The sequence below is a fragment of the Lygodium microphyllum genome, chromosome 21, assembly GCF_053477565.2.
Source record: "Lygodium microphyllum isolate KBCC chromosome 21, Lygodium_microphyllum_v1.1.10, whole genome shotgun sequence".
NCBI classification, from domain to species: Eukaryota; Viridiplantae; Streptophyta; class Polypodiopsida; order Schizaeales; family Lygodiaceae; genus Lygodium; species Lygodium microphyllum.
The window spans coordinates 59,344,545-59,416,633 of record NC_141155.1 but is presented as its reverse complement, the minus strand read 5'-3'; the positions used below and the strand labels follow the sequence as shown (position 1 = coordinate 59,416,633).

The 72,089-nt window shown below is 39.7% G+C and overlaps 1 protein-coding gene across 1 annotated transcript; it reads right to left on the bottom strand.

The window, feature by feature from the left end:
* Positions 1-61,067: 61,067 nt before the first annotated feature.
* On the bottom strand, positions 61,068-62,720 carry LOC148018054 (uncharacterized). The gene is made up of 4 exons (XM_087662196.1): positions 62,586-62,720; positions 62,371-62,489; positions 61,823-62,042; positions 61,068-61,427 (listed from the first exon to the last, which is right to left on the bottom strand). The coding sequence occupies exons 1-4, from the start codon at positions 62,647-62,649 to the stop codon at positions 61,240-61,242; spliced, it is 591 nt and encodes a 196-aa protein (XP_087518322.1). The 5' UTR covers positions 62,650-62,720; the 3' UTR covers positions 61,068-61,239.
* Positions 62,721-72,089: the final 9,369 nt, after the last annotated feature.

The following is a 72,089-nucleotide window of genomic DNA, read 5'->3' as shown; positions in this document are numbered from 1 at the left end:
AGCTTGAGGATCGAGCTTGCTTGAGCTTACACCTTGGATTGTGGAGTTAGCGGAGAGCTTGAGGGAGGAGCCAACTCGATTGGGCATGAAGGTAAGCTCACTACACTTGTAGATGTGAGAGCGCATATGGCTATGTGAGAGATAGCCATTGCACTTGGCTTGAATCGCTTGAAACCATAAGTGGTTCGTGGGTCTTGGCAATCAAGCGAGAAGCTCCCACACCATGGAGTCTTCAACTTTCAAGATTGGTACTATAGTATTAGTTGACCAACTTGCAGGGAAGCCTTCACACAAGGCCATGTTGAACATGTGGGCTAAAAGGGGTGCAGGTATATCTTTGGCATGTGATACGTGCCCTACCAGTAGTCCATTATGGTCTTGATCTTGGCCATTCTAGAGTCTATCAATGGCATCGTGAACCCTCATTAACTGAAGAAGGTAGATGATGTGGTTCTATCCTCTGGTGATCTAGGCAATGAGGCTTGCCTAGGCACCTAATAAGGGTGAGGTAGCATATGCATGTCATGTACCTAGGGAGGTAATGGGTATATGGCACAGGACTCTTATAATTCCTTCCACACCTCCTTGCTATCCTATCCCAAGAATAGCTAGTACAACTCACACTCCATTCTAATAGATATGCCCTCTTCTTTTGCTACACTAGGTGATGAAAAATCGAGTGTGTGTGGCTATGTGTGTCAATCCCTCATGCTTCACCTTACTGGAGACAAAGACAAGTTTCCTTGCACTCCTTGTCATACCAACTACTTTGTTGAACATTCCTTCTTGGAGGGGTGGAATGAGGGCATGTGAGGGAAAAATACATGGCAGCTGAGGTGTAAAGTGCTTTGGCAAGCTGTGATGTAGACTTCTTAATATGTATGTGGGGATCCATCTCCTACAAGCTCCAATAGAGATTATCTGAGCATGCACTCATTTGTCAATATGGAGAAGTGGTATGTAGGGAATATTGGGTGGCTACTTACTAGAGGGATCATATCATGTCTATAGGTGATGGTAAACCATAGATATAAGCGTGGTCAGCTTGCCACTGCTAGTGGACGAAGGGACACTCTGAAAGAATATATCTCGAGGATGAGAGATAAAGGTCCTAAGATATAGTCCAACATGCTCGCTCCTAGTGTTTGTATAGATCCTCCAAAGGGACCTCCCCCTATACATCTAGATGTATGGTTATGTGCAAAGAATGTGAGAGCATCCAATCCAAGCCATCTATCTAAGCCATTAAGGATGGCCCCATATCCTTTAGTGCTATCTCTTTATACATGTGACTTCCCTCTCAAATAAGAAAGTATGTCTCTTTGTCACGCAAGCGTTGAAGTTCCTAGCCAATAGGACATCAATGCACCATTAAATTAAGGCTTGAATTTAACCAGTAACAAATTTATTAGTAAAAACTTTTATCACCCATCTACTCACAATAACTATGTGTGTGTGTGTGTGTATGTGTGCGCGCGCGTGCACACACACACACACACACACACACACACACACACACACACACACACACACACACACACACACACACACACACACACACACACACACACACACACACACACACACACACACACACACACACACACACACACACACACACACACACACACACACACACACACACACACACACACACACACACACACACACACACACACACACACACACACACACACACACACACACACACACACACACACACACACACACGTATGCATGTGCACTTCAAAATTTTTTAATGAAATGTGAAGTTGTATTAGTAAGTAAAAAATAGGAGTATTACACGATGTGTGGACATAAAGTAGGGGTCCACCCGAAAAGTCTATGTAGTCTTCTATTTAGTTGCTAGACTAGCTTCTATTTACATTTACTTTCTTTTCATTTCCTAGCCTGAGTTTCCATTACATCAAGGGTGTTGTCAATAGGTTTCTCATACATTGCAATGAACCAAGCTTCCATGCGCTCCATTTTGTTTCTCTTTTCCTCATAAATGAGGAACTTCTTCAGCTCAATTCCTAGTCCTTTGTCAGATCTTCCCATTTCTTCTTGGCTTGAAACAAAAAATCCTTTTTAAAACTATGCATTGGATCAACAATGACCTATTCAAATGATTTTTTATTATGTGAAACCCATATCTACCACAATGTATAAAAAGATTGAAAAATAATGGAAATTGCTATTCTTGTGTGTGCCAACTTTTGACTTTTGCCTTGCTTTTGTAGTGGGAGAGAAAGTGAAGGTGAGTTGAGAGCAAGTGAGTGAGAGAGTGAGGGACTAAGAGGGTGAAGCTTCTATCTTTTCGTGTGCTCTCTCATGTCTTACCATGCTCTTCTCTAGGATGAAAATGGTCATAGAGTGTTTGAGAATCTAGGAGATGCATCTTGGATTGTGGATATGCATCAAGCATCCTTTATTATTTAAGGTATGCTTTGCACATTCACTATAAACAGACCTTGTGACTATGTGCAAGAAGCTATGTGAGAGATAGTCATTGATTAAGTGGTCAAAGCTCTTGAAATGATATGAGTATATCTAAACATCCCAAATATGTTGAGCACATCTTGCTCAACATTTTGGTTCCGTTTGTTGGGACCAAGAATGTATTAACCACTAAGTTGTTTGCATTCTTCAAGGATACAAAATAGTAGTGGACACATGTCCCAACTCCGAAATGCATATAAGTAACTATTTTTATTTAAATATTTAAAATTATATTTTGATTTTTTGTTGTATTTGTATTTTTGGAAAGAGAGATGTCAAGTGTGAGTTCACCTTATAAGCTTAACATAAAGAGTGTGTTGACTTAGAAGCTTGCATTTAAAAGAAAGTAGCGATTTTTATAAAAATTAGTTATTCTAATCTTAAAACTTTCATAGTTCTCGATTCACGATGTTTTTAAAGAAACAACTTGCATCAAATACCCTATTTTGCTCAAATTATTTGATTCTAATTGTCCAAGTGCAAAAATTGAAGTTCAAAGCACGAAGTTATGGAAATTTTTGGTTGTCTTAAAGCTATTTGAAAAGATGAATATAGAAATAATCTACATGTCTATTGCATGATTCTACATGAAAAAGATATGGTAATCATAGAATCACCTCCATTTGTGTTAGTTGTACCCCTTGCTTTGTGAAAGATTCGTGTCCATCTTCATCTTCTTATCTCCATTAGAATAATCTTCAATGTCTTGAGCCTCTTTGGAATTACCATCTATATCAACAAGAGTGTTCCTCTACTTCATCTCCCCTACTTGTGCTTTTTCACTTACCATGTTGCTTTCAACTTTGTTGGATCCCCTTCATTACCACCGTCACTCCTACTATTTCCCTCTCCTAGCACCACCATCTTCTTCCTCTTCATCCCTAGATTGAATCTTCCATGCATCACACATCCCACCGCCAATGAAGAAGAACCACTCTTGAGAGGGAGAAGCCGCATTCAAGAATGAGAATAGCTACCTTGTCACCACCATGGCCAACACACTACAATGGATATACACCATTAATTTTATAAAGTTAGGGAAGCATAGACTAGCAAAAAGGATTCCCATCAACCACATGTGACTCAATCCCCTCTTGGTGGGGAAAGAATACACTACAAGAAGAAGGAAATGCCTCTCACAACTTGTGCACTACACATGGATAGTCATTATTTGTAGCACGCGTGGTTATTTGAATTTTGGTGTGTATATTGAAAGGAAAAGATTTAATGTATGAAGGATTTAATGTGCTAACATCTACATTCTGTTGCAAATTTATTGTGTTATTGATGTTGCTAGTAGGATTCTCTCTATTACAAGAGTTTTTATGTTCAAATTTTTTGAGCAATTGGAAAAATAATATTTTCTTTTTTTTGTGTAGAATGTCTATGTATATCCATATGCACCCAAGTGTGACTATGCAAGCATAGAGCCCACCTTCTCGCACACTGAACCATCCAACCTACTAGGGGGGGAGGATTTTTAGGACTAGCAAGATAAGTTTAATCTTTGATGCACCACTGCCACATGTAGATGCATGCGGACATACATGCATTACATTGGTGTGTTTCGATTCCTAGGTTGATGACTGCATACAAGACATTGAATATCTTGAGCATACTATCTACATAGATAGACATATCATGACACACCCCACACATTGTAAAGGATACATCCCATTGTGATGCGCATGCGCATGCACACGCACACACGCACACATGCATGCACGTGCGTGCGTGCATGTGCACGCACGCGCGCGCACGCACACGCACACACACACACACCCACGCACACGCACGGCCCACGCGCACGCGCACGCGCACGCGCACGCGCACGCGCACGCGCACACACACACACACACACACACACACACACACACACACACACACACACACACACACACACACACACACACACACACACACACACACACACAATTGTTTGCATGCATTGTACACATAAAAATCACATAGAAAACTAGGTGTATCTGGAGATTTTCTCCCACAAACCAATAACCTATTGAAAGGAAGGATCATAGGGGAGTGAGGTAGGAAGAGGGTAACCAATAAGTCGTTTGCATGACACATACTATGGGCTCACTACATTGTGGAGTTATCCACACACAATGCATCCATCCACACTATGCATCCATAGGAGCCTTCTTCCTCTACACAATCCAAATCCAACCTACTAGGAAGGGAGGATAATGGTAAGTGGGGTAGGAGGAAGAAACCTTGGAGACACACACATGTGTGTACATCCTTGCAAGCACAATCATACACATTCTACACTCACTTACTTCATTCCATAGTGCATTGTGCATCCATCTACACATAGTGCATCCCATTACACATAGTACACTCACCCCACAGTACCACACATATATAGAATTGTGCATCCTACTTGTTTACATAGTGCATTATTATGCCTACACACACCCTATGTGTACACATTGACTATATATACTCCATTAATACATGTAGACACCTCTCATTCTAGTGCACATTAATAACCTCTTCTCCTTTTCTACTACCTAGATCCAACCTATTGGAAGGGAGGATAGAAATAAGTGCAAAGAAGAGTACCTTGGTGACACATTGGTGTGACACATGTGCATCCATGCATCCAACCACACTACTAAGTGCACCCATAGCAACACATGGTGCATCCACATTGAGCATCCACTTTTTATTCACTTCATAGTGTTCCCAATGTGTGCTGTGCAACCATCAACACATAACTTAGGAACTCACAAACCCATTATACACCCATAGACTCATTAGACATCCATTGATCCACACTACATCCAATTTCTTGGTAAATGCACAAGTTTTAAATGAAAGGCAATGCATTTATCCACAAATCAAGAGAGAGATTTGGGGTATTGTGACTACTCTTAAATGCGATAAGGAGGAATACTTGATTGGTGATTCAGTTGTGGTGGAAACTAATTTTTTTGCCTCTATTAGGGATTGTCACTAGTTGTTCTACCCTCGATATTGCGATACTCCTAGAATGTACCTCCACCTATAGACATGCATTGAGAACACAACACATAGTGCATCCATCACTACACATTGTGCATCTATCGACATCCATAGTGCATCCACCTATGCATAGTGCACCCATCTGCACCTATAGTGCATCCAATTGTGTACACAGTGCATCTCACCACATAAACATGCACATTCATAAACCATCCATATTGCCTCATGCACTAAGATATCCAAGAGTGACAAAAATACGCCTAGTTGCATCCTTGAACACAAAGTAAATCCTAGTAGACACACATGTGTGACTATGTGCGCACTAGCATCCATCCGTACATACTTGTGGAAACTCATGTGTGTGCTTGTGAACACTGTGCACATAGGCCAATACCCACCCTAGTATTCACAATGCTTAGAGTTCTTATTCTGCACATAAAGATTTCATGACACACATAAGTACACTTTCATAATTCAATAAGTGCCCATGAGCACTGTACATTCACCTTACATAACTAAAGTCTCAGTGTAAAAATTAAACGGTACAGCAAACAGAATTTGAGAAAGAGATAGAGATAGAGAGTGCACAACAGATAAGAGGAGAATTAGAAAATTTCTTTAGCTCCAAACAACTGATACAGAGATGGCTCTGTCCACTCATGCACTTCCACATTGAAGCTTAGATAGCGATCTAGATAGAAGATAGGTGAAGAGCTTAAGGCTAGCTGGAACAACTCTGACTGGGTGAAAGATAGATAATCGATGGCTGTGAAGGGGTTTAGCTTTTATAGTCTGTGAAGGCAGTTAGGTTGGCATGACTGACCTACCATATGAGCCTCCACTAGTAGTCGGCCAGGGAATATTATAAGGAATATTCCCTTTATCGTCAGGCCAAGGACGTTGCCCCCGGACCCTCGCTAGGGGGGCCAGCGGCCCTCCTAGGACCCCCCAACCAAGGGCCGCTTCCGTGCCCCCCGAACCCCAAAATAGGGGCCCCTTTTAACTCCCTTACCCCGCAACTTGATGCAATGTGCCTTGGGTTGCTACCAACTTAACTACTCTGTCCAACCCAAAGATTAGACCCACAATCGTCACCTTTTGCCATCTGGTCACATAGACCTCATATGATATACAAGTCAGGACTCAACCAATGTCCAGGTTCACATTTGGCTTCTCCTCATAATGAGGGCCTTACAACTTTGAGCACCATGGATCATTGGTGGCACCTTATGAGGGTGGGGCATTGAGCATATCTAACACCCCCCGTCAATGTCCACCCATAGGTGAACTATCTCCTTGGCCCAATGCCGAGTCTTTGAAGATGAACTTGAAGCAGATACTTCGTAAATGCTTTGGTGAAGATATCTGCTCCATTCTCCTCTGTTGGACAGTAGACCAGCTTCACTATCCCATCCTCCATCAAATCACGCACATAGTGATACTGGATCTCTATATGTTTGGTGTGTACATGAAACACTGGATTTTTGGCAATCGCAATGCAACTCTGATTATCACATCTCAACATAGTTGGTTCTTCATCGTGCACTCCCATATGCCATAGAATCCTTCTCAACCATACTGCTTCACATGCAGCAAAACAAGTTGTCTTGTACTCTGCTTCGATAGAAGACAATGGCATTGTTGGCTGCTTCTTACTAATCCAAGAGAAAATTCTTGAACCCAAAGAGAAACAATAACCAGAAACTGACTTCTTGGAATCACTGTCTCCTGCCCAATTTGATTCACAATTCCCCACAAGAGAAGTTCCGGAACTGTATGTGATACCATAGTCAAGAGTTTCCTTCAAGTATCTGAGCACCCGCATCCCAGTATTCCAATGACTCTCATGAGGTTTGTTTGAGAACCTGCTCAAAACACCAACATCAAAACTGATATCTAGTTTGGTATTACACAAGTAGATCAGACTGTCGACCATCCTCCTGTACCTCCCAATGTCTTCCAGTGCTGATGTATCCTCAACAGATAACTTTACATTCACCTCCATAGGTGTAGCTATCTCCTTGCACTCAGTCATGCCAAATGCCTTCAAGATCTCCCATGCATACTTCTTCTGAGAGATGAAGATCTTTCCTGGCTCTTGCCAGACTTCAATTCCCAAACAATAGTGCAACAAGCCCAAGTTTGTCATTTCAAACTCAAAACTCAAAGCCTTTCGAGTTTGGTTGATCATATCTTCATAGTCACCTGTAATAAGAAGGTCATCCACATGTAGGACAATCACTATAGACTTTTCATCATCACTGTAAACATTCAAGTTAGCATCTTGAGGCACATCTTTTGAAGTTTAAGCTTAAAAAGAACTTATCTATCTGCTGGTACCATGCTCTGGGGGCTTGTTTTAGCCCATACACTGCCTTCTTCATCTTACACACTTTGTTCTCAGAATGGGGGGCCTCAAACCCTAGTGGCTGAGCACGGTACACCTCCTCCTTGAGGTCACCATTTAATAATGCTAACTTAACATCCATTTGGTAAACTGGCCACTGCAAGTACTGTGCGAATAGTGGTCATTCTAGCAGTTGGGGCATCTGACTCTTGAAAATCAAACCCTTCAATCTGTCCCTAGCTTTGTACTTTTCTAGGGTACCATCAGCCTTGTACTTTACCTTCCAGAGCCACTTGGTGCCAATAACCTTTCGCTTTGTTGGCCGATCCACTAGCTCCCAAGTGTCATTCTTCATTATGCTATCATACTCGGCTTGCATAGCTGCCTTCCATGCTAGATCTACAAGTGCTTCTTCTAAGTCAGTTGGCTCCTTTATTTCTCTTATAATCTTAGCCATCAAGGCCATATTGACTATGTGAACAGAAGCCCTCCTTTGCTCCTCTATTCTCTGAGATCTCCTTGGTTCGTCTACCTTCTCCTCAATAGATGTGAGCATAGGATTATTGTGGTCATAGAGCTGCTTCACCCAATGCGGCAATGGATTTTTCGGTGGGGTGATATCAGGTTGGTGAACTTTTTCCTCATCATCTAAAGATGATGCTTCCTCCTCCTTAAGGATAGGGACATCTCTCGGGACAGGTTCATAGTGGACTACTTCTTCGCTTGATGATAAAGCAAAAGAACTTGCCTTCTCCTCCTCCACTGTATGTAGTTGCTCCTTGAACACCACATCATGGCTCGCGATGATCTTCTTTGCCTGTTGGTCATATAATTTGAAAGCCTTCTGCTCATCACTATAAGCCAAGAAGATACATTTTCTACTTTTTGGTTGTAACTTGTTTCTCTTCTCATTTGGAATATGTGCATAATATTCACATCCAAAAATTTTGAAGTGTGATACAAATGGTTTCTTACCAATGTAAGCCTCATGAGGCGTTTTTTCCTTGAGAGCCTTTGTGTAGCTCCGATTTAAAATGTAGACTACAATATTAACAACTTCAGCCCAAAAATGGTTAGGCAATCCCTTGCCCTTTAGCATGCATCTTGCCATCTCCACAATGGTGTGATTCCTGTGTTCCACAACACCGTTCTGCTGAGGTGTGTGAGGCATCATCAATTGATGCTTGATCCCTTTGCTCTTGCAAAAGTCTTAAAAATCCTTTGAGTTGAACTCACCACCACCATCTGTTCTAAATTTCTTCACACTTTTCCCTGTTTCATTCTCAACAAGTGTTAGCCATTCTTTAAACTTACCAAAAGCTTGAGCCTTATCATGAAGGAAGTACACCCACATCTTCCTACTTGAGTCGTTGACAATCAACATAAAATAAGAAGATCCCCCCAAGGCCCGTGTAGGCATATTTCCGCACAAGTCAACATGTACCAACTCTAGAGAAGCCTATGCTTTATTCTTGCTTTCTTGTGGAAATGCCTTGCTCTATTGCTTGCCCATCATACAAGCTTCACATGGTTCCTTCAATTCAATCATTGTAGGTAGGTGAGCAACCATACCTTGCTTGTGCATCTCCTTCAACACTGCAAATCCAATGTGTCCAAACCTTTCATGCCAAAGCTTACTTGTGCCCACTCCAATGGTGGCTGTAAGAGCACTTAGCTCATATAGGTTGTTTCTTCTTTCTCCTTTGCCAATAACTTTGCCATCACTGTCAAGAATTTCTGCACTTGTCTTCTTGAACCTCACTTCATGACCAAGATCAGTTATGGCAGCAAAACTGATAACATATTTCTCCTAATTTTAGGAACATACAACACATTTGAAAGTTTTTTGACATCACCATTTGCACCAACAAATGAAATAGTACCTGTGCTCGCAGCAGGGCATTTTGCATCATTTCCAACTGTCACAGTGATGGATTCTTGTAGAGGCAGCATAGAACTGTATAGACCTTTCTTATTGGTCATGTGACGGGAGGTCCCACTATCCAACACCCATGAGTCAGTGGTAGATTCTTCTTGCGCCGAGGAGCACACCTTCTCAATGGTCGCCATAAATAACTCCAACTCTGCTTCAGCCGTATTATTGTCTCTTTCCTTTTACTTTTAAGGGTACCATTCTTTCATCTGCCTTCTTGACACAACAATCTACGATTTCATGTCCTTTCTTCTTGTAGTAGAAGCACTCTCCTTGAAACTTCTTCTTACCACCCTTCTTCTTTCTGTCACCATCATTTTTGGTGGAGGAACCACCTTTGCCTTTTGCATTGGCAGAGAATGCAACATCTCCATTGTTGCTTCCTTCTCAGGCTTTTAGCCTCAACTCCTCCTCCAGCAATAATGCACAAAACTCCTCAAAAATCAAAGCTTGAGGTCTCACCTAAGTATTAAGGGCAGTTACTAGTCCATCAAAATTTTGTGGACAAATCCAAAGACACCTTTGAGCTAGCTCCTCGGTAGTCTTTTGTATCCCAGCACCAGCCATCTGGTCGTGTAGATTCTTAATACGAGTGATGAATGCTTCAGCTGTCTCTCCTTCAACAAACTTCTCCGCTGCTAGTTGATTCTTCAAGTTTTGAATCCTTGTTTGGTTTCGCGTTTCATACTGACTCCTCTGTACATTCCAAGCCTCTGATGCTTTGGTTTTATGCTGAATCAAAGTCAGAACATTTTCTGAACAACTTGTAACTAAGGCACACAATGCATCTGCATTCCTTCGTTTCCAAGCTCATAGAAGATCTGTATTCGGATGAATCATCATACTAGGATTTGATGGGTTGAGGGTAGGCCGTGGTTCTACATCAATTCCCAGCACAGTCTCCAAAAGCTCATAAGAGTCAAGGATAGTTGTAATTTTGAACTTCCACAAGGTATAGTTTGTACCATCTAACTTTCCTTCACTGAAGGTTGGTGGATGAATCCTCAGTGTTTGAATAGCTGGTACAGCAGCACCATCTCCTACACCGCTTCCTGATGCACTAGAACTGCTTCCGAAAGATGATATTGTTCCTCTTTGCTATTGAAGCCCTTGCCTCTTGCGCACTCTTCGATCCCTAGAGCTCCCTCGGCTCTAATACCATGTAAAATTTACACGGCACAATGAACAAAATCTGAGAAAGAGATAGAGATAGAGAGTGCACAACAGATAAGAGGAGAATTAGAAAATTTCTTTAGCTCCAAACAATTGATACAGAGATGGCTCTGTCCACCCATGCACTTCCACAGTGAAGCTTAGATGGCGATCTAGATAGAAGATAGGTGAAGATCTTAAGGCTAGCTGGAACAACTCTGATTGGGTGAAAGATAGATAATCGATGGCTGTGAAGTGGTTTAGCTTTTATAGCCTGTGAAGGCAGTTAGGTCGGCATGACCAACCTACCATATGAGCCTCCACTAGTTGGCCAAGGAATATTCCCTTTACCATCGGGCCGAGGGCGTTGCCCTCGGACCCCACCAGGGGGGCCAACGGCCCCCTTGGGACCCCCCCAGCCAGGGGCTGCTTTCGCGGCTCCCGGACCCCAAAATAGAGGTCCCTTTTACCTCCCTTACCCCGCAACTCGATGCAATGTGCCTTGAGTTGCTACCAGCTTAACTACTCTGTCCAACACAAAGATTAGACCCACAATGGTTACCTTTTTGCCATCCGGTCACATAGACCTCATTTGATATACAAGTCACGACTCAACCGGGCTCACATTTGGCTTTTCCTCATAATGGGGGCCTTACAACTTTGAGCACCATGGATCATTGGTGGCACCTTATGATGGTGGGGCATTGAGCATATCTAACACTCATCACATACAATTACACATTCTCTTAGCACCTGCACTCATACACGCACTTAGGTGCATTCACAAGCACAAAGTGAATATGAGTGAGCATCAGTGTACATGTGTAGTTATATGCGTGCATTCATATATCCTTGTGAGCACCCGTGCTTATGCAAGTGTGCCTACATGTATCCCCTATGCACGCATGTGCACCCTTGAACAATCATTGTAAGCTCACTACTTCCTAGTCACATTGCATTTCCTTCCGACCTTACACACCTAGGTACATGCATGACACCACACTAGTCGACAATCATTCATTGCATATCACAATCAAGGTGTATTGCACAAGAAAGTTTTGTTTTTAAAGTTTCTTTCAAAATATTAAAACTAGGAAAAAGATAAAGCACACCAATAAGCAAAATAGAAACAACAAAACCAAACAAACATACAAAAGAGAACTCACACATTTCACACAAGGTGACAGCCACAACATGTTTTTGACTTATGGACTAGAATCAATACCAGAGTTAAATGCACTTAAGAAGTGATCATGAGCTTTTTATTCCACCTAACAATAGGGACCCAAGTCCTAGTCCCACTCTTGACCTAGAAAACACACATGTGTGAGACCTCATAAATCATATTATCAACCTATTCAGCTTAGAGACCATGGGGATTGTAGTAAGTGCTATGGATAAATCAAGAGGTAATTCTAATGATTTCTAACCCATAATCGATAGCTTTCAGCAAGCTACAAGTTTCAATGTTTCAAATATGACCCCCAAAGTAGTACAACAAAAGCTAATAGAGCTGAAGGGACAAGGAGCACTTAATCACTTAGTTTACTTCAACAATGACACCAACATGTAGCTCGCCACAATGCAAGTAGAGATGGATAGCATCTATAGGATGCTATTCAATGTAGAAGATTCTAGCTCTTCACAAGACTCTTTCTCTTTGATCTTGTGCAAAGAAGACTATTTGACCAATCAAATATGCCCCAAGTCAAAACACACATTGCACAAAGCATTTTGAATGGGATAGGAAGCATGCTCATCCACAGAGACCAATTCTCTAGGCTCCCATCTATGCATTGAAGGTTCATTCAAGTTTGCCTAACAATGGGGGTCTTCCCCATTTATCCCATGAGCTTTTTCTTCTTCTTTTTTGGTAGCAATGTTGATGCTTGCATTGCTATTTAATATGGCTATAGATTCTATCCCTTCATATATAATAGGTAGAGCAGTATTGCTCTCATTTTTTTTCTTTATATTATAGAAGCTATATGCAAAATAACGCTTTATTGATGTATGGGCCAAGATTGGATGGATCTATTTAAATTCTTGGTGTTTTCTTGCCAAGTCTAAAAATTTCTTGAAAACCTCTAATTAGTAACAAGGTCTTATTTTCCCTAAGTAATAATAATCCCTAAGGGAAAATTTTAAATGGTCATAGCTGAGATTCACTAAGTAAAACTATTAGATTTTGTCTAAAACTCCACCTTCCTCTCATATAAGAACTTCCTTATACCGACATCTCTTGGGCAGACTGTAAAGATCGTCCTCTAGACACAATAACTACGACCGCATCTGCATTAAATTAATGTAAAAATTTGGTAACAATGTGCCAATTGTGTACAATTTTGTGAAATTTGCAATGTATGGCATGTCTCTAGGTGTTGTCATTCTCCCCTACTTAATTGTGAAGTGTCCTCACGAGCATAGCTACCACAAACATCACAGACACCCAACATCACGAACACATCTACCACGAGTACTACTACGCATCCTCAAAGAAAAATATACTCTCCCTCACTTAAATGTGAACCATCCTCACGAGCAAACCTACAAGATCTACAAAACCGCACATAGAAAACTAGTCGATACTGAAAAGATATAAAAATACTAACTTGTGTCTTATTATAAATTACACAAGAGAAATCTTGCAAGTAAATTGTATAAAAACTTGTGCAAACTAGTATTCCCCCGTACTTACTCGCCCCACTAGAGTGCATAACATAGCTGCATCCAATGCATGGAACATACCAACTAGGAAGTGTTCTAGAGTTATTAAGCAACAATAATCTCTCTAGGCAATGAAATGCCACACTACTTTCCTACTAGAAATATTGCTTATGAAATAGCCTCATTGATAAGGTCCATGCCTATCAAAGAACTCAAACACGACAAGCTAATACTATAATACGAAATAGGACTCCTATGGTTTAATTGCCAAACCCTCCATGTTCTACTAGAACAACTAGTCAATGGTCCTTAACTCCAAACTTTCCTGAGTTAAAAAAAAAAAACAAATTTTTGGTTTTGTTTTTTAAAAAAAGTCAAAAGAGTATATATATTTATTCTCCATATCCCAAAAGGTCCCACCCTAAAGAGATGCAAGGCATCGGATGCAGGGCACCCATCAAGGAAATCCTTATAGCCTACCAGGACCTCAGAGGCGATGGTTATCTTCTTTTGGTTTTCTTTTTCTTTGTCTTTTTCAACCCTTCAGTCTTGAGGATGTTTTTTTTTCTTCTTTTCTTCTTTTCTTCTTCTGTTTCTGTTTAGAAGAATAAATAGATATACTCTCCCAAACTTAATTTATTGTTATTGTTTTAGTTTTGAGTTTCTTGACTATAGGAATGACTAGAAGGCTAGAAATTCATCACTAAATTGAACTTTCAAACATTTCAGCTCAATAGCTTCACTCAAGGAATCTAATCAAGCACATAATATCAATCACCTGGCCTAGGCAAATGAAAAGATAAAGATACCCCCACTAGTTTAGCATCTCTCATCCACGCTACTCCTAGTCAAAATTTCATGGAGAGAACCTTGTTACTCAACTACCCTACATCGCTAAGAAAGCAACAAAGTTATGGGAGTAAACTCTATTGGGGTCCTAGGTAGTCATGTTAGAAGGCAGGCATAGGAACCCACTATAAGCAAGGGAATATAAGGGCAGATGAGTGTGAATAGCCCTAGGGGCAGGGGAAACCCTAACCCTAGCTTAGGAAAGGCTATATAAATAGCCTATGGGTCACTATCAAGTGTGGGAGAGTGTACCCAAGTTGTACTCTAAGCAACTTAGTAAGCAAGATTTCATTCTTGTACTTTGAGCTCTCTTCTCCCTCTTGTGCACACATTCCAATGCTACAACTCTGGTTTTCAATATGGTATCAAAGCCATCTCTGATCTCCTCAGCTTCCCTCAGCCTCAGCTATCACTAAGTGCACATGAGCCTCTACCTCCTACATCTTATCCTTCTTTCCTCCATAGCTGCCTGCAACCTACCTCCATTGGAGGACTTGGGGAGGACAAAGGAGGCCATATCTGCCTGGGCTTTCTTCTAGAGTTCTCTTTCCCACATCAAGGCGCAACTCCTCATTAGGTCTACCCCCGACATTGTCCACGTGTGAGGCCGGCATTGCGTGATTCCCAGAAACAGGCGCAGTTTTTGACAGCGCAAAATTCGAGCTGCTGTACATGCAGCAGGCGATGCGATCCCTATAGCTATCTTGGGGCTTTGATAGCCCCCCTAGTGGGCTATCCTCATCTAAAAGGGTTCTTGGAAATTCCTCTCACAGAGAGAGATCTCTGCCAAACCCTAATTGTGTTTTTTGAGGCAGCCATAGCCAACAAGCTCCAAGCTTGACATTTTGTCATTTTTTTCACTTTGAGATTCATTAACAATGATTCTAATCACTGAAGCAGAGTCTCTGAAGCCTATTCCAGATTCTAAAGCTCTTGGGCATGCTCAATGGACATCATTAAGCATTGGGAAGCCGACTTCCAACCGGGTTCCATTCAAGCACTTCACTAAGCTTGACAATAGTGTTTTCTAAACACTAATCATGAATCATCTAATCATTTGCTTGCTGGGAATTCACTAAAATCTAGTGAGTTTTTGTTATTCCTGTTCGTATATTGTTGTAAGGTTATGTGTACAATTAACACATAGACCATCATACACTAAGAAGTGTATTGCATACCGTGAGTGACTTTGTCTCAAGTACACTGGTCAATGAAATCAAAAGCATGAGTGTCATTGTACTCTCCTCAGAATCATCAGCAACAAGCATTGAGATCATAGACCAACCTTGTCCAACACAAGCTTCATCCACTAAGCCATACCACAAGGAGGAGCTTGAAGTCCAGTCTAGGTTTACTTCATTAAAACCTAAAAAGACTATTAAACCTCGGAAGAAGTTTGCACATAAGAAAGGACCACCACAGTCATACTTTGAAATATTACATTTATATGATTTTCAGCCTTTCTCTTCATTGCAACTTTGATTTCAAATTGTCTGATTTGCTTCTTGATTCAGTGGAAAGTTTGTAAGGGACTAGACACTGCCCTTGTCCTAACAAGTGGTAAGACCTTCCCAATGACCACAACATATGCTGATGTCCGTCCTCAAATTCGAAAGTTTGATGGCAAAGATTTCCACCCATGGCAGGTACTTATAAAATAAAAATGATGGAGAGAGGGTATTGGCCTCTCATTCAAGGCAGTAGAGATGTAAACTCTACAAATCTGGTTGATATAGAGGATGACCAATGTGCTCAAGCAATCATAATGTTACACTTAGATGAATCCCTGATTCATCATGTTGATCAACTAAACACAGCTAAAGAAAAATGGGATGAGCTTGAAAAGCTCTATGGAGCCATTGGCAAAAATACTAAAATCTTCCTTAAAATTGAATTCTTTAGCTTGGAATATCGTTTAGGAGAAGATTTGGGAAGATTCATCTCTCATATGAAGGGACTTATGGCACAGCTTGCCTCTGTACAAGCTCCACATGAAGAAGATGCTATTGCTATTCTCCTAAAAGCTATAAAACAGGTGTTTCCTACTCTTGTAACCACTCTCACCAACATTCCAGATCCTACTTTGGCAAGTACCATTCAATCCTGTTTGGATGAAGAAAAGAGGAACCACAAAGAAAGCAGCAACAATCAGGCAACTTCAAATTCCTGTGATCAAGTATTGGTTCATACAGTTCTCACTAGATGTTCTTTCTGTAAGAAAAAAGGACATCTTGTAAACAACTGTTGGAAGAAGCATCCCGAGAAGATGAAATGTAACAAGTGTAAGAAGATAGGGCATATAACTAGTAAATACCCCAACACTCTTGATATACCCAAAGAATTGGTGGCCAACTATGCCTCCAATCCATCTGAAGATCAACTGTTTTGACTACTTAAATCATCTACCTAAAACAACCTTGTAAGCCTGATTTATAAAGGCATCCCAAGAAGTGGGGGAACCTCTTACATGGTTTTTAATCCAATGCCACCCTGGCATTGAGGGGGGGTGTTAGAAGGCAGGCATAGGAACCCACTATAAGCAAGGGAGTATAAGGGCAGATGGGTGTGAATAGCCCTAGGGGTAGGGGAAACCCTAACCCTAGCTTGGCAAAGGCTATATAAACAGCCTATGGGTCACTATCAAGTGTGGGAGAGTGTACCCAAGTTGTACTCTAAGCAACTTAGTAAGCAAGATTTCATTCTTGTACTTTGAGCTCTCTTCTCCCTCTTGTGCACACATTCCAATGCTGCAACTCTGGTTTTCAACAAGTCACCATATACAATGAAATTCACCTATCATGCACACACACACACACACACACACACACACACACACACCATCCCTTGAAATCACTTTCCAGTGCTAATGCCCTGCTAATGTCTCATCCCATGTGGGTGGACTCTCATAGAGACTAAATTGTTTATATATCTTTCAGTGTATTTGTGTTTTAAAAATTGTGTTTTGTGTTTCTTCTAGAAGTACTTAGGCTTTGATTTCTCTAAATTATCTCAATCATGTTATATTTTTTTACTTTCCCTTATTTCAAATGAATATAAATGGAGAGATTAGGTATGAAACAACCTGTTATGTACATGGATATTGCAACTCCAAGATAATGCGAAGATAAACACGTAGTGATTCTCAAATTGCAACAATCATCAAACCTGCACAGAACTCAAGCACTAACCACTAATCCATTAATAGGTTAGATCAATAAAGAGTGAAACTCCTTTAGAAACCAGCCACCTAGTTAAACTTCCTTGTAATGAACTCCTAGCACTGAAGGAGTATCCCAACTGTGCGTGCAACTAAGTACCTAACCATGTGAAGACTATCTAAACTAAAGTGCGCTAAAACCTAAAATGTAAAGGTATCAACAAATCAAAAGTTTTTTTAAAGGATTATTTGTTTTGTGTTTTTTAAATAAAATAAAGTAAAAATCCAAAAGACTCGGAACAAATAGAAGATCTAAACTAAAATCCTCAAACTCTCTAAGATTTTTGACTGCAAACGATAACTCTAATCCAAAATCATCCACACTATCTAAGCCAAACCTATCAACTAAACCATTAGAAATAGGATGTTCATGAATAGCCTTTAGCATAGGCACATCAGATGTCATATACCTGCTATCAAGTGCATCGCTAAAAACCTCCATCACATCATGAAGCGGAGCCGCAGTTGCATTGTCGTAATAGGGCATAGGTGCCACTGGTAAACATCCTAAAGAGTAGCCCTCAATCGCATCCATATACCAATAGATATAATCCCAATAGGGACAACTGACAGTTACTTAATCATCAAGGTATGATGGAGTAAGATAGTAAATAGCAGCTTGATATCGGGAAAATTATTGCTGCTCTCCACCCACCCTATACTGAACAACGCCACGCTCATGCGAGAATACACTATCATAATTGTAGCACTGGTATGTATAACCTATAATATCTTGCATGGCAGTGGTATCATAATGTCGAAAGTATGTGCGACACTGCCAATATAGGAGATGTGCATGCATATAAAGATGCTGATGACACGTACAAAAACCTGTAATGCATCTGAAAACACAAAATACTTTAAGGCCCAACATGAATAGGATCAGAACTATCAGCATTAAGATGAGGGTAAAGCGTATCCATCCACAGAAAAGCCATACTTGCATCCCATTAAACCCCCCCCCCCCAAGAAGAAAAGAAATCCAAATGTAAATTAGTTAAGGGTTATTCTAACCACTTACCTAACTATACCTAACTAAACTAAGTCACAAAATGTTTAAGGCAGAGACCATTGACCCTAAATATCTCATTTTCAGCATTAATATCTTGTACATCTAGAGACCTATTATCACAAACTTTAACAACCTTAAAAGGTCCTAACCAATGAATGTTTAGCTTCCTTGGAAATTTATAATAACGATTGTCTTCTTTAAACTATCATACTTTAATGTTCTGATCATGCCACACCTTACAACCTTTTTGCATTGCCTCTAAGCTTTGTAAAGCTAATAATCGTTCCTCATCCAACTGCACTAATTGTAACATCCTTCATTTCAACGATTCAGCTTCACCTAAGCATAACGAGAGGGCTACTCGTAGAGTAGGCAACTCTTGCTCAATTGGAAAAATACCATTACTTCCATAAACTAAATTAAAGTGTGTATTTTGCACTGTCACCTTATAAGTGGTTCTATAGGCCCATAATGCCTCATACAAACGCTCATCCCAATCTCACATGTGAGAAGCCATTGTTTTACTTAAAATCTTGCAAATAATACGGTTAGTTACTTCCACCAGACCGTTAGCTCTGGGATAATAAGGTGTTTATTTGCGATGCTTAATTTGATATAGTTATGTTAACTTGCTAATCATACCATTCAAGCAATGGGAACCTCGATCACTTACTAATTCTAGTGGGCAACCAAAACATGTTATGATATTCTCGTACATAAACTTAGCCACCTCAATGGCTTTATCTGTCTTAAGTGCTTTGGCTTCCACCCACTTAGTAATTTAATCAGTACAAACTGAGATATATCGATTAGATCAATATTTGGTAGGCGGATCAATTGGGCCCACAAAATCAATTCCCCACTTTTCAAAAGGTGCTAATGCCAAAATAGGTGTCAAAGGCGTAGCAAAACTCTTGGAAGGATGACCTTGTCCTTTGACATACATCACATTTTCGGCAGTAATAATAAGCATCTTTAAATAGGGTAGGCTACCAATAACCAGCTAATAGAACTTTTCGTGCTATTAATTCACCAGCAAAATGGCCACCACATGGTTCATCATGCAATGCCTTAAGAACCACATGGATTTTATCTTCCCTTACACATTGCCAATAGATACCCTCGCATGGAAAGAATTTATAAAGGCAACCCCCTAATAATCCGTAGGAGCATGCTTGCATTAAAATTTATCGCTTCCATCGTTTATCAGCACTAGGTGGGTATCGAGCTGTACTAAGAAAATTTTCAATATCAGCATACCATGGAACTTGCATCACCATAGTAAAAAGTGATGCATCTGGTAAATCATCCTCCACACCTTCTTCTTTATCAAATGTTAATAATCGTGAAAGATGATATGCTAGAACATGAGCTCTATTAGGATGAGAAACTATTTGAAAATCAAATTCTTGAAATAGCAACATCTAATGAATCACACGCCCTAAAATTTTTGCTTTATTTAGTAACTACTTTAGCGCTTCATGATCAACATAAATAATAAATTTATTTCCTAATAAATAATGTCAAAAATTTTTCACCGCAAATACCATTGATAAGCATTCTTTCTCAGTGGTAGTATAATTTCTTTCTACATCACTTAAATTCCAACTCACATAATAAATTGAATGATCCACCTTATTATCATCTCCTTGACATAAAACTACTCCCACAACATTCATGGATGCATCTGCGTGGATATGGAATTCCTTCATCCAATTCGGGGGTGCCAATATAGGCTCCTCAATTAATTTCTGCTTGAGAAATTTGAATGCTTTCTTGCAAGCATCATCTGAATTGAAAGGAGTATCCTTTCGTAGCAAATTTATCAAAGGTGATGCCACCTTAGCAAAGTCTAAAATAAATCGTCGATAATAATTTTGATGCCCCAAAAAAATTGCAATTGCTTAATGTTTGTTGGAGGTGGAATTGCAAAAATCTTAGAAAATTTAGCCAGATCCATAGCAATGCCTTCTTTAGAACGATATGCCCCAACAACGTTCCTTTTGGCACTCCAAAAACACATTTATCAGGGTTCGAGGAGATACCTACTTCGTCACTACATTCAAACACTTGCACCAATTGATTAGGCATTTCTTTTGCTGTCCCAAAAATGCAAAAGTAATCTAAAAAAACTTCCATCCATTATTAAAGATAATCTTGATAAAGTGCAATCATGACTCTTTGAAATGTTGCAGGTGCATTACATAAGCCAAAAGGCATTACTTTATAAGCAAATGTATCCCATTTGGTAGTAAAAGTAGTTTTGGATTGATCTTCCAGATGAGTTAGCACTTGATTGTAGCTACTAAGCCCATCCATGAAAGAATATAGCTCATGGCCTACAACTTTATCAAGTACTTGATCTGTAAATGGCAAAGGAAAATCATCTTTATGTGTTTTGCTATTTAACTCTTACTATTCTTCTTTGGTACTACCACAATAGGAGAAACCCATTCACTATATGCAACATGATATATAAATCCCGCATCAAGAAGCTTAGTAATATCAGCTTTGACCAATTCTGCATACACAAGATTTGTTCGTTGTTGACGTTGACATACGGGTTTTGTGCCTGGTTCTAGATCAATATAATGCTGACAAAGTTCAGCTTTAATACCTTTAATGTCAATATAAGACCAAGAAAATTTCCCAACATGTGATCATTATACTTCTTCAAACCTCTCTCGATCTTGGAATTCCAATTGAGCTCCTAGATTTAAATATTTCCCTTCTACCATTTCTATTTTAACTACTTCCACTTCGGGCTCTTTAATAAACAAAGAGGCTATTTTTCGAGGCTTGATTGTAGGCACATCCTTGGATAGTACCATTGATACATTTTTTAGCACGCTATGCATGGCACTCGATTCTGGTTCTTCTTCCCTTGCATTCACAGTGTACCAAGGGTAAAGCCCTATAAGGGATAATAGCGAGATTATCATGAGTAGCACCATCACCTTCTATTCTATAGACACTTGCTATCTCAAAAAATGATTGTTTAGGATATCTTTCCTAATTTTTATCTGAGCAGCCATTAGTAGCTTTTAAATCCGTATTAGACTTCATTATAAATGAAGATTTTATAGAATCAATCACACCAGGTATTTGCTCAGAATCACATGGATATTGAGCGTGTAACCTACGATGATATCGTCATTAAGATTCTGTTATGCCTTTCTAAACATTTCTGATCATCTAAACTCCAAGACCATTGATTATCTTTAAGTTTGAGAATTAATGAATGCAAATCCTCATTTTTCTCACCTTGAATTTGACAGCCTAGATATAATGCCACCATCTATCCGTACTTCATTCAACAAATGTCCATTGATGGTAGTGTCTATAGCTAGTGCTCGTAGATCCACAAATAAATAAGAATTTTTACTTCCTTAGTTGTTCTCCTTTTGGATGCATTTGCAATTACTTTAGAAGTGTTATTCTCAATCCTTTTCCTCCTACGACGAACTAGCTTATGATAAAGCTGCCTTCGACATATAGGCTCTATTTCAAGCAATTGCCTCAAATTAATTGTTAAGTTTAGTTCCTCCAATACTGCCCAAAGATCATAGGTCTTATTTATTGTTTCCTCTTGCTCTTTGCTATCTTCTTTTGGAGGTACGAGTCTTTCAAGGAAAGGAGCTACCCCCAATTGAATCTAGTATTTGCCAGAGGCATAGGTAATAATGAATTGTCAGAGGAATGCAGTGGAGAATCTGACTCAAGCAAGTCTACATTAGGATCTATGTCCTTAGATTTATCCCTCCCGACTTCTTCTAATTGGGGAGTTTCTTCCTCTAGACCATGCTCCTTCTGTTGTTGTTTTTTCCCTCTAGTAATAACACCAATCATGGGGTCAACCTTAAACATCACCTTACGGGGTATGAATTTAGACCTAACCCCATTCTCTTGCCTTGTTGTTTCTACTTCAACTAAATTTGCAGATGAGGTTGAGGGTTCATTAGAAACTTGCTTATCTCGTAGTTTTGTTATCCTCTCACTTAGGGCATTTCTCTTCATGATGCCCTTCACCACTACACCTCTTACAAAGAGGGGTAAAATCTTGACTTCTATGCGCATATGTAGCTATATGACATTCTTGTTGACATCGATAGCAAATCACTAGTCCTTTAGGCCTTTATTGTCCACTTTGCCCCATTGGATTACGAAAATTACAATTTTTTCTCCTGAAACGAGAGTTTCTTCCTTGGTTTCCATCACTATTGTAATTATTCCAGGGTAGTGGGGGTCTACCTTGGGTTGGCAATCCTCTCGGCCTAAAAGGTTGATTAGGTGGTCCAATCTCACAAGTAGTATTATTACGGTCCATGTAATTATAATCCGTTTTTATTGAATGAGCTTGTTGTTGTTCTTGACCTATCTTATGCCAACAATTTGTATCTAGAGGCCCTATCTTAAGGCAAAAAGTGTAGAACAGTGGATGGTCAAGCATTAGCTTGTAAGAGAGGGGGGACTTAATAACGAGGAAATACTAGCCACACTGGCTGGTATATAAGGTGAGAGAGACTTAATCTTTCATTATCAGATAATTAATACAAGTCTTCTTTCTCCTTCACCTTTCTCTCTAAGCTTCCATGTCTTCTCTCCCTCTCTTCCAATCTTTCTCTCTCCTCGTACATGTCTTTCTCTCTCTTCTGCTCTTCTTCTTCTTCTTCTCTGCAGTCTTCTCTCTCTTCTTTCTCTCTCCCAGACCCTCTCCTTGACAATTGGTATCAGAGCATAGGTTCTTGGTCCCAGTAAGTCCTTCATTTTACCCAGTTACAACTTTCTAGTCACATGAAATTTTGAGTCGCAGGTACACAGGTACAGGGAGCAGTAGGGGAGTTCCCAAAGATTTCTGGACCACAAGGACTGCAGGCAGGAGCATTAATGGCGGCTTGGACCAAGTTTGGAGGAAGGAAGACCGGATTTGTAGCTCGTTGGTCATTTTTGGCCCATTTTGAAGGTAAACTCTTAGTAGCTGTGGTCACAGCAGTTAGAAGAAAGTCTAGTTGGGGTTACTTTTCAGGGAGGATATTCTCTCTCCTCATTTCTCAAGATTCTTGCAAGCTTCCATGGAGGTAATCAGCCCCAAATCTTGCTCCCTTCTCTTCCATGGAGTGTCAACCTTCTTCCTTGCAAAGTACATACGACATTTGTCGTCTTAGTACGTAGAGCTCTTCCTTCCACTTGATTAGTCAAGTCTTCACGAGCAAGCACAAGATACCTCATTTGCCAAAGACCTGTAGGCATTGTGACCAAATCCACTACCCACTTAAAATGAAGAGACAATGGATATGTGGGTTGCAATCCATCTCGATGTCTCACAGTTGAATAGATTTGACACGTCGTACATGTTTCCACAAAGTGAGCAACATCTTATACATACCCTGCCACCAATATCTTTCTTTGATCTTTGTAAAAGTACCCCAAACACCTCTATGACCAGCCCATTAGCTTTCATGAAATTCTTGCATAATAGTTACTTGTGAAGCTCTATCACCCAAAACTCGCAATGGCATAGCCTGTTTCTTTTTAGCATGTTTCCATAAGTATCCATCTTTTAAGAAAAATCCATAGGCTTTCCTCTTGATCTTCTTAAACTCCTCATCTGACCATTCATCTCTCTTTGTTAATGTACTGAGATATTAACCAATTCTCAACCACTCTCCTGCATATTTGTCTTCCAGAAACACTTCTGCACAAGATACAAAACATTTAAAGTGTATATAATGCCAAGCAAATAGTGAATCCCACAGTGCAATAGAAAGGGAACCCAATTTCAGCCCTCTTGTGCTGTTTCAGGGTGCTATAGAGAAATTGCTTGCATTTGCAGAGGTGTTGCCACTCCCAAGAATTGAGGTGCTGACCTTGGAGACTACCCTCAGGCCTTGCCAAGAACCCCACTCAGTTTTGGATACCCACTTGGAGCATATCAAATACCTACAGCCCAAAACAGGCCCTTGCTAGGTGTGGACAGGGTGCTGGATTGCATAGAACAGTTCCACATTTCTGATTATAGAAATTTCTGCATAAAACTTTGGAACGCCTACCTATGCTCATCTCGAAGAGGGCACTGTTGCCTCCGTTTTGAACAAAAAAGTAGGTCAATTGGAGTTGTCTAGCTCTAGTTATAGCCAAAAGAGTGACAGGTGATCTCACGGGACTGCACCTAGACATGGCAGGTAATAGGGGGAAAAACAAAGCAAATGAAGATATTCAGCAATAGATAAGGGATGCACGCACCTCGAGGGATGACACCAACTTTGAGGTTGAAGAGGAAGACCTCTCTCACTCCATGGAAAGTCTTAGTGCACTCAATCATACCCTCATTTCACACGAGACTAGACATGTAGAGAGGCATAGGGAAGTAATGGAAGGTCAAGCTCAAATGGTGACAGAGATGCGCCAAATGACCTCTACCATGGAAGCACTTGTAGCAAAGTTCTCAATGTGGATAGATTCCCAAATGAAAGGCAATGAAAAAGAGGATAGAGCAAGTATGCAAGCTGAAAGAGTGACCATCCCATCCGTGAATGAACGGGCATTCCTAACATCAGCTTTGAGAAAGGAGAGCCCTCACAAAGGCATGAGGAGCCCATAAACAATGGGATGAGGAGTAACTCTCAGCCACCATCCGCGCCCATGCCACCTATGCGTGCTCAGCCGTCTTTTGGAAGGAAACACTCAAACAATGGGTCATTTCTTGGCAGCCCAATGGATCAGCCCCACTTTGGGTATATGGGACAGCCCCCCAACCATGAAAGGGAGTTAAGAGACAAAATCATTTTCTCAAAGTTCAATGGCCAGTTGTCCTCCCCGGCTGAATTAGAAGAATGGCTCTCAAAGCTTGAAGACTACTTTGACATAATGCCAAGAAATGACGATCAAAAGATACACTTTGCCACGATACACTTAGAGGGCTTTGCCCACACGTGGTGGCGGTACATAAAGAGGGAAAATCAACAGCTTGTTGACACTTGGGATGTATTCAAAGCTCTATGATTCAAGTCTTTGTATCTCCGGTTGAGAAGAAGAAGCTTGCAAGGCAATGGTATGGCTTAGAGCAACGTGGGATGACGGTGCGTGACTACACAAACCAATTCCTCAATCTCACAATGTATGTTGAGTCCATTAGTGACGATGCAAAGCTTCACAAGTATATTTATTGTTTGGATCCCCAACTCTCAGCTAATGTTTCAGCCCAAAGTCCATCAGATTTGTTCAAAGCTATTGAGTTGGCTGAGAGGTACTCTCGTAAGTACCGCCGAGATGCTTCATTTCAGCATGGACAGCAAAGAGGGGCATCTCAGCCATTGTTTGGGCAGCAAAGAGGACCTATGCAGTCACATTTTGGGCAGCAAAGAAGTGCTAAAAAGGCCCGGGCAATTTGGGGTAGGTTATGGTGGTGGAAATATGCCATTCAGCACCTCGAAGATCCCCACATACCCCACCTTTAATGCCTCTAGGAAAAACAGTAATTTCAGGAGTGCAAACCAACGAAGAGCTGAAAATAGACAAGGGGACAACCGGGGTAAAAATGCTTCAGCTTTTGGTGGTCATCAACGCTATGTCTCGATGGACCTCTACAAAGAGAGGAAAGAAAAAGGACTTTGCTTTAAATTCGGGGAAAAGTATACAGCCGAGCATGCATCTAAATGTGCTTATCAGAATGCAAAAGCAACGGTACATAGCATGTTAGTCTTTGATGAATTTGATGAGGATTATGAGGATGCAAGTGCCTTTGCAATCACGGTCGAAAATGATGAGGTTGAAGAGGAATGTGGGCAAGAAGAATTCTTTAACTCGGCTGACACCTTTCCATTTGACCCTAGCAGTCATGTAGATGTAAATATGGGTGATAAGAATGGTTCACATGTTGCTGCCACTATTTGTACTATCTCCTTGGATGCTTGGACAGGATCTAAGAGCCCCAACACTCTTCGTCTTTAAGGCAAGATTCATGGGAAAGATGTATTTGTCTTGGTAGATAGTGGTAGCACACACAGTTTCATAAATAGAGCAATCATGGACAGGCTAAAATGTTTTGTCTCCAATTTACAGTAACCAATGAGGGTGCAAGTGGCCAATGGGAGTGAGGAAATTAGTACTCATGTATGCCCAGCTATACCTATTAAGCTTGCTAAAAATTATGAGCAGAAAGTGGATTTGATTGTACTCAATATGGGGCCGATAGACATTGTGTTGGGCTGTGATTGGCTGAAAAATTTGGGCACCATTTCCATGGATTTTTCATTGCTGTACATGCAGTTTTTCAGGGCTGGACAGCTTGTTCACCTGTAGGGAATTAAAAACAGCAGTGAATTTCAGCTTATTATAGCCAAACAACTCAAGAAAGAGTTTAAGAAACACTCCCAAATTTTTGTGCTGCAATTAAACAAGGAAAATGCAGATCATTCCCAAAAAATGCATGATAATTCAGCCCTTAAGACTCTACTTGCAGAGTATGGTGACTTGTTTCAGTTACCTACAACATTACCTCCCAAGAGAGCAGTTGATCATCGCATTGATTTGGAGCCCCACTCCAAGCCGGTCAATAAACCCCCTTACAGGTTGTCCAAATGTGAAAGAGAAGAAGTGGCCAAGTAGGTCAAGGATTTAGTAGATATGGGATTCATTGAGCCTAGCTCATCCCCTTTTGCATCACCTGTCTTGATGGTCAAAAAGAAAGATGGCACTTTCAGGATGTGCATTGATTACAGAGATTTGAATAAGATCACTATCAAGAATAGATACCCTATTCCTAGGGTGGACGACCTGTTAGATGAGTTGAAGGGAGCTAAGTATTTCACAAAGATTGATTTGAGATCCGACTACCATCAGATACGCATGCGTGAAGGGGATGGGATAAAGACTGCATTCAGGACTGATCATGGGCTCTATTACTTCTTGGTCGTGCCCTTTGGCTTGACTAATGCACTAGCCACGTTTCAAAGCCTCATGAACAAAATACTTCAGCCTTACTTAGACCACCTTATGCACATGAGGCAGATATTTGATATACTTAGACAACATAGACTCTTTGCTAAGGAGACAAAGTGTTCGTTCATGCAGACTGAGGTTGAGTACTTGGGACACATTGTCAGTGAGGCAAGCATTAGAGGTGACCCAAAGAAAGTGCAGTGTGTCAGAGATTCGCCCACACCTGCAAATACTACCTCCTTGAGAGGATTCTTGGGTCTCTCCTTATTTTACCACAGATTCATTCAGCATTATGCCACTATTGCAGCCCCTCTCACTGATAGGCTGAAGAAAGAAGCATTTTTCTGGGATGCATTGGCAGATAGAAGCTTTAATCAGCTGAAAGATTTGCTTACTTTAGCCCCTATCTTGGTATGCCCTGATTTTTCTAGGGAATTCACCATTCAGTGTGATGCCAGTGGGAGAGGAATTGGTGTAGTCTTGCTGCAAGAACATGGGGTCATAGCTTTTGAGAGCTTAAAGCTGGCTGAAAATGAGAGGGTTATGAATGTCTATGATCAAGAAATGCTGGCCATCCTTCATGCCATCAAGAAATGGCATCATTATTTGTATGGCAGCTAGTTTAGAGTGAAAGCCGATCATAGAGTACTCAAGTACTTCTTGTCTCAGTCAAATCTAACTGCGAATCAGAGGAGATGGGTAGCCACCTTACAGAACTATGACTTTGACATCACCCACACTCGTGGGAAGGACAATGTAGTGGCTGATTCCCTGTCCAGGATGTGGGCATGTAAAGTCTCTACTATCATGGAGTTACACAGTGATTGGATACATGAGCTTCAGGAGGCTTACCTGTTAGATGCTGATTTCAGCAATGTATTTCAGAAATTACAGCAAGGACAATGTGTGGAAAACTCTTTGTATCAGCTGAAAAATGGGCTTTTATGGTATAATGGCCAAATTGCCATCCCTCATGCTTCCCCATTCAAGCAGAAAATCATGCAGAATATGCATTCGACCCCTATAGTTGGTCATTTGGGAGTCTTTAAGACCTATGACAAAATTGCTAAAAGCTTTTACTGGAAGGGCCTTTGGAGAGATGTGAAAGACTTTGTCTTGGGCTGCATGCCTTGTCAGCAAAACAAGGACAACACCTTAAAACCAAATGGTTTACTTCAGCCATTGCCTATGCCTGAAGGCAAGTGGACAACATCACTATGGACTTCATTATCGGCCTACCAGTGACCAAGAAAGGTTGGGACAACATCTATGTAGTTGTGGATAGACTCACAAAGGTAGCCCATTTCATTCCCACAAAGACTCAGTATAATGCTTCTCAAGTAGCCAGCCAATTCATGGAATATGTTTTCAAATTACATGGCTTACCACAGGTCATTGTGCATGACCGAGATGCTAAGTTTATGAGTAACTTTTGGCAGGCAGTTTTCAGCTCTATGGACACTCAGTTAGCCCCTTCCACTGCTTACCATCCACAGACAGATGGTCAGACAGAAAGGGTTAATAAATGGCTGGAAACTTACTTGAGGCATTTCTGTCATGATGTGCAGCATGCTTGGGACTCATGGTTGCATTTGGCTGAGTTTGCCTATAATAACTCTACACATGCTAGCATTGGAGTTTCACCTTTTGTGACCTTATATGGCTACAAGGTGCCCCTTCTTGTGGTTATCTTCAATGATAAAATAAATCCATAAAGCAAGGAAGAATTGGATAGAATGCAGGCCTTACTTCAGCAGTGTAAAGCTAACTTGAAGAGAGCTCAAGATCAAATGAAGCTTTATGCTGATGACAAAAGACGGGATGTGGATTTCCAAGAAGGGGATTTGGTGCTCTTGAAAGTGCCTAAGTCTAGATATGCCTCCCTTAAAGATGGGTCCAGCAATAAGTTGGCACACAGATTCTATGGACCATACCGGATTATCAAGAGAGTGGGAGACTAGGCATATCGATTGGCATTACCCCCATCTACAAAGATCCATAATGTCTTCCATGTGAGTCAGTTGAAGCCCTTCATTGGCTCAGCAGTGGACTATGTTGAGAAACTCCCACCGATACATGAAGAAGGCATCATTTAATACATACCCAAAAAAGTCATGGGACAAAGGGAAAAGAGGCTTCACTCTTGCTCGATCATGGAATACTTGATTAAGTGGCAAGGTTTACCACTCGAGGAAGCTTCTTGGAGGCCAGCTTCAGTTTTGGAAGAGTTCCCATACCTTTTAGAAGCAGATTTGGCTGAAATCTAGCTAATTATGGCTCTATTTTCTCCCAGACTGACTGCAGATAGCACTCTATTTTAAAGCAGATTTTATTCTGCACTATGGACAGCAATGCACACCATACATGGACTGAAAGTACTTCTCGAGAGCTCCATTTTGATGTATAGCACACCTCGTTCGGATCCTCCCATAGAAAGTTATCACATATTCACTACAATAGGGTCCTATAGTTAACAACATCCTGTCCACTATCTGCAGCCTGCATTTACTTGAGATATTTGGGTCAAAACTCATGTTTATAAATCCCCAATAAGGCCCATGTATAGTACATATCCCATGACCTATCATACATAATAATACCTCTTCATTCATCAGTATACCCTTGTAATAATGCCGTAGAGTAGTACTCTGATTGGCCCCTCCCAGTTACCACATTTGCCCAAATTGTTTTTGAGGGCAAAAACCTTCGGGTTGGGATGGAATGTAAGAGAGGGGGGACTTAATAATGGGGAAATACCTAGCCACACTGGTTGGTATATAAGGTGAGAGAGACTTAATATTTCATTATCAGATAATTAATACAAGTCTTCCTTCTCCTTCACCTTGCTCTCCAAGCTTCCATGTCTTCTCTCCCTCTCTTCCAATCTTTCTCTCTCCATTTCTAGTATTTCTCTCTCCTCGTACATGTATTTCTCTCTCTTATGCTCTTCTTCTTCTTCTTCTCTGCAGTCTTCTCTCTCTTCTTTCTCTCTCCCAGTCCCTCTCCTTTACCACACGTGCCCAAATTATTTTTTAGGGCAAAAACCTTCGGGTGGGGATGGAATGTAAGAGAGGGGGGACTTAATAATGGGGAAATACTAGCCACGCTGGCTGGTATATAAGGTGAGAGAGACTTAATCTTTCATTATCATATAATTAATACAAGTCTTCTTTCTCCTTCACCTTGCTCTCCAAGCTTCCATGTCTTCTCTCCCTCTCTTCCAGTCTTTCTCTCTCCATTTCTAGTCTTTCTCTCTGCTCATACCTATCTTTCTCTCTCTTTTGCTCTTCTTTTTCTTCTTCTCTGTAGTCTTCTCTCTCTTCTTTCTCTCTCCCAGTCCCTCTCCTTGACATAGCCTTGAAGACATCGGACACTCTGTAGCCACATGGCCATACCCATGACACTTAACACACCAGATATTAGATTTCCTCCTTCAAATTTCCTAAGGATTTTGCAATAATATCAGCTATTTTCACTTCATCAAGAGGGGATTGAGATTGAGGCATAGAAGGAAATCTTGTCTGCATCATATAGGCTAGAATTGAAGTATATGGATTTAAAGGTACACTTGATACATTGGAACTTGCAGTTGCTGATGGATTCAAAGAAACGGTCACATAAGACACGTTCTTAGATATTTCTCTTGAAGTGCTTAGATATTCCATCCGAGGTTCTTTGAATAAATCCCTCCATCGTTGTTGGCTAAGTTGTACTTCTTTCCACCATCTAGCATGTGTTTTAGCACTTGCCAATGTAGCTGGCCGTTGCGTGGGCTCATCAAGGGCTGGATTCATCTTTCGACTAATTGTCTACATACGATCAATGTAGTGTTCGACACTTTTGGTTGTTCCTTGGGACAAATAATCCAATTGAAGGGCTAATCTATCTTGGAAACCTTGCCATCGAAATTTTTCTAAGAACGCTCTCGATAAGGCATCATAAGTCAACTCCCTTAGAAAAGAGACCTTGTGTTCACTCATAAATACCTAGGATTTAAATACCCTAGCGAGATCAATCACCATTCGAGAGCATTTGCTTCCTGGAAAATGCATCAAAAAATGACTCGCCAAAGACCAAAAAGCCACTTTTATCCACGTTGCCAAGTCAACTCCTAATAGTTGTTGCACTAGATAGGTGATTTTCCCCACTAACTACAATAACTATGTCTAGCCTTCCATGATATTTACGATACATGTTTGTAGTAGTCCAACTATTCTCATGCAAATATCTAGACTTTAGTAAGCTTACTTAGTCTTGCACTTCGCCTTTTCAACCTTCACCGCTGGGTCTTCAGTAGGATGCTAAACCTAGGATAACTATGGTTTCCCCCCATCTTTCAAGGGTGGCTCCTTTATAAGTTTACCTTGCCATACTAGTGGCGGTTTATCCAAGAAGATTTGATGTTTGACTTTAAGAAAATTGGTTTCAGGGTATAGATCCAATGGATCTATCTGCACACCTTCGTTTAGGTTCCTTTTAGGTTATTTCTTCTCTGTCTTTATATAGTTAATTCTTTTTATTTACTTACTATTCAGCAACCATTCAAAACAATCAATCTAATGTTCCTCAAACCCATAAACTTTAATTCCCCTTTTAAACGTTTTCCCTCTCTGTATTGTGCATTCCATCGTTGCTATTAATATTTAGATAATTAATTCATTTGTATTTTCCAATGGTAATGTCCTTCCTCTCCTCTTCTTTAACTAAACATCAATCATGATAAAAATAAGTTATTTCCACACTCTTACATGTCCACATACACAATTCATTTTAAACCCGATGTATCCCCTTAATTATTAAATTACCCTAGTGGTCCTCCACTCTTGACTCTTTTGAAGCCTCAAGAACTATTTATAGAAAATAAAATATAGAGTTCCAGTTTAGATGCTGAGGCTTTCCCTTATGCCATCATATAAATCAATTGTTAATTTTGCTATTATTCATGATTTTTTTATAATTATAGTTATTCCTTATTAAGTTATTTATTTTATAAATCTTAACAAATTTATCAACCTTAAAAGTAATTGAGAATACTCTTATGTTCCCCTTGTCCCATATGGTATAACTTAATACTTTGCGAACACTCTTAATTTGCATAAAGTTGAAAACACTATATCTTATATGAATATTTTCTTACAAAAATAACATTAAATTAATTTTCTCTTTCTTTAACTTCAAGAAAATTTCCTAAAACTTCAGAATCCATGCTTTTAACTTTCCCCTAACAGGTTCTCATTTTTGTTGAGCTAAAAATATGATTTTTATTAGCAAATTTTGTAATTTTCACTCAAAATAATTATTTTTTATTTTAAAAACATACTAAATATCTTCCAAAAAATTCTTGAAAATTTTCAACCAACTTTACTAGTATATTTTATTTTTTAAAAATAGAATCAGACATACATAAATACTAACAACTATTTAGAGTTGTAAATGAGATTTTAAGTCATTTTATAAAAAATTAAAACTAAAGAAATATTTATGTTGCTTTGTTTATTTTTGTTAAATGAGATAAGAAACTTACGTAGTAGTATGAGAGTCGTAATTACGTCTTTGGAAGTCGTGTCCTTTGCAGTCTAAACTCTACCCAGTCATTTCGAATAACAAGCTCACCATTTTGCGTCTCTCTAAGTTCTCATGTGCCAATTGCATTGTTGCCATAGGAATGGTTACTTATAACTCTTTTAAGATTTAAATTTGATTAATCTTAAATTTAAGACTTTACCTTCCATGATTTCAAGTCGACGACTCATGAGAGAAAAGAGAGTAATTGAATATCTCCATCATTCTTCTGCACAATCAGGAACCGAGTGGAGCAATTTGAAGCCAGGAAATTGTTCTCCTAGCTTGCTACTTCAAATCAGGTAGGTATATTGAAGCTCCAATTTGGCATCAAGAGAAGGATATGGTGATGATCATAAACAAGAAGGCATTGATCACAATTCTCTCCTCTTGCTCTTCTTAATTGCAATTTTGATCAACTCCCTGGCTATGTTGATGCTTTTGGAGCCTCCGATCTCTTTCTCTTCTCCAAATTGTGGCAGCAAAGAAGATGCCTCATCATGTTGGCATTAGCATCGTTTACATGAAGCGCCCCCTCTCTCCTCAATGTTGCTTCCTATCAAGTGCCCCCCTTCCCTAGGCCCTTGCCGCCCTTCCCTCTCCGAGACATGATGAGATTTGGACTTGCTCTGAGACACGAATGGCATGAGAGATAGAAGGATGGCGAGCTTGGTGATGCCCTGGATGTTGTTGCACAGGACCTTGCGGTGCCACTTGGTGCCCCCCTTAGATGTTTTTTTTTCCCTTCATTGTAAGCTCTCCCTCTCTCCATCATTACACACCAAGATGATCACACCTCCTCTTCTCTTCACATGGCCAAGACTATAATTGACACCCTCTTCCCCCCTTTTCTCACAATGGCCTCCCTTAGTAATTTTTTCATTTTTCTAACTCTAAAGATTTTAACTTTATTAACCTTGGCTAGACAATGGGTCCATTCTATTGATTTAAAGGAATAGGTACATGATCTTCTTCCATTGCATCCTTACACCACTCAAATACAATTCGTAACCTCACTTGCTTTAGATGCACCGCACATTTGTAAATTGTTGTGTTGACCCTCATCAAAAGAGTTTGAGTTTTCCAACAAGGTTGAATCAATCTCTTCCATTGTCATGTGCATCACATCTTAACTGCCTCATAAATGGTTGTTCACCAAGAATCACCTCAGAACTAGTGTTTTGACCAAAATCAATGATGCCAAAGGTATGCTTGTACTCAATGCCACATGAAGTAACAATCACATTCTCTAGCAATCCAATAGGGTTCTCTAGGCTCCCATCTATTCATGATTCATTCAAGTTGGCCTAACAATGGGTCTTCCCCATTTATCCCGTGAGCTTCTTCTTCTTTTTTTTGGTAGCAATGTTGATGCTTGCATTGCTATCTAATATGGAAATAGATTCTATCCCTTCATATATAATAGGTAGAGCAGTATTGCTCTCATTTTTTTCCTCTATATTATAGAAGGTATATGGAGACTAATGCTTTATTGATGTATGGGCCAAGATTGGATGGATCTATTTAAATTCTAGGTGTTTTCTTGCCATGTTTAAAAAACCCCCGAAAACCTCCAATTAGTAACAATGTCTTATTTTCCCTAGGTGATAATAATCCCTACGCGAAAAATTTAAATGGTCATAGCTGAGATTCCCTAAGTAAATCTATTAGATTTTGTCTAAAACTCCACCCTCCTCTCATACAAGAACTTCCTTGTACCAACATCTCCTGGCATAGACTACAAAGACCGTCCTCCAAACACAATAACTACGATCGCATCTACATTAAATTAATGTAAAAATTTGGTAAGAATGTGCCAATTGTGTACAATTTTGTGAAAAAAAAAGTAATGTATGGCATGTCTCTAGGTGTTTTCACACACACACACACATTCTCTCTCTCTCTCTCTCTCTCTCTCTCTCTCTCTCTCTCTCTCTCTCTCTCTCTCTCTCTCTCTCTCTCTCTCTCTCTCTCTCTCTCTCTCTCTCTCTCTCTCTCTCTCTCTCTCTCTCTCGCCTCTATTACAGTTTCTCTATCTTTTTACCTCTCAAACTAGGAAAGAATCCCAAGAAGGCATGGAGAATAGATGGAGGAGTTACAATCAAAAAGCAAGAGAATAAGTTCACAATCTTAGCCATGAAACACTCCCTAGTTCTCCTTACCAAGCTAACAAGCAATAGAAGAAGTAATAGAGATGATCAATGCAAAGATGGAGAAAAGAGATAAACCTTTGATTACTTAGTAGTGGAATGCTTTAAAATAAGGTTTTTTAATGTTATGTATGAAATTTAAATTTTGGACCTTGAGGAGGGCCTAATTTTCCATTGGTGCATGTCATTCATTCCTCTTAAACCTGCCTTCAAGGTCCTATGACATGTCAGACTATCTAATTTTCTGAGAAAACCTAACCCACGCACTTGCATGCCATTAGATGTGCCTTAATTTTACAATTTGCATAGGAGTGAGTCTAATGCTCATAAAAATTTAATTTTACATTTCATGCCATCGAGCCATATGATATTCATTGTCAGCATAATTTGCACCATGCAATCCTTGTTGTTTTTCTCTACTTGTGCTTTCTTGTTTTTTTATTTTCTCCCCCAAATTTTGATATATTGTTGTCTTTTCTCTGCTTTTTCTTGCTTCTTAGCCATTTTCCTTGCTTTTTTGTTTTGCTTTTTTCTACTTCAGGCTCATTATTAGTTAACAATTATATTATTTGTAAAATTATTAAATAATATGTGGATTTTCCTCTAGTTGGCACCTGCCTTGTCTACTACGAACCCTCAAAAATCATCTTTGGGGTCGCCACATTTTTCCATCACTTTGTTGCACTTTGACCAAAATAAGACTTGTGCATTCATATCTTTTCCATTCACCTCACATATAGCCACAATCATGAACTCTTGTACACTACAAAAGATAATAAAAAATTAAGCTTCAAGGAACAATATAATCTTTAAGTTCATGTGCTGACCATATAACAAAACATGAGTAATTACCAATACATATATACTACCATGGTGGTACAATCATTAATATGACACACATGGTTGAAGCATATTCAACATTGTACAGATCATTATCACCATTTTTTCATATACGATTCATGGATCAATCCTTGATACTTGCCCTATTATTGACATTTTGAAGATGAAACACCTACTATCATCATCAAACAGCTTGACCAAGAAATAGGCTATCATGGAAAAATATATAGGCACAACATTGCTTTGAAGATGAAGCACCTATTATCATCATCAACAACTTGACCAAGAAATAGGCTAGCATGGAAAAATCTATAGGCACAACATTCCTTTAACTTCAAAAGATGAGATTCCATCCCTTGTTCACTTTTTGCATGCATTGCAAGAACCATATGTTTGAACCTAAATGCTTGGAATATTCAAGTTTAATGTTTGGGTTATTTTTTAGATACTCTACCATGACATTAACATAAACCTAGTAGTTCAACAACTTGCTTGGAAGCATATGTAATCAATTCTTTTGAATAAATAGTTGGAGTTCCTTGAGTATCATTTAGAGCTTGGTATTAATCATGCAAACACTTTCCTCATGAACTAGGTGTTTATCACAAGTCTTCTAGCCATTGTCATTTGTAAGTGTAGAGGGCTAGCTGCACCAAAGTCTCTCAATGTTTTCTCCATAGTTCTTTGAAGCTATTTCTCATTGGTTCTACAAGCGCATCTTTGCATCTCATTTTTATGCTTGCCCTAATGTATGAATAGTCTTCTCATTATGCTCTATGACATCACATAATATAGTACACTGGTACTACTTGGAGAACAAAATGTTGGGCTACTTGAAATAGACAATCCGTGGCTTTCCAAATCCTTGAATGTCATTCCAATAGTTGGTATGTTGGTATTAAGTTCCCCTACATGGTAGCATATGCGTGTTAATCCATAGAACTTAGTAATAATAGGGTACAAAAGATAGGAGGCTACCCCACAGTTCTTTTAAAAGCTTAGAAAATGTAGAGTGTAGCACTTTCCATGCCACATGGTTTCGTAATCAAATGACCAAGTGGCTAGAGTAGTGTTTATTTTGGCACTCCACCTCTTTGACACACTTTCTTCAATGAGCTATGCTAGGGACTGCCATCAATATTAGATGTCATTCCAATAGTTGACATGTTGGTATTAATTTTTCTTACATGGTAAGAGGTGGGTGTTATTCCATAGAACTTAGTAACAGTAGGGTATAAAAGATAGGAGGCTATCCCCGTGTTATTTTTAAAACCTGGCAAATGAAGAGTATAGCATTTGTCCATGCAACTAGATCAATGTCTACTTGGGCAGTTCAATTCTCTGACACACTTGCTTCAATAGGGAATGCCATCGATGTTGATGTTGGCTTTGTCTAACAATGGTCACCATACTTATGTTTCATACCCTCCATAGGATACATGTTTTTTACCACTAATGGAAGGTCCTATGATATATTACCATTTTAAAAAACTAGGATTTCCTTCACCCACTCTAAAATGCTTGTATTTTGAAGCAAATGATGTCAGACTCGATGATGCCCCCTTAAAGACATTATGTACTTATTCACACTTTGTGATTTGAGTGCTTGCCTATGTACCCATGCATGTCCTCTCTTCCACATCAAGGGTTATTGCAATAGTCTTTTTTTTTTGTTTGAGGGGTTAGTTAGTCTTCCATGTCAATCATTGCTTGTCTCACATTGCCTAGGCTTCTGGTGAGAGCTATGGTAGGTCATGGTTTGCAATTTAGTCCCATTTCCTTGCTTGACAAGATAGTCTCGTGAAACTAAAGTATCTAGAACATACACTTGGCAACCTTCTAGTCACTTTTACAATGGATTGGTGTAGTTTTTATATTCGGCCATTCATATGGGTGATGGCAAGATTATATCCACCTTTGGAAAATGTAGATCTCCTTCTCGCTAAACATTAAGAAGTGGCTATTTGTATATCACACTATTGGTTTAACCTTGAGAGAGGCTACAAATATACAAACCTCATTGCTAGTTTTTGATATGACACATAATGATGGGTACATCTCATGTGTGATCTATGCACATAAGCAGAGATAAGGGACACACACACACATACGTCTTTTGAGGCCAAATTTGGCCTATGAGACAAAATCATGTACAATGTTGATCATAACTGAATATCAAAATGTGACATGCTTGAGTATGATTAGTGATACTGTAAAAGAAGCCAAGGAGGTGTACAAGACAATTTACAAAGTATTTATGATTCAAATGAACACGTTTGGCATTGAGAGAGAGAGAGAGAGAGAGAGAGAGAGAGAGAGAGAGAGAGAGAGAGAGAGAGAGAGAGAGAGAGAGAGAGAGAGAGAGAGAGAGTTCTTCAATCGTGTTATTTTCTAAAAGTATTTCAAATTTTGTTTTTTATTCCAGTATCTTGTTTTTTAGAGACCGCAATTGCCACTTGTAGGTTATTTGATTGGTTTTGACTTGTCAATGACATAAGTTAATCGATTTCCACTCATAGTGTCCATTGGCCGTAAAACAAAGAAACACTAAGCACATCATATACTTTGTGAAAGGGAGAAACGGATCGAAGCTTGGACTCGAGAGCTATGGCAGGAGAGCAAAAGTAAGAAAGAGAGAGACAAGAAATGGGAACTCCAACAGTCACAATGTGTGACTAAGCCTTCCTTTATTCAAACTGTCACTAAAAGAATAAAGAATAAAGTGACAGTGACGAGCGCCCACCACCTGCAGTGTGCAGTGGTGGTGTGACTATCAGTGTAGTAATACACAAGCGGCTAGGCAGAGGCGCCTTTACCCCCAACAACCTCTCACTTAAAGGCGAATCTGCCCCAGTGAGGAGTGAAAAGAAAAGGAAAAAGACAGTACAACATGTACACATGTACAACAGGGTGAGGAAAGACATCATCTCATCCCATGCCCATCAATCTCCTGAGGAAGGCAAAGCGCTCTGTAGAGAGGCTTTTCGTGAGCAGATCTGCAGGATTCTGGTCAGTCGAGATCTTGACAAGATCAACAAACTTATCCTCAACAACCCCATGTATGAAGTGATACCTCATCTCAATGTGTTTTGTCTTCGCATGGAAGACCGGATTCTTGGCTATGGCTAACTGAATAGCACTCATAGAATTCGAATGCAGTGTAGGGATAGCATCAATACCAAGGTCAGCAACCAAACGACCCAACCAAATGGCCTCCTTGCAAGCCTCAGTGGCTGCAACATACTCGGTCTCTGTAGTAGAAAGGGTCGTGCATTTCTGTACCCTAGACATCCAAGAAACAACACCTCCAGCATAGGTGAATACATAGCCGGAAGTGGACTTTCTACTATCTGGATGTCCTACATAATCACAGTCAGTGTACCCCACGACTCCCGCATCCTGGCTACCATAGCATATGCACATATCTGCAGTGCCCTTCAGGTACCTCATGATACCCTTCATGGCATCCCAATGCTTCTTGCCAGGTGTGGCCATATAGCATGCCACAACACCAACTGCAAAGGCAATATCTATACGAGTGGCTATCATGGCATACATAAGACTGCCCACTACGGATGCATAGGGAATCTTGGCCATCTTGGCCCTCTGCTCATTTGTCTACGGACAATCAGCCTGTGATACCTTCACATAAGAAGGCAATGGACAGCCAATAGGCTTTACGTCCTGCATGCAGAAGCGCTCGAGGACTTTATGAATGTACCCTCTCTGTGACAAGTAGAGGAGTCCCTGATGCCTGTCGTGTCTAATGCGCATACCAAGTATGTGAGCGGCTTGTCCCAAATCTTTCATCTCAAAGCTCTTCTTGAGCTGAGCCTTAAGAGCATCTAGCTCATCATGAGCTTTCCCTACTATTAGCATATCATCCACATAGAGTACCAAAATCAATAAAGAGCCATCACAGGCTTTCTTCGTGTAAAGACACGGATCCCTAGCACTCCTATTGTAGCCTTGTGACTGGATAAAGGCATCAAACTTATGATACCACTCCCTAGGTGCCTACTTCAAGCCATAAAGGCTTTTCTTCAATTTGCACACTAGGTGCTCCCTGCCAGGGTCTGCAAAGCCCTTAGGCTGCTCCATATAAATCTCATCATGCAAGTCCCTATGTAAGAAAGCCGTCTTGACATCCATCTGGTATAAATCCAAGTCAAGATGAGCAACCAAAGCCAAGACTAAGCGCAGGGTGGCCATCTTAACCACAAGAGAAAAGACCTCATCAAAGTCCACACCATGCTCCTGCTTAAAACCCTTTGCTACCAATCTAGCCTTGTATGCTGGCTTGGGGTGTCCAAGGGTACTTTTCAGCTTGTACACCCACTTGCATGGAAAATCCTTCTTGCCTGTAGGCAAGGAAACCAAATCCCAAGTGTCATTCTTATGCAGGGATTCTATCTCAGACTGCATAGCCCTCTCCCAAGAGTGACTGTCACCCTTGCGGATAGCCTCATCATAAGTGAAAGACTCTCCTACATCTATAACCAAGACATAATACATCGAGGGATGAAATCTATCTGGTGGACGTCTGTCTCTAGTAGACCGCCTCATGGCAGGTTCTGCTGCCTGCCCAGTTGCCTGTCCAACGCCCTGACCAGGAGCATCTGCTACAGCTGTAGGTTGTCCAACTAGCTATGCGGGAGCTCTCGGCTCCTCCTAAAATATGACCTTGCAGATCTCAACAAATCTCTCAGGCTGCTGATGCATCTTGTCTTGTGGAAGACTACATCATGACTGCGGATGACTTTCCGCGTCTACGGATCCCAGAGATGGTAACCCATCTCGCCTGCATCCCCATAACCAAGGAAAATGCATTTGACACTCTTAGGATCCAGCTTACTTCTCTTGTCCCTGGGCACATGGCAAAATGCCTCACATCCAAAGACACGGAGATGCGCATAAGAGGGAGGTTTTCCAGTCCATACCTCCTCTGCAACCTAGAAATCCAAACCACTAGAAGGTGATCTGTTTATGACATGCATAGCTGTACTAACTGTCTCAGCCCAAAAGCTCTGTGGTAGGCCTGCATGGCTAAGCATACTGCATACACGCTCTTGGATGGTTCAATTCATCCGCTTAGCCAAACCATTCTGGGGGGGGGGGGTGTAGGGGGCGATCAACTGACACTTAATACCCCTCTCATCACATAACCACTCAAAAGCACGTGAGACATACCCACCCCCATTATCTGTCCTTAGGTATTTTAGCCTATACCCAGCAGATTGGTTCTCAACCAATGCAAGCCATCTCTGAAACACAGCCAAGACATCGAATTTCAGCTTAATGGGATAAGCTCAAACTTTTCGTAAAAAATCATCTATGAACGTAACAAAATACTTTGCACCGCCCATAGACTGACAAGGCATGGGCCCACAGACATCCGAATGTACCAATGCCAAGGGCTCACTCATACGTGGCCTACCAAACTTCTTATGCATAGATCTAGTCTGCGTGCCATAAAGACAACACTCACATGAATCAAAACATGCATAATCAAGGGGCCATAAGTACTGCAAACCAGAAAGCATTTTCATTCCCTTCAAAGACATATGGCCCAAACGGGCATGCCAAAGAGATACATATGGGATAGAGCCCATAGACAAAACATGATCAAGGGAAGAAGCTGATACAATCAAGGGATAGAGACTGCCAACCTTGGCACCTCTCGCAATCACAAGTTTGCCACGAGTGATCTTCCATGCAGAGTCTCCAAAACATATATGATATCCTGCGTCATCAAGCTATCCAGTTGACATGAGACTGCGTGTCAAAGCAGGTACATGACGTACATCCTACATAACAAAACTGCTGCCAGAAGGAAACTGTAGCCTAACATCACCAATGCCCACAATATCAAGAGAGCTATCATCACCCAAGCACACAAGACCTGAAACAGTACGATATGAATGAAACCACTCTCGGCAAGGTGTCACATGAAAGGACACACCTAAGTCCAAGAGCCAACACTGTGCATACATAGAGTGTATCTCTGTCATCTGCGAAGCACTAGAAGAAGCTGCTAGGCTATAATCATCATAATCAATATCCTCAGGCTGCATAACATTGATCTCTTCAATTTTAACACTGGACTTTGCAGGCACTATGCTGCGATCAGAAGACTTACCCTGCACTTTGTCTTTTCCCTTATCTTTGCGCCTTTCATTGCACAGTTCATGGCATTGTGGCCAAATATGGCCCTTTTTCCCACAATGGTGACAAGTAATATCTGCATTCCTGCCACGGGATTTGCTACGTGACTTCTCACGAGACTTGGACTGAGATTTCTGAGAATCCCGTCCACGGCCACTACCACTGCCATGCTTTCCATATCCATCATTCTTGCCTCTAACTGTCATAGCATGCGACACACGGGAGGCATCCAAATTCTTATGGTTAACCTCTTCCTGCAGAAGAGCACTCTCAACATCAGATAATTTCAAGGTAGCAGTGGAGGCACATAATGCAATGCGGAATACATCCCATGACTCATTAAGAGTACCAAGCAAGAAAAGAAGAGTAACATCCTCTGCAAAAGTGATGTCCTGCGAAGTCAAGTTCTTGAGTATAGTATGGAACTGGCTCAAGTGAGCAGACATAGTCACATTCTCCTTCATGCACAGATCCATAAGCATTTTTTATCTTATCCCAGCAAGAAAAGTCTCTATGCACAAGAAAAGTCATAGAGATTTTTTTATCTTATCCCACAACTGCCATGCACACTATTCTTCCTCAAAGACATTATAATGAACCTGTTTTGTGAGAGACAATACAATAGTGGACTTGCATAACTCATCAAGCTCAAGCCATTCCTCATCTGGCATAGTTGCAGGCAGATGCTCGCTCAACCTCAAAGGTTTGATCTGCGATTTCTACACCAACACCTGCCAAATCTAGCTCTTCCAATAAGATTAATTCATACCATCAAGCTTAGTGATGTTGAAAATAGCATGATCAGTGGACGAACTCACCATAATGCAGGCTGGAAGACTGTAGACAGTTCAAAACTGCTTGCTGTTTATTGCAAAAAATGACCAAAAAATCACCAAAATCGAGGAAAAATGGCGAGAAAAATGGAACCAAAGCTGTTGCTCACCAAGTACTAGTGAAAGTACATCATTTCAGAGTGTTTCAGCATGAAATAAATTACAGATTTCAGTAAAAGAGAGCTAACAGTGCCAAAATCGGATCCCAAGGCAATCAGATACTGCCAAGACCAAAGCCGACATCATGCGGGCATAGCATAAGCATATGATGGTCGATAAGCATGAATCCAACACCCAAGTATGTCATACAAACATCTGCCAGTGAGTAGGCACACCCCCCAATTAACGAGGCAAAGTGTTCCTGCCACTACCAAAACTTGACACAAGTAGGTGTCAATTCACAAAGATACGGATCCAAAACTGAGACTCAGCTTATAAGCATACAGTGAACCAAGACATATAATGTATCATCCCAAATGGTAAGAAATCCCAAAGTCTCAAGTGTTTACTGCTCAATAGCATGTAACTACTCAATGCATAAAAGCACCACCTGCTCAATGTCCAATAAGCATTCAAGAATGCTCCCATTGGCACAAAAGCCGTATGTACGAGCTCAAGAGCTCAAGCCAAGGCAAGACACAGTGCCAATGACATAAGTCCAAGACAATACATCAATAGTACATCCCGAACATGTAGGCGGTAGAGCATTTATGTAGCATCCATAAGCATGTAAGACATCAAATACATCCCAATCCAAACTCTGACAAGCCAAATAACATCCAAGACAACTCCAGATAATCCAAAATGCATCCAAGGTAGAGCTTCAATGAGCACTCAAGCTCAACGTATGCATAGGGTAATCAACTGTGACATGAGCATCAAGCCGTAGGCAACGGGTATGCATAAAACCAAGGAGAATCACTATCAAAGCATATACCACTCTCAAGCACGAACCATGTCAATGAGTGCGTAATGTCAAAGCTCTTCCAAAAGCATCCAGAATGAAATCCAAGCTCGAAGTCGTACCCCAAAGATCAATACTTCATGGCATATATCCAAGACATAGGCTAGAACCAATATGCATAAAATAATCTCTGAGAAAAGCATTCAGCCTTGTCTATTCCAGCATGTAAACTGTGCAAATTGAGCAAACAGTGGCTCAATCCAACTCTAAAAGCATATCCAAACAATGGCACATCATCCCCAAAGTGTCCAGCATCAAGCAAGCATGAATAAGCATCAAATAACCATGAACCACTGAGCATTAAACCTTCAGGACAGGGGCTGCCCTGTTTTAACCTGTGGAGTGCCTGTCATAACCAGCTCCTAACTGAGTATGGGCTGCTCAAATCAAGTGCCAACTATCAAGGCTCAATGCCAAGCATTAAAGTTCAATGCTAATGTGGTAGATTAAGTGTTAATGAGGTTGCCAATGTTAATGGAGAAAAGGGGCTACTGAAATCTGTCCATCTGATGAAGTAGTGCAACTTGCATGACCAGATCTGAAGCTCCTGATTACCACGTGTGCTGGTATAATGGGTGGGGAGGGTAGAGAGGCACTATAAGGTGCTAGACAAGCCTTCAAGCAAGCTTAAACCATAGGGGGCATGGGGGCCTGGAAATGGGGAAAAAAACATGTTGTTGGAAGGATGGCGCAATTCATGCTGCTGCCCACAGGGCCTGGTAAGCCACGTGCTATTGTGAATGATGGTGGGGAGGGTAGATAGGCTCTAAGAGAGCCCCATAGAACTCTCATACAAGCTCATAGAGAAGTAGAGCAGCCCATACATGAAAAATGGAAGCTTAAAGTGTAATGGCTGCCCCTATTTCTCACAGATCTGAGCTGCTGAAGTAAAACCTTGAAGAAAATGATCAAATACCTCTGATGTAATGCCCTGAGGGTGCCCAACAATGGCAGGAAGGTGCTTGGGAAGCTGGGGAGTGACCGGAGCTTGAAGGAGTCGGATATGGCTGTCGAGAAGGAGACCCAATGTGAGTGGGAGTCGATGGAAAGCTGAGAGTGCCACGAACCAAGCTCAAAAGTCAGGAAGCCGAGCTCTGATACCAGTTGAAAGGGAGAGACGGATCGAAGCTTGGACTCGAGAGCTATGGCGAGAGAGAAAAAGCAAGAAAGAGAGAGACAAGAAATGGGAACTTCAATAGTCACAATGTGTGACCGGGCCTTCCTTTATTCAAACTGTCACTAAAAGAATAAAGAATAAAGTGACGATGACGGGCGTCCGCCACCTGCAGTGTGCAATGGCGGTGACTATCAGTGTAGTAATACACGGGCGGCTAGGCAGAGGCGCCTTTACCCCCAACACTTTGTGCTTGGAGTTTTACCTTTAAAAAAGGGATTTGGCCCTTGTCCATATTCCAGAGATTTCATCTATCCATCAATATGACTCACCTATAAAGTTTAATGTTAGTCGAGGGATGGGAGATGGTTTAAACGAAAAGCGATTTTTAAATAGGCCAAAATCCTTGTTGTTTCTAGCCACAAAATCATCTACTTTTTAATATTTAGTCCATTATAAAGTGTTTGTCAGTCTATTGGCATGGCCATTGGTTACTTACTTTACCCTTTTGATCATAAAGTTGCCCTAATAGCGCCATAGCAAGATTGATTTGGCATGATTAAGTTTTGATTTTGCTCTCGTTTTGTTTGAAAATCATATGGGCTTCTAGAAAAGCCACATCGTTTATTCCATTTACACTTGTCGAAAAATTAAATCATATATTTTATTTGTAATAAAGCAAGTGCTCTCTGTGATCTAGAGGCAAGGTATTAGCAATTCTTTGTCTTTATGTGCTAGGGCTTCTTTTGCAATCAAATGCAGGAACATTTTGGCTATCCTAATTATGACGTTAGGGTTTTTGCGTATTTTCCCTTCCTTTTCCTGTCCACCCTATGATTAGCTTTTTTTGGCACAATCCCAAGAGTGTACAAGGTTCCCCAATTCCAGAATTCCATATCCTTTGCATTGAAACGTAAGCCTTATGCTCTACATCGGAGGTGTGTTCAAAAAACAAAAAGAAACAAACAATCCCTTTTCCTTGGCCTCTGTCCATGTTATGAATGTAGGAGCCAAAATATTGTCATGTTTTCTTGTCTCAACGCTTCATATGCTAGGGATGCGGTTCCATGTTATCTATTTTAGCTTGGTTTAGCCTTCGCGGTTGTAATATGAAATTGAGTATTCATCGTGCATGGGAATACTTGATTTCATAAAACAGAAATAAGTTTAATGATTACTAAGTGCACCCTTTCTTGAGATTAAAAACTCCCTACTTTCACCAGGTTCTAAATCTCTTGATTGCCTAGCTTTATGCCTTTGGATGCCATTCTTGTAGTTAACATATGAACATGTTGTTACCCTGTCTTCAAGGGAGGAGGACTTTTACCTTCATGAAGACCTAGTTTGCTCATTCTGCCATCCAAGTTTGGATGAATGGGAGACGAGCGCATAGATGTGACCCGAAGTTGGTTTTGCACTGTGAACAAGTCGCACTATCTGATCAGAAAGGGTTATATCTTGACAAATGGCTTTATAGGGCATTCGTTTTGGTTCATGTTTAGCATAAAGCTTTCTGAATGGTTTTTGATCCCATATGTTCTTGTTAGATGCCCATGCAATTTTCTTTAATAAAATATGACTTAACCTTGACGTACAATTTAAGCTTTTTTTGCAACCCTTCCATTTGCCTCTTCCATATCTGAACAATTTGGCACGTTTTGAGTGCGGCGCTTAAAGCAAGTCCCTATTCGAATCCTAAAAAACTCATATTCATGGCATTGACATTTACTTTTATAATGTCCCCTAGAAGCATATGAAATCATGTGTGTAAGCACAAAAAGCTTAGGACCAAAGGTTTGCTTTGTATGAACTAGCTTATTTGCAAACGAGGCTTACTTTTGTGCACGGAATTTTCTTTTTGGGTTTGCTTGTGAGATTCATTACATTTGTTGCTTCAGCTTATTTTTCTTTTCGTAAAGAAACAAAATCGGCCCAACAAACACAGAGCTTTAATGCTGCCTGTGAAAAAGAAGGCAAGCGAATCCATCCTATGAAAATGTTTATTTTAATGACAGTAAAGCGTTCCACAAATGAGACTTTTCAAAGCAATTTGCAACTCTTTGGCCTAGAGGAGGCCCATGAGCTAAGGGTTGGGATAAGGATAGTTATTTGGACTGAAAGACGAGAGATGGGTGGCCATCAATATATTTTCAATTTACTTTGCCTTAGTATCTAACTTACAGGTAGTTGGATTAAGGAATGGGCCATTTAGAATTGCCGAAGAAATTTAAAAGTCTAATGACTATTTCCTTGCATTCGAATGGACTTAATGATTTACTGCCTTAATTAATTGGTTTAGCTAAGACAACTAAAGGCCTATGACATACTATATAATGAAGAACCATTGACTTTGCTTAAATAAATTTTTGAACCTAACCACATTAAATTTTTAACTAAACGCAAAAATATCTCGTTTTAGCCATTACGAGTCCAAATGGTTTGTTTGAGCCTCCAAAGTTGCCGCTCCGACTGGATAAGAAAATAGCCTAATGTCTAAGGATAGTAGAAAATTAAAAGATAGTGAAGTTATCATCTATTTAGAGACAAGCGAAGAGCAGAAATGATATAAGGGAAATGCAAGACATTTCGCTTGCACAATGTTTGTTATTTTAAAAATGGTAGTTTCATTTGTGTGAGTGTGCCAGTTGTTTGATATATTTTTATATCATTTAAGATTTAAAAATTATTTAATGCTCAAACAATTAAAATTACAAGGGAAGGAGGATTTATGAAGTTCTTGCCAATATAAAATCTTAAGGATCTATTGTTTCGACTAGAAAGTTTATTTGGCAAATCGACCTACATTATCATAGTTTCTTTTTTGTGTTGTTTTGTAGATATAATTTAAACTTAATATCAATATTTAGGCCTGAGTTTTCATATCTATTGTTCTCTTTTAATGCTTGCCTTGTTTGTTGAGCGAATAAATGATAGGTTTGTTTACTTTGCTATTGTTTAGTTTTTGGCTTTTTGTAATTAACAAGATGTAGTAAAAGAATCGATTAAGCTTCTATCCCTACTCTAAGCACAATCCATTTGTTATTTGGTTCATTTAGGAGCAAATTATTTATTTTTTAATTGTTTATTGATTTATTAATTGTTGGATCGACGCTAAAAATAAGCAGTTTTCGCTGCCTAGAAAGAAACTGTATGGGCTAGCTTGAACTTCCGTACATGACAGTTTGCTGTCTGGAAGGAAAAGCGTGATGGCTTGTAATTTGGCAAAGATGCACGGTGCACTGCTTAAGAGCATTTTAGTGAAACTAGAGATAAGAAGATTAGCACTATCATTATGAGAAATACGGATACGAGAACTTACTATAGGTAAAGAATCACAAGTTTTTCTTTGATTTTTCCTTTCTTTGGGATGTTCGGCAATGAAATTACGATTTTCACATAAATTACTTAACAAAAGAAAGCTTAAGACAACAATTAGACAACATAACTTATGAATACTGGAAATGTTTAACCCGAAACTCTTAATTCTATTTGTAGCTAAACTAATCCAATTCTTGCCATTGCAAGCCTTACAAGAAATGGGAAATAATGAATGCAAGCTATACAAGAATTGCTTGAAATAAAGGCTACAAGTGTGAAAGATACGGGATCTAGGACATGGCAGTGAGTTATGGTGGATGGAAGGAGAAGTGTGGACTCATGATGGAGAAGACAAAGACACTGTTTGTTACACAAGTGAATTAGGTTCCAAGATTGAGACTTGGACTCATAAACACAATCTTGTGTATGTGGACAATGACACTGACACTTCACTGAAAAGAAAAGAGTGCTATCATTGCATTTAGAAAAGGAAGCAAGTACAATGCTTTATAGGAAAGTAGGAAACTGCAGTAGGCACCATTGTGCATATGGGATATGTTAGCCTGCATGTGCTTGGCCCTGAAGCTCCATAAAAAGAGGCTGTTAGTGAGTGTGATTGCTGAATCTCAACAAGCTGTACAAAAAATACAAAAATTATGAAAATGCTTAAAGTAGTGGCTGCAAACAGAAAGACTAGGAATTTGTGTAAAATAACAATAACATGCGAAAACACTCAATCTAATATCGGAAATACATGACCCTAACCTTACATTGCAATACTTAGCTTTAGAAAATGGTAATCCTAAGTAATTAAAGCATAAAACAATAACCAATATTAATTGATTTTATTCCTTCTGCGAAGGTTATGATAAACTGTCCACAGCTATGAATACTAGAAACGCAAGAGAAATGCACAGAAGAAGACAGAAATGTTGACCAGAAAGAAACAAGTAAAAAAATTCAGCATTAGATGGGCCTTTCTTATACTTTTTATAATTATTCTACTCTATATTTTCATTAGGATTCATTCTAAGCTGCAATGTAGGGTAAGGGGGCTAGTAGAATGTCATCTAACAATCTCCCATTGTAATTTTATTTCCCAAGTGAGTTACATAAATGCTTTCTAATAGCCATACCATATATATCATATAGATTTCCCAAAAAAAACTTTGGGATATGTTAATATATTTATTAAGTAGACCTAGTTATAAATGAAGTGACAATGAGGGGTCAATAGACTAACACTCATGATGTATTGCTTTAAGGATTTAAGAATTCTAAACCATAAAAAAGTTTACATGGCTCAATTATTTGACTCACCTTCAACTTGTACCTAGTATGAAAAAAAGGTATCATAATTTGAAGTGGTTGAATAAGTTGCACCATTCTTGCAAAATTGACACTAAATAGGGGTGGGGTGCATTTTACTTTTGGGAGAGTAGCTTTGTGGACCTCCTAACCCTAATTTCTCATCGGGTTTGATGATAGGATCCATATATTATAAAATAAGAAATGGTTCTAGTAATGTTTGGTGATAGATTCCGTACATTGCAAAATAAGAGTGTATAAGTATACAAAACAAGAGAGTATTAGGCACTTCGTGCTTAGATCCTTCCAATGCTTCGCACAGGTGTACTCACCAAGGATCAAAAGCATGGTTCATGTGGCAAGAGGGTTCATGGGAGGCTGATATAATGAACATAATTCGAACTTCAAAAGCTTTAGAAAGTTAGACTCACAATGTTGCATGCATGAAAATGCAATATATGGAGATATGGCACTCACTTATATATAGGGAGTGGAAGACCAACATTAATACAATCAAGCCTAAACTATATCTCCAAAAAACCCTTATGACCATTTCTCAAAGTTTCTCAAAGACACATTTATGGGGATTTCTATTCACATTAAGCCTATCATGACATGCATATTATCTTCACATACTAAGCCTATATCATTACCTAAATTTGACCATCCATAAACTATATTGAAATTTTCTTCTTCTTATTCTTCTCTCTCTCTCTCTCTCTCTCTCTCTCTCTCTCTCTATATATATATATATATATATATATATGATTAGTAACATATATACATAATTATAGATGTATAATATGTTAATTGAAATATAATTATATTAATAATTAATTGCTAATACCTAATCAATTATATTATTATATAATTATATCATTATATATATAATCAAGTATGCTAAAGTATTAATAATCACTACAAGATATAGACATTATACCGACGTTAAAAGTGACAAAAATGTTCATAAAGAAATTTTTTCCCGTCGTCGCAAAAAACACCGTTATTGGTGACGCCATAGAACAGTCGCTATTAACGTCATTATCAATGTCGCTATTTGCATCGGTATCAATGTCGCTAATAGCGACGCTGATAATAACGCTTTCCGACGCATTTTGTGACCCTAATAGTGACATGTATAGTACATTTGTGACACTAATAGCGACAATAATAGGAAAAAAAATTTGTGGTAGCTGCCCTGCCACATATAGCACTATGTGCTTTATTTGGGCCATACAAAAAATTTGTGGCAGGGCAGCAAGCTACCCTACCACATATAGCACTATGTGCTTTATTTGGGCCATACAAAATAGTTTCAGTAATGTGTACAATGCTCATGTAAATAAAGGTAAAGTGTACTTAAATCATAACATTGATACATGAAATAAATACATAATCGCATAATGAAAGTGACCGGTACAATCATGGCAAGATACTACTACTACACAGAAAATGCCTACACATATCACGTGACCAAAAAAGAAGGGTATGTGAGCTCAAGGGATCCAAGGGCGAGCTATAGATCCTCGCCATCCGAAACCTCATCCCGTCGCAAAGGAGCATCGAACGGACTCTGCAAAAAAAGAAATAACTACACATCAGTCCACCATACAATAATGCATTCTAATTAAACATAGTAACTACAGACAAGAAAGATGAGTGACTTACAGGGCCGCCGCATCCATACAATCGGTCGATCAATGCAGTGAGACTGTGCCTCTCTGCATATCGAGTCTCAAGGCCAGTGGGATCGTGATTTGTAATGGAGTGCTGCAAAGAAAACAAAATACAACTGTTAGAAACACGATTGTCAATACAAAGGATATTGCAAAAAAATAAGCAAGCAAAACAAAAGAAAAACTTACAAAGTCCTCCAGATATGTCCTGTGGCCGCCACTCCCAAGATGATGAACCACTCCGGCCTCTAGTTGTGCCCTCGCCCCCTCACACTGCTGTCTCCAACATCCTAGAGAATCTATAGCCCCCTCCTTGAGTCGGCTCCAGTCGTCCACATCTAGCCACTCGGGCTTTGAAGCCCCACTCTTGAGTGCCTTGCATGCGTCCGATCGTCTATGTGACATGTATACACGCATGCACTCCATCATCCAGCCCGTAGAAAATCTATCCGCTGTGGCTGGTACCAAAAACTCCTCATGCAAGGATGCTACTATGTAGTCCTTGCTCCCCTCCGGTATGTACTTCCAATGATCCAAGACGTTGTGTTGAAAAACTTGTTGGCACAACTCTCTCATGCGAGCCATCACCCCCTCCCCTCATCATTCATGATGATGGCTCCTGATCTATCATCTACAAGGTAGGCATACCCCTCTAGGGTATACCTAAGATGGGTCATCTCCCACATGCAACCACGCTCTTGGGCATATCCAAGAGACCCTTGTACATCTAGTGTACCTATCAGGGTAATATCTCTCAGAGTAGCACCCATAGGTGTGCCACCTACGAACGACTGAGCAAAAGTCGGAGTGACTGGAGTAGACATCCCCACAGGTGTGACAAATCCTGAAGGTGACACAACCCCAGCAGAACGACGAGATGGAGACACTGCGTCGGTACCTCCACAGCAACCACCTGAGCCACGATCTCTCAAACCGCCACAAGAGTGAGGAGTAGCACCTATATCCCGAGCCGACCGTGGGCTCACTGCATCTGAATCTCTGCAGCATCCCCTTGAACCACTCCATCCGTCTGGCCCAAGTTTGAAGCATCAACCTTGTCTCTGCTAGAAACTAAAGCATCAGAGCACGCCAAAGTAGATCTAATAGAGCATCTTGATGGTGTCCGAGACAACTCCTAGTCCGCCATATCTCTGAATCTCGCCATCTAATCTGGAGACATACGCATGAAGATCTCCTATAGCTCCTCGTCACTCATCCCTCAACTCATCGTGATGATCTTGTCAAGATTGTGGGAGAGAAGAAAGGAGTCTCACTTATAGCTTTCTCACTTACACATTGGGGAATACACACAAAGGTGGAGGCTGAAAACAGTTTTTCTCTTCTTAGTTGTGTAAGCCAAAAAGAACTCTAGTACAGAGAGATAGAAGAACCCTATATATGGGTCTCAAACCAAACTCAACTAACTAAGGTGGCATACTAACTGAGCCACGAACTAGAGTAGATAAGGATAGCTATCATCTAGCTATTATTCATGGGCGGTGTACCAACCGCATCTATAGCTAACAAGTCGGTGACATAAATGCACAATGGTCACCCTAGCATATCACAAGTGGAGCTCGATATCTCAACACTCCCCCTTGAGCTCAATCCCAATTCCTGTACAACAAGCAGGTCTCTGAACTTGTGCAGCTTCTCGACGCCCAATGTCTTCGTGAATATGTCAGCTACATGATCCTCTGTGCTGACATAAACTAGATCAATAAGACCTAGTAAAACCCTCTCCCGCACATAGTGATAATGCACCTCAATGTGCTTTGTTCTAGCATGATAGACTGGGTTATTTGCCAAGTTTATACTACTCATGTTGTCACAATAAATGACAACTGGCCCATCTGTAGGCTGATGCATATCATAAAGTAGCTTATGCAACCAAGCTACCTCACATGCAGCCATTGCTGCACCCCTGTACTTAGCCTCTGTGCTCGACAAGGCAACTGTAGGCTGTTTCTTGCTGCTCCAAGTGACTACAACACTCCCAAAAGAGAACACATATCCACTGATAGATCATCTATCAGAAATACTACTAGCCCAATCAGCATCAGTGTATCCATGCAATTGTATCTGAACCCCAGTCTCATAAAATAGTCCATACTGCAATGTGGACTTCACATACCTGAGTATGCATCTAGCCGCATCCAAATGCAGTTTCCTTGGAGCCTGCATAAACTGACTTACCAATCCAACAACAAAGCTCAAATCTAGCCTGGTAATAGTCATATAAATCAAACTTCCTACTATGCATCTGTACATAGTAGGGTTTTTGAGAAGCTCACTTGCATCTGCCCTCAGCTTCACATTCTGCTCCAAAGGAACTGAAATAGGCTTACAGCCTGTCATCCCATATTTGGACAGCATGTCCAATCCATACTGCCTCTGCAAGAGTCGTATCCCACTTGGTGATCTAATCATCTCAATGCCCAAGAAATAACGCAGCTCTCCCAAATCCTTCATCTCAAACATCTGCTTCAATAGCATTTTCACATGAAGGATATCTTCATCACTATCACCTGTCGTAATCAAATCATCAACATAAATGACAAGTAGCATAATATCTTTCTTTGTTTTTCTCACATAAAGTGAGAAATCTGCCTTGGAAATTTGAAAGCCAATAGTGACAAGATACTGTCCTATCTTGTCAGACCATGCTTTAGATGCTTGCTTCAAGCCATACAAGGCTTTCTTCAACCTGCAAACAAACTCAGGATGAATAGCATGCACATAACCTGGTGGCTGCTCCATATAGACCTCTTCTTGCAAATCACCATGCAAGAAGGCATTCTTTACATCCATGCCATATGTTTGTGCATACCCCTTGACTACTAATCTTGCCTTGTATCTGTTCACAGAACCATCTGCATTATGCTTCACCTTATAAACCCACTTACAACCAATTGCATTCTTATCTTTAGGCAAAGGTACCAATTCCCATGTAGCATTTGCTTCCAAGGCATCCATTTCTTCATCCATGGCTTTCTCCCATTTTTCTTTTCCCATGGCTTGCTCAAAAGAAGTGGGTTTTAGTTCTTGTATCACTTTGACCATATAGGCATAGTGAATGGCTGTAAATCCATCATATTTCAGCCTATCCACAGGATACCTAGCTCTAGTAGACCTGTGCAAAGTAAGTTCACTCCCAGGTGCTCTCAAAACATCCCTGGTCTTCCTTACTCCAGGTGTAACAATAGAAGGAATACCCAACTCATCATCAATGCTCTGTTCTGAGCCACTAGATTCACCATCCCCATAAGAGTGACCTGCATTCACATCAAACATGGGCTGATCTACCTTCTATTTTCCTTTTCATGAAACTTGCATACCACTATCTGCATTGCTTTGAGAAGATTCTCCTAATCTTAATCTGCCTGTCCATGGTGAAGAATGTGAACCACTGCTAGAGGACACTCCAGGTCCACTAATATCTTGTGACTGCTGATGTGAATTATGTGCAGCATTACCATTTTGTGCATCTACATTATCAATCACATTTACTGGTTTATACTAGCTACTTATCTCATCAAAAACAACATCTCTGCTCACTGTAAACTTACGAGTAGAAGGGTTATAGCATCTATATCCTTTCTGCTGCATAGAGTAACCAATAAAGATGCACTTCTCAACTTTTGGATCCAACTTGGATCTCAACTCATCTGGCACATGAACATAGGCAATGCAACCAAAAATTTTCAAATGAGAAATATCTAGTTTCCTACCAGTATACCTCTCCTCTGGAGTCATGCCATGTATTGCTGCAGTGGGAGTCATGTTCATTATGTAGACTGCTGTAGCAATTGCCTCAGCCCAATAAAAATCTGGCATGTCTTTTTCATTGAGCATGGCACGAGATACCTCTCCAATATGCCTATTTTTTCTTTCTGTAATTCCATTTTGCTGTGGGGTATGACTACATGAATATTGCTACTTTATGCCATGCTCCTGCAAGAACCTTGCAAACTCATTTGAGAGGTACTCTCCCCCTCTATCTGACCTTAGGGATTTTATTTGCAGGCCTGTTTCTTTTTCAACCATAGCTTTAAGAGTTTTGAAATGCCCAAAAACTTCACTTTTCTTTTTCATAAAATACACCCAAAATTTTTTGGTATAGTCATCAATAAAAGTGACAAAATAATGACAGCCTCCAATAGATGCAGCTTTAGTAGTACACACATCAGAGTGGATTAATTCTAATGGCTTCTTACTCTCTTGAACATGTCTAGGAAATGGTTTCCTTGCCTATTTTCCAAATTGACGAGCTTCACATACCTTATGCATTTCTGCAACCTTGAATTTAGGCAATCATGCAACAATATTTTGGGCTTGCATTGATTTAAGTCGTTGTACGTTAACATGACCAATGCGTTTATGCCAGATATCAATATCTGCAACTACACCGGTCCCATGTGCAAACATTGCTGCACTCAATTCAGGCATGTCTACATCCAACGTAAACATTCTACCCTTCTTCTTTCCTTTTGCTATCAAGCGACCTTTATTTTTCATATCCTCAACAAAGCATCCATGAGGATTAAATCTGACGTGCAAGCCCTGTTCAACCATTTGACCAACAAAAACTAGGTTCTTGGTGATATTCGGGACATGAAATACATTCGACATGCATTTCGTTTTCCCATCCTGCATAGACAAATGAATTTTTCCAATCTGCACAATAGGATGTGCAGTATCATCACCAGTCTCCACAAATCCTGGTTTTTCCATTTTCCTTGCATCCTGCATCCATTCTGCATGACCTATCATGTGGTTTGATGCACCTGAGTCAACATACCACACATCGTTGCTTTCTTCTACACTTGTCACAGAATTGGTCATGCGCTGCACCATAAACAAAAGCTCATTTCTGTCATCACCCTGTCTCCTAGAAGATGCATAATTCCCTTGTTGCAATTTTCCATTCATGATGTCATTCTGCTTTTTATAGCAGTCTTTAGCCATATGACCCATTTTACCACACTAGTAGCATTCAACATTGATGTTTGCATGTTGCCTTCTTTGCCATCCACCACGACCTCTTTGGCTCCCCCTACCTCTAGAGTTGCCACATCCTCCTCCATAGGACTGGTTTTCTTGAGTTTGCTGCATATTCTGATTTCTACCACGGCCTCCAGATCGGCCTCCTCTACCTCTGCCTCTACCCCTTCCAGCATTTGAGTAGAAGACAGCTTCTTTTGAAGTTCCTCCTGAAGAAGATGCACCACCATTTCTCTGCTCCTCAGAAATTAGAAGAGCAATCAACTCCTCAAAATCAGGAAATCTTTCACGGATGGAAATGGATGTTTGAAACTGTGCATAATCCTTTCCTAGACCATTCAAGGTTACAGAGACTAAATCATCATCTTCCACTGGCAACCCAATGGAAGCAACTGCATCTGCAATCTTCTTCACCTTCATGTGGTAGTCATTGATGCTCATACTTTCTCTTTGCACATTGTGCAACTCTTGCTTGAGCTATATTTTCCTAGCTTGCATATTTGTGCTATACATTTTTGACAAAGTATCCCATGCCTCCTTTGGCGTACTTGCATCCTGAATATGCACAATCATAGATTCTGAAATACTGATAGACAGCCAGTACATAACTTTTCTGGCTCTCTCATGCCATCCTTTAAATGCCTGCATTTGCTATTGATTGGAAACATCAGGAAGAACCGGTTCTTCTTCATTTCCTGCAACAAATTTCCAATATCCTTTTCCCATAAGGAAATTCGTCATTCTAAACTTCCATGCTTGGAAGTTGTTCTTGTCAAGCTTTTCAATGACAATCTGTGAAAGAGAATCAGATGCCATTACAGAACACTGTAAAAAAATCAGTCACTGCAAAAAACACAGCTTCAGCCTCACAAGGGAAAATCTACAAAACTGACGAAAGTGGTATTTGACCACACAGTCACTTCCTAGTGACGCTTTTGCATCAACAGGCAACAATGATAATTCTGTAACTCCGAATGCCTCTGTGCATAGGCATATGATGCAATTTCTATGGTAACTTTTCACCGACCTGTAAAACAGTGGTCGCACAGCAAAAAATAGGGCCTTTTCCTGAGTGCGTGCAGAAAACTTCCGCCTCCAAAACAAGCCCTGAAATGGCCTCGAATCAAAAAAACAGGGCAACCAGGGACTAAAGCCTTTTCCCGCAGCATATACTGCCCTATTGCTACACCGCGAAGGGCATTTCAATCTGAGACAATGCACTCTTGCACTTTTCAGTTGTGCTACCTGCAGAGACTTGCTCCCAAAACTCGAAAAATGAAAGCAACACTGGTTCTCTTACCAGAACACCGCGAACTTGGTTTGCTTTCTTGAGCTCCTTACCACGAACTAGGCTCTGATACCATGTCAAGATTGTGGGAGAGAAGGAAGGAGTCTCACTTGTAGCTTTCTCACTTACACAATGGGGGAATACACACAACGGTGGAGGCTGAAAACAGTTTTCCTCTTCTTAGTTGTGTAAGCCAAAAAGAACTCTAGTGAAAGACATGATCCTCAAGTGAAAGACATGATTGTGGCTTGTAGAACTATCTTTCCCAATGAACTACATTGCACATGGCCTCAAGTCATGCAACTCTTGTGTTAACCCCATAACCCCCTCCCCCCTACACATTCCATGATCTCAAGTGAAAGACGTGATTTGTGCTTGCACACCTATCTTTCTCAATAGACTACATCCCACCCACCTTCCTATACTCCAATTGAGTCTTCAAGGTTAGGAGATACCTAGGGAGCTTGCTCTCTTAGCATTAGATCAACACTCCAATGGAAATGCATGTGCATCCCTACTATACTCTAGCCACCCCCTTAGGGTGCACCTATCTTTTTTAGATCAACACTCCAATTGCAATGCATGTGCATCCCTACTATACTCTAGCCACCCCCTTAGGGTGCACCTATCTTTTTTAGACCAACACTCTAATTACAATGCATGTGCATCAACATTATACTCTAGTCACCCCCTTAGGGTGCACCTATCTTTTTTTGACATGAGCAAAACTTCCCATGACTATGGAAATACCCAAGAAGACATGCTTTCATGCCATGTTGAAGGGACTACCATAGTTTTATGAAGTGGTCAATGTTATTATGATTATGTGCAAATATGAAAGATGGCTAAAGAAACTAGTGACTGGAAGTGAAGTTGGATGTGAAAGCAAGAAAGAACAAAAATTTAAAAGCACATGAAATAGTGGCATATGTAGGATAAAAGAATATGAAGATGGTGCTACCCTAAAATATTTGGCATTTTAAAATTATTATTAAGCTTGACTATTCTGGATAAATCCAAGTGTTAGGCCCCCTTTGTGCAAAGTTGTATTAAGAAGAGTTAGAAAAATGGAAGTATCCCATAGGCAAGTTGCAAAGGCCTTGACCAAGGCAAGAATCTACGGTTAGAGAATGTGTAAAGGTTTAGGATGCCCACATAAAAGAAACCCTTGCATATAATGTATAACATGGAATATATCTCACATTGGAGTCTCTCTTCCATTCTTAGGGATTGTCATGGGTCCCCCCTTAGGGTGCACCTATCTTTTTGGGCTTGCACACCTATCTTTCTCAACACACTACATTTCACCCACCTCCCTAAACTCCAATTGAGTCTTCAAGGTTAGGAGATACCTAGGGAGCTTGCTCTCCTAGCATTAGATCGACGCTCCAATTACAATGCATGTGCATCCCCATTATACTCTAGCCACCCCCTTAGAGTGCACCTATCTTTTTTTATGTGAGTAAAACTTCCCATGACTATGGCAATACCCAAGAAGACATGCTTTGATACCATGTCGAAGGGACTACTATAGTTTTATGAAGTGGTCAATGTTATTATGATTATGTGCAGATATGAAAGATGGCTAAAGAAACTAGTGATTGGAAGTGAAGTTGGATGTGAAAGCAAGAAAGAAACAAAATTTTAAAAGCACACGAGATAGTGGCATAGGTAGGATAAAAGGATATGAAGATGGTACTACCCTAAAATATTTGGCATTTTAAAATTATTATTAAGCTTGACTATTCTGGATAAATCCAAGTGTTAGGCCCTCTTTGTGCAAATTTGTATTAAGAAGAGTTAGAAAAATGGAAGTATCCCATAGGCAAGTTGCAAAGGCCTTGACCAAGGCAAGAATCTACGATTAGAGAATGTGTAAAGGTTTAGGCTACCCACATAAAAGAAACCCTTGCATATAATGTATAACATGGAATAGATCTCACATTGGAGAGTCTCTCTTCCGTCCTTACGGATTGTCATGGGTCCCCCCTTAGGGTGCACCTATCTTTTTTTTTAAACGTGAACAAAAGGCTAAAACATCCCATGACTATGACAATCCCCAATCAGAATGCTTCAGAGTCTCTCTTCTGTTCTTCTCTTCTTTCATAGCTATTGAGAGTGTGAGTGCATGAGGCATGGAGCTTAAATCCTTGTGTGTAATAAACAAAAGGTGGATCTTCTCTGCTCAACCTCTTCTTCTCTTTGTTTCTTCCTCTCTTCTTGCTCACCAAAGATGAAGGCTTAAATAATTGGAGGCATTGGAGCATTCGAGCTTGAAGAGCATGGAGTGGAAGCCATTGAAGGCTATGCTTGGATCTCAATTGGATTGAAGGAGCTCTAGATCCACCTTCAACCATTCAAGCTAAAACGGGTGAACACATGGAATTGATAGGCTTAGGTTTATAATTACCTGTAGTTTTTCTTGTTGCTTACTTGAGGTAGAGAAAAGCTTGCTTGCTTGCTTGGATAAGGAATGGGTGAGGAGCAATCCTAAGTGAAAGATAGGAGATTGAATGATGGTGACGGGGCATGTCCCCCTTGAATGTTGAGATTATGTTATGTCGACAAATACACATGTTGCAATTATCCTTGAGAAAACCTTGATCCTACTACCTAGTCTAACTCCTATCTCATTTACTTATGCTAACATTCAATTATCAAAATTATGAAAGTTTTAAGCATAGTTGGTGACTAAACAATGACAATTTGCACTTTAGGGTTATCCCTTATGGATGAGTTAAATGGAGGTGGATTGATATGATTGTCGTGGATATTACAATTGGCTGTGATGCATGATAAGTGTCTTGTCTCCATTATCTATGCGGTAAAAATTAAAGCTCTGAATTTTGAAGATGGACACAATTTTTTTGTTGATTCAAGGAATTTAAAAGAACTAAAAAGACGATGGAACCATAGTAAAAAGCACTAGAACCAAACTATCGGCACATGTGGGATGGCAATATATGTTGCATTATCGCAAGGGATTTTTTTGTATGCACATGGCAACATATTCGTGCATGTGTCTGTGTTGTGTGTACCCCATATGGAGAAAGCGAGCACATGTGCGCATGTTGCGAAAACATAATTAGATAACACATTCACATTCTTTTACACCAAAATGGGATACTTGGTTTCAAAACATAGTTAAACAACAAATTCTTGTTCTTTTAAACCAAAATGGGATACTTGATTTCAACACTCACACTTAATGATTATGCGATATCTCAAACATGGGCTAATAAGTAATAAATATGCCGTGCTCATATTCATTTAAGTAATAACGACGATAAGTCATTGGTATATCACTCTTAAGTACATAATCGATTGCTTCACTTTGCACACCAGAGCTTCCTTCACGCTTCATCGTGTCATATTGATAATACTATTGACGATGGGCTAGTAAGATCAAGAAGTTATAAAGATGTCCCGATAGGGGAAGAAAGAGGTGGAAAGATTGGAGGAAGACCTACACCTCCTGGAAAATCGCAGTTGGGATCAAAGCCAAATCTAAAATGGCCCTTATACCTTCTGTGACAATCAGCATGGCCACCACCATCTTGTTTGTGATAATTTTGCACGCAAAGTTTATCCATTGTGGAACCTAGTGAAGTGAACACACACATTGGATTAGTTATAAACATTAAACAGAGCCTTATAGAGTATAGTGTAACTACGCTTGACTTTTTCTAATAGAATAACTTGAGAATTGATGGGGAATTTATCATGATGAGTTCCCTCATTAACCTTTTCACAATTACAACCTAGAGGAATTGATAGGAGGGAATAGGAGCTACAAAAAATGCAATTTCAATTTCCCCTTCTATGTCTAGCAACAACAGAAGAGGGTTATCATAAAAGCACAACTAATATTCTCGTTGTTATATTTCATTATTTCCCTCTATGCAAAATAGCAATGAAATGCAAGTGGGGAATAAGGAATGCACTTGATACGGTTCCTCGTGTTAAAACTATTGACTATGCATTCCAAAAACTAACCGTGGTCGGCTTCCCCCGCAAGCTCGTCATAGAGGTGGAAGAGGTTGGGACAAGAATGTTTGCAATCATGAGAGCAGAGCTTGGTGAGGGTGGTCGGGTCGCTAAGAGCATCGGTGGAGAGGCCCTTAGACATCCTGCTTAGGCCACATGCTCGGATGCAATCATCAGTCTCAATCCAAGGTGTTCGATACTTCTCCTCTCGAACAAGAACACCAGAGTCCTGCATCAATGATTGGGATAGTTCATGACGCTATTTCCTCCTCGTAGAGAGATGTTATTTCAACAAACAAAGTGTTCCCAAAAGACAGAAAGAGCTTCTTATCTATGGAGTCATGTTTTCTGATCATAGCCGAAAAAAATTGCTAATACTCTGAAAAGAAATAAAAATGCAAAATTTTAGAAAGCATGCTTATGAGAACAACCGTTTTTTAAAAAAGTATTCTTTGATTTTCCGTTTGACCGTGTGAATACAACCACATATATATATATATGGATGGTGGCCGACCATTACGAATACGAGATATACTGCTGAGTGCATTCGTACGTACCTGGCACTCGTAATCCGGATGGGATGGGTCTCCTTCCAGCACGCAGCGAGTCCCGTGAGAGCACACCGAGAAGGCGCACAGGTTTGCCGGAAGATGCTCGCACTCAAGATCCGCCTCAGCTGCATTTTACACACACAATCAGCCTCATTCATTCATTCATATAGTCCAAAATATTTGCATCCAAGCTTACGTGCACTGGATTCATCATTACTTACCACCCATGGATGTGTAGCTCACGCAAACGAGCACCAATACCATCATCCTCTCCAAAAGAGCCATGATTGCTTTCCTATGCACCCCTCTCCTTAGAAATAGTGCTGCCCCCCAAAGCCACTCCTTTGCAATGTCTACTTTCTTACTTCACAAAATGTTAACCCATAATGATGTGGTTTTATAGCACTTGGTACAACTTGTTTGCTTCCCACATGTTTCAAAGGAATAGTAAAATTTGACGAAAGTCAAGGATCTTAATATTTTCTTAGATTCACTATATATATGATCCTTCATGCTTACATTTGACATTTATAACTTCACTTGAACAATGGAGTGCGCCGATCTTTTTGGAGCATCGGTTTTGCTACGAGTATGGATCACACCACACTCTTCATCAATGACTTTATTTCTACTTTGAAAATTATACTCTATGCTAAGAACCTATTGTGGTATCAACTAAAACCATCAAGAATGCATCAAAATGAGGCCACCTTAACTTTCCTCAAAGTTTGTAAGTGTGCACCTCACACTCTATTCTTTATCAATTATGGCATATAAAACTATTGCTCTAGGGAGCTTGAATTCCCTTCTCCTCATAGATCTCGATGCTTGAAAAGCATGTGATAAGTACTTTCACTTAGTTATAGAAATCACGTAATCATCAGTTCTTAGCCTTTTGAAGAGTCCACATCTCTACTTAACATCCACACATTATACTAACCCCTTCCAAATTTTCTAAGCATTGGTTTTTGTAAAAGTCTGTGGTCTAGGTATTCAATGAATTTCCTTATAACTACACAATTTCCAAATTCGTAGAAGTCCCCAATTAACGCCTTCATCCACACCAATCACCACACTTTAAAACTCCTTTATAAGCATCCTTTACATGATTGTATCCACACTTTGTTCATTCATTGGTGAACTATGAATAAATTCAAAGTTTATGGGGAATGTTTCACAAATCTTAAATCAAATCTATCTTTTGTTGACTGCAAATCATGTTTGTGTACCTTGGATTAGAAAAGAAACTTTTGAAGTGCGTTTAATGTGTAATGTTGCTATTTTTGGTTTGCAAATCAGTTGCTCATTGCTAAGTTATTATCATTTCCCACCTAGGCCTCTACCTATTCAACACGTTGAAGTCCCTTGGGGATACACCTTGGATACAAATCTAGATGATCAAGATAGTCTAGAGATAGAACATAAAGTTCTTCTTGCTCAACCCTAAGCAAGGCAATTAAGATCTGGTAAAATATAGTTTTGAAGAGATTATTATTTTAGCTTTTCATTGTGATTTACTTCTATTGTTTTGTGGTTCCACTTATAATTTTTGCCTCTTATCGTGTGTCTAATGATACTCTAGGAAGGAAAAGAGCTACTGCTTTCTTTATTTATGAAATCTTTAGCTAAATTCATAGCTCTAATACTTTCTAGCTATCTCACTATACTCAAGTTTGATAATTTTTTGTGGTTTCTAGCCATTATGATGTTGCTATTAAAGGGAGAAAGGAGTGAGGCCATCATTGAGTTAGCTCTCACTATCGCTACTCAACTCCTAATTGAATTCAAGCTCCTAGAATTGTAGGGAATTGCTTAGGCACCATCTCCATGTCATATGTAGATCAAATGCACTTTTACTTAAAGATGTGAATACCAATTTGTGTTGAGTCAAATAAAACATAGTAACAAAGCATTAACTTAGAAAGCAATGCACCACAACAGTTTCTCAAGTGAAGTATCAAGTTCAAATCTTGCTCAAATACATCATCAAGGGCATTTGCTTAACTATCCATCATGATAGAGAATCAAATAGCTTGAATAGACTTGCATCGCCTTCATGTATAGAGAACATGGATCATTATATGAATATAGCTAAGTATAAGAGTGAAGATCGTCCCATAAGATCGCCGAGCCTAATATAACATATGTGTTTGATGCATAAGTTTTGTGCCTATTGTAGATGGATCATGGGAAGTTTAGAAACTAGCAATAGTAGCTTTTGAGATACTTTTGTTATTGTGGCATTCCATGAGTAGCTATGATCCCCAAGCTACCCATGAAATAATAACTAATGAACTATCTAATTTGAATACTGAACTTCTAGGGTTCCTTGACATATATATTTTTGAGCTACTTACGTTTCCTTTGGTGTGCCTAAGGTACTTTATAAGCTAACTCTACAAAAGGTATATTTTTATGAGCTATCTATACGTACTTTGCTATGCCTAAGGTACTTTATAAGCTAGTTCTATAAGAAAAAAATGTCAATGCATGCTTGGAAAGTGGATGAGCGCTTCCCCAATGTGAGCGCTTGACAACTAAGTGGGCCCAATTAGTTGGGTGCTTTCATGATAAAATGAATAGGAATAGAGTTGAACAATCACAAACTAGGGCCACCGTCTTAGAACCTAACAAAGAATTGTTTTAGGGAATCGTTTTAGGGAGCTAGAGTGAGATTATGCCAAGGCAGTGGGGTTGATGTTCTATTCCCAAAGCACTTTGTTTGCAAGGTCGTGACCTAGGGCTTACCACTTGGCAAAATTTGAGAATCCAACAGTGTCCAAATAACATAAGTTGGGATATGATCATGAGCAAGTCACAATACTCCCTAGGCAACAACTTGGGGCTAGGTACATTTCACATGGTATTGGAGTAAAATAAATCATTATGAAAATATTTTTAGTAATAAAGTGTGTGTGCCCTATCAAACTAATTCATGGAAGCAAGGATCAACAATGGAAGCCAAGAGAGAAATCTTGAAATTAATGGAAGAGATATATTATTGTTCAAAAATAATTAGGCGAGTGAGAATACATAGATCATTGTATTTTATCTAGAAAAAACACTCTAGGATAAGAAAACCTCAAGTGTAAGGTTATGAAAAGCAACCCATGTATTTAATATGAGGGATCTTCATAAAACCATAGCACTAGTGAAATAAGGAGTGTATTTGATAGGTTAATATTATATAGAAAAACCATAGTACTCATGAAATGAGGAGTGTATTCATCAATAAGTTACTTGTTATAGTTGTACTTTGGTGATAAACTTAGGCAAGGAATCACATGCAACCAAAAGCATTGACTAAAGAAAATGAATGGATACTTGTTAGGGTAGTAATTTGGTGATGGACTTAGGTAAGGAATCACATGCAACCAAAAGCATTGACTAAAGAAAAATAGAGACTCAAAATTAGTTATTGAATGGATACTATTGTGATTTATCTTAGTAGATACAAATTGAAGGGAGAAAAGAATAATGTTGTCTTGAGGAGAATCATTTTTCTCACTCTTCCTACTTTTGTGCAAGATAAGTTACATAACTTTTGAGCTATGTTCCCCTTAGTTTACCAAGTGGGATCCTCATGTAGCCTTACCTTGCAAGAGGAGATATTCCACATGATGGACCGGGTTTTCATTCTTTTAGACTACCAGTTTGCTAGAGTTCATGCATGGTTTGAGTACCTAGGCTTGTATATGACATTTCCCAACTACATGGTTGAGATCCTAGATTATAATCTATGGAGGCTCCATTGGGCTAAGTGGCTCCAACTAGTTTTGCTCTCTTCATATTTCATTAAGGCCAAACATTGAATCCGTTGGTTCCTAAAGAGGGTAGCGAGGACTCAAAATCAATCAATCTATCATTATTTTGTGGAAATTACACGATGCAGCAACTAGACAAAATCTAAACAACGAGTAGAGAATACATAGCAAATATGAGAACAATAGAAACTACTTTAATTTCAAACGAAATAATACAAAGATGGCTCTCTCCACCCATGTGCTTCCACTTTGAAGCTTAGATGGTGATCCAAAGAGATAATAGGAAAAGAGTTTAAGACTAGCTAAAAGAACTCTAATTGGGTGAAAGATAGATTGATGATGGCTTTTGAGGGTTCTTCCTTTTATAGCTTGGGAAGGTAGTCTAGTTGGCTTGTCTAAACATATTATGAGCCTTCCCTAGTCGACTAGGGAATATTATATAAATTATTTCCTTTAGCGTTAGGCCAAGGGCATTGTCCTCGGACCCTCATTAGGGGGGTTGTTTCCTCCCCTGAGGCACCCCCAGCTAGGGGTCGCTTCTACGTCCCCTGACCCCAAAATAGAGATCCCTGATAGCTCCCACACCCCACAACTCAATGGATTGTGCCTTGAGTTGCTACCAACATAACTACTCTATCTAACCCAAAGGCTAGATCCACAAAGGTCACCTTTTTGCCATCCAAGAACATAGACCTCATTTGAAATACAAGTTAGGACCCAACCACACATGGATTCTCCTCATAATGGGGGTCTCACAACTTAGAGCACCATGGATCATTGGTGTGGCAACTTACGAGGGTGGGGCATTGAGTATATCTAGCACTCCCCCTCAATGTCTACCCACCATAAGTGAACTACATCCTCTAACCAATGCCAAGTCTTTGAAGATGAACTTGAATCAAAACCTTTATAGGAGCTTTGGTGAAAGTATCTACTCCATTCTTCTATGTTGAAGCTCTATTATCCCATCCTCAATCAAGTCATGCACATAGCAATACTGGATCTCAATGTGCTTGGTGTGTGCATGAAAAACTAGATCTTTAGCAATGGTGATGCACCTCTAATTGTCATATCTTAGCACTATGGTATCTTCATCTTGTACTCCCATAAGCCATAGGATCATCCTTGACCATACTACTTCACATGTAGCAAAACAAGTTTCCTTGTACTATACTTTAGTAGAAGACAATAGCATAATTGGTTACTTATTACCAATCCAAGAGAATATTCATGAACCTAAAGAGAAACAATATCTAGAAAGTGATTTCCTAGAATCACTATCACCTGCCCAATCTGAGTCACAGTTTCTCACAAGAGTACTTCCAAAATTGTATATGATTCCATAATCAAGAGTTTCCTTCAAGTGTCTGAGCACCCACATCCCAACTTTCCAATGACTTTCTCGTGGTTTGTTTGATAATCTACTTAAAACACTAATAGCAAAACTAGCCTAATGTTACACAAGTAGATGATTCTACCAACCAACCTCCCATACCTCCCAATGTCTACTACTAGTGTTGGCATATCCTCAATGGATAACTTGCATTGACCCCAATAGGTATAGCTATCTCCTTACACTCGATCATGCCAAATGCTTTTAAGATCTCCCATGCATACTTCTTTTGAGAGATGAAGATTTTGCCAAACTTCATTTCAAATTGAAAGTTCAAAGCCTTTCCAGTCTGATGGATCATATCTTCATAGTCACATGTATTACAGAGGTCTTCTACATATATGACAATCACTACAAACTTTTCACTATCCCTATAGACATACAAGTTAGCATCTGAGGCACATCTTTTGAAATTCAAGCCTAAAAATAATTTATCTATTTGGCAATACCTTGTTTCAGCCCATACAATGCCTTCTTTAGCTTACAAACTTTGTTCTCATAATGGGGAGCCTCAAACCCCAGTGATTGAGCCACATGCACCTCCTCCTTGAGATCACCATTCCAAAACATTGATTTAATATCCATTTGGTAGACTAGCCACTTATTATGAGCAGCCATTGCAACAACTATTGTGCAAAAAGTGGTCATTCTAGCAATTGGAGCAAATGATTATTGAAAATCAAATCCTTCTATTTGTAAAAATCCCTATGCAATTAATCTAGCTTTGTACTTTTCTTAGGTTCTATCAGCCTTGTACTTAACCTTCCAAACCCACTTAGAGTCAATAATCTTCCTCTTTTCTGGCCAATCCACTAGCTCCCAAGTATCATTCTCCATTATGTTGTCATACTCAACTTATATAGCTTCTCTCCATGATAGATTGACAAGTCATTCGTCCAGTCTGTTGGCTCATTTACTTCTCTCATAATCTCAGTCATCAAGACTATATTGACTATGTGAGCAGAAGCCTTTCTTTGTTCCTCCGTTCTTAGAGATCTCCTTGGTCCATCTGCCTTTTCATCAATAGTAGTAGGCATAGGATTATTCTGATCATACTTCACCCATTGTAGCAATGGCTTTTCCATTGGTATGATTGCAAGTTAGTGAACTTTTTTCTCATAGTCCGGAGATGATGCTTCCTCCTCCTTGAGGGTAGAGACAACTCATGGAATAGGTTCATAATGGACTACTTCTTCACTAGATGATAAAGTGGAAGAACTTATGCTCTCCTCCTTGACTGTATTTGGCTGCTCCTTAGAGACCACATCATGGCTTGCTATGATCTTATTCGTCTCTTGGTCATACAATTTATAAGCCTTTTGCTCATCACTATAACCTAAGAAGATACATTTTGTGCTTTTTGGGTTTAACTTGTTTTTCTTATCCTTTGGAACATGTGCATATAATTCACATCAAAAATTTCTAAAAAAGTATGAGATAGATGGTTTCTTACTAGAATAGGCCTCATGAGGAGTTTTTCTCTTAAGAGCCTTTGTGTAACTCTGATTGAGAATGTAGACTACAATATTAATAGCTTCTGTCCTAACCTGGTTAGCCCTTAATCATACAGCTTGCCAATTCCACAATGGTATGATTTTGGCATTCAAAATGCCATTTTGCTGAGGTGTATGAGGTGTTATTAATTGTTGCTCAATGCCTTTTCTCTTATAAAAGTCCTCAAACTCCTTTGAGTTGAACTCACCACCACTATCTATTCTAAACTTCCTCACACATTTTCCTATTTCAGTCTCAACAAGTTTTAGACATTCTTTAAACTTACCAAAATCTTGAGTCTTATCGTAAAGAAAGTACATCCACATTTTCCTACTGTAGTCATCATCGATCAAGAAGATCCTCTTAAAGCTTGTGTAGGTATTTTATCACACAAGTCAACATACACCAACTTTAGAGAAGCCTTCGTTCTATTCTTGCTTTCTTGTGGAAATGTCTTTCTTTGTTGCTTGCCCACCATCATATAAGCTTCACAAGGTACCTCCATTTTAGTTATTCTAGGTAGGTGACCAATCATACCTTGCTTATATATCTCATTTAACACTACAAAACCAATGTAGCCAAATCTTTAATGCCAAAGTATATGTGTGCCCACACCAGCGGTGGCTATAAGAGCACTTAGCTCATACAAGTTGTTCCTCCTTTCTCCATTGTCAACAACTTTATCAACATTGTTGATAATTTCTGTACATATCTCATGTGGCTAAGATTAGTTATAGAAGAAACCGATAGTAAATTTCTCTGAAGCTCTGGAACATACAACATATTTGAAAGATTTTTTAGTTTACCATTTACAACAAAAAAAGGAAATAGTTCACGTGCCCTCAGCAAGGCATTTTATATTATTCCCAACCATCACAATGATGGATTCTTGCAAAGGCTTCATAGAACTACATAGACCTTTCTTGTCGGTCATGTGACGAGAGGTGCCACTATCCAATACCCATGAGTTAGTGGTAGATATTTCTTGCACTAAGGAACACACTTCCTCAATAGTCACTATGAATAACTCCAACTCTACTTCAGCTATGTTTATCAAACTCTCATAGTTCTCAATTCACGACATTTTTGTAGAAACAACTTGCATCAAAGACCCTATTTTACTCAAATTATTTGAGCTCGATTGTCCAAGTGCAAAATTGAAGTTCAAAGCATGAAGTTATGGAGATTTTTGGTTGTCTTGAAGTTATTTAATAAGATGAATATAGAGATAGTCTACATGTCTATTACACAAATCTACATGAAAAATATATGTTGATCATAGAGTCACCTCCATTTGTGTCAGTTGTATGCCTTTCTTTTTAGTGAAAGATTTGTGTCCATCTTCATCTTCTTATCTCCATTAGAATAATCTTCATTGTCTTGAGCCTCTTTGGAATTACCATCGATATCAACAAGAGTATTCCTCTACTTCATCTCTCCCACTTGTGCTTTTTCTCTAACCATGTTGCCTTCAACTTTATCAAATCCCCTTCATCACCACCATCACTCGTATTATTTCCATCTCTAACACCACCATCTTCTTCCTCTTCATCCCTAGATTGAATATTCCATGCATCACACATTCCATTGCCAATGAAGGAGAACCACTATATCAGTAGTATCAATTATCCCTAAATCCTCTAAATTGCCTATTTTTGATGAAGCATGATATCATTTTGGGTCATATTGTTTCCAAAATTGGAATTGCCACTAATATAGCCAATATCAAGGTTCTAATGAGTCTCTCTCTGCCCACCAACCTGAAGGGAGTACAATGTTTTCTTGGCCAAACTAGGCACAATCGTTGCTTTATATTGAATTATGCATAAATTACTCAACCACTTTATAAGCTACTTGTCACAAGGATATGGAGATCAAGGAATGCCAAGTCTCCTATGAAGCATCAAAACAAGCTCTAATGGTGATTACACCCATTTTAAGAGCCTCAAACTAGATGATTACATTCCATGTGCACATCGATGCTTTTGAGATTATAATTGGAGTAGTGTTGTGCTAGCCCTATAAATGTAACATGGATTTTTTGGTGAATATACCAGTTGGGAACTCAATGAGACCAAAATGAATTATTCAACCACAAAACACGAAGGTTTAGTAATGGTCTACACTATAAAGAAGTTTCACTATTCTCTTCTTGCTATGCCTTTCACCTTCTTTGTGGAGTATCAAGCATTGCTTTATCTTACAAACAATCCCTATGCTATCAGACACATTACTTGTTGGCTCCTCTTGTTACTGTAATTTGACTTCTCAATTATTGTGCATAAGGGAAAATAGCACTTCATGGTGAATCACTTATCACGAATGACTAGTGGCAAAAAGGCCATAGGAGTTCATGACCAACTCCCTGATGCTCACTTGTTCCACATTCATTTTATGAAGCTCATCTCTTCCAAGTAGATTTGATGCCTCAATGGATACATGATGTTATCAATGTCCTTGAGAAAGATCTACCATGACCAGCAATCAAAAAAGCATGACTCACATACTTGTTAATTAACACGTGACCATATCAATTGATCATGGGTCAATTGTATCATCTCAAGCACGATGGTCTTATTATAGGAGATGCATTTGTGAACGTGATATTGAGGCTATGTTACAAGAGGCACATCTTGGCATTGCTAGAGGACACTTCGATGCAACCGTTATAGCCAAAAAAGGGCTTTAATCACGGTTATGGTGGCCCCCACACTATTTAAAGATCATGCATGATTTGTCAAGCATTGTGATGAGTGCAAGGGGAAAAATTTGCTTATCAAAAAGGATAAAATGAAACTTACACTAATGATTGCCTACCAATCCTTTGAGAAATGGGGCATATACTTCATTTGACCCGTTAGTCTAGCCAGTGAATACTTGCAAGCTCAATACATTATCATAGCCATGGATTACATGACTAAATGGACAAAAACTAGGTCTACTCAAAAAAATGGCACAAGAACCACTGCTTGATTCCTTTGGAAGCAAGTCATTTCTTGCTTTGGATCCCCTATAGATATTATTAGTGACCAAGGGACCCACTTTGTTAATGAAGTGATTCAATACCTCTTTTC

What these genes read in the sequence shown, in the direction of transcription:
- LOC148018054 (XM_087662196.1), bottom strand. Translation starts at nt 62,649, where the DNA reads ATGGCTCTTTTGGAGAGGATGATGGTATTGGTGCTCGTTTGCGTGAGC. An exon ending in ATCCGGATTACGAGTGCCAG is followed by an intron (nt 62,043 to 62,370) that starts GTACGTACGAAT and finishes TCATTGATGCAG; the next exon opens with GACTCTGGTGTTCTTGTTCG. An exon ending in TGCGGGGGAAGCCGACCACG is followed by an intron (nt 61,428 to 61,822) that starts GTTAGTTTTTGG and finishes TCACTTCACTAG; the next exon opens with GTTCCACAATGGATAAACTT.